Source organism: Somniosus microcephalus, chromosome 4 (assembly GCF_052327205.1).
Source record: "Somniosus microcephalus isolate GS21.2 chromosome 4, FLI_Smic_1.0, whole genome shotgun sequence".
In the NCBI taxonomy this organism is placed as follows: domain Eukaryota; kingdom Metazoa; phylum Chordata; class Chondrichthyes; order Squaliformes; family Somniosidae; genus Somniosus; species Somniosus microcephalus.
In genome coordinates this window covers 142,560,831-142,632,063 of record NC_140990.1, presented here as the reverse complement: position 1 = coordinate 142,632,063, position 71,233 = coordinate 142,560,831, and the positions used below count along the sequence as shown (strand labels likewise).

At 47.2% G+C, this 71,233-nt stretch overlaps 1 protein-coding gene across 1 annotated transcript; it reads right to left on the bottom strand.

The window, feature by feature from the left end:
- Nucleotides 1-43,405: 43,405 nt before the first annotated feature.
- On the bottom strand, nucleotides 43,406-58,441 carry LOC147119868 (targeting protein for Xklp2-like). The gene is made up of 5 exons (XM_085984171.1): nucleotides 58,307-58,441; nucleotides 53,958-54,081; nucleotides 51,355-51,453; nucleotides 48,337-48,476; nucleotides 43,406-43,587 (listed from the first exon to the last, which is right to left on the bottom strand). The coding sequence occupies exons 1-5, from the start codon at nucleotides 58,335-58,337 to the stop codon at nucleotides 43,406-43,408; spliced, it is 576 nt and encodes a 191-aa protein (XP_085840297.1). The 5' UTR covers nucleotides 58,338-58,441.
- Between the last annotated feature and the right edge of the window lie 12,792 nt (nucleotides 58,442-71,233).

Below are 71,233 nucleotides of genomic sequence, written 5' to 3'. Positions count from 1 at the left end.
TGTTTCCGATCCCCTGTCCTAATTCCCCTGTTTCTGGTGCACTCTCCTAATTCCCCTGTTTCTGGTTCTCTCTTAATTCCCCTGTTTCTTGTGCCCTCTCCTAATTCCCCTGTTTCTGGTGCCCTCTCCTAATTCCCCTGTTTCTGTTTCTCTCCTAATTCCCCTGTTTCTGGTGCTCTCTCTTAATTCCCCTGATTCTGGTTCTCTCCTAATTCCCCTGTTTCTGATGCCCTCTCCTAATTCCCCTGTTTCTGGTGCCCTCTCCTAATTCCCGTGTTTCTGGTGCCCTCTCATAATTGCCCTGTTTCTGGTGCCCTCTCCTAATTCCTCTGTTTCTGGAGCTCTGTCCTAATTCCCCTGTTTCCGGTGCTCCCAATTTCTCTGCTTCTGGTGTTCCTAATTCCCCTCTTAATTTTCCCCTCTCCAAATTCCCCTGTTTCTGGAGCTCGCTCCTAATTCCCCTGTTTCTGGTGCTCTCTGCTATTTTCCTCGTTTCTGCTGCCCTCTCTTAATTCCGTCCTTTCTGGAGCTCTCTCATAATTCCCCTGTTTCTGGAGCTTGCTCCTAATTCCACTCTTCCTGCTGCTCTCTCCTACTCCCCCTGATTCTGGTGCCCTCTCCTAATTCCCCTGTTTCTAGAGCTCTGTCCTAATTCCCTCGTTTCTGGTTCCCTCTCCTAATTCCTCTGTTTCTGGTGCGCTCCCTTAATTCCTTTGTTTCTGGTGCCCTCTCCTAATTCTACCATTTCTTGTGCCCTTTCCTAATTCCCCTCTTTCTGGTGCCCTCTCCTAATTCCCCTGTTTCCGGTGCTCTCTCCTAATTCCCTTGTTTCTGGTGCTCTCTGTTAATTCCCGTTTCTGGTGCCCTCTCCTAATTCCTCTGCTTCTGGTGCCCTCTCCTAATTCGCCTGTTTCTGGTGCCCTCTCCTAATTTCATCGTTTCTGGTGTCCTCTCTGAATTACCCTGTTTCTGGTGCTCTCTCCTAATTCTCCTGTTTGTGGTGCTCTCTCTTAAATCCCCACTTTCTGGTCCCCTCTCCTAATACGCGCTATTCTGCTGCTCCTAATTCCCCTGTTTCTGGTGCTCCCAATCCTTCTGTTTCTGGTGCTCTCTCCTAATTCCCCTGTTTCTGGTGCCCTCTCCTAATTCCCCTGTTTCTGGTGCCCTCTCCTAATTCCCCTGTTTCTGGTGCTCTCTCCTAATTCCCGTGTTTCTGGTGCCCTCTCCTAATTCCCCTATTTCTGGAGCTCATTCCTAATTCCTCTGTTTCAGATCCACTTTCCTAATTCCCCTGTTTCTGGTGCTCTCTCCTAATTCCCCTGTTTCTGTTTCTTTCCTAATTCCCCTGTTTCTGGTGCTCTCTCCTAATTCCCCTGATTCTGGTTCTCTCCTAATTCCCCTGTTTCTGGTGTCCTCTCCTAATTCCCCAGTTTCTGGTGCACGCTCCTTATTCCCCTGTTTCTGGTGCTGCTCCCAATTCTGCTGTTTCTGGTGCCCACTCCTACTTCCTCAGTTCCTGGTGCTCTCTCCTAATTCCCCTGTTTCTGGTGCCCTCTCCTTATTCCCCTGTTTCTGGTGCTCTCTCCCAATTCTGCTGTTTCTGGTGCCCTCTCCTACTTCCTCAGTTCCTGGTGCTCTCTCCTAATTCCCCTGTTTCTGGTGCCCGCTCCTAATCCCCTGTTTCTGGTTCTCTCCTAATTCCCCTGTTTCTGTTGCCCTCTCCTAATTCCGCTGTTTCTGGTGCCCTCTCCTAATTCCCCTGTTTCTTGTTCTCTCCTAATTCCCCTGTTTCTGGGGCCCTCTCCTAATTCCCTCATTTCTGCTGCCCTCTCCTAATTCCCCTGTTTCTGGGTCTCTCCTAATTCCCCTGTTTCTGGTGCCCTCTCCTAATTCCCCTGTTTCTGGTGCCCTCTGCTAATTCCTCTGTTTCTGGTGCCCTCTCCTAATTCCCCTGTTTCTGGTGCTCTGTCATAATTCCTCTGTTTCTGGTGCCCTCTCCTAATTCCCCTGTTTCTGGTGCCCTCTCCTAATTCCCCTGTTTCTGGTGCCCTCTCCTAATTCCCCTGATTCTGGTGCTCTCTCCTAATTCCTCTGTTTCTGGTGCTCTCTCCTACTTCCCATGTATCTGGTGCCCTCTCCTAATTGCCCTGTTTCTGGTGCCCTTTCCTACTTCCCGTGTTTCTGGTTCACTCCTAAGTTCCCTGCTTCTGGTGCTCTCTACTAATTCCCCTGTTTCTGGAGCCCTCTCCTAATTCCCCTGTTTCTGGAGCTCTCTGCTAATTCCCCTGTTTCAGATCCCCTGTCCTAATTCCCCTGTTTCTGGTGCTCTCTCCTAATTCCCCTGTTTCTGGTGCACTCTCCTAATTTCCCTGTTTCTGATTCTCTCTTAATTCCCCTGTTTCTTGTGCCCTCTCCTAATTCCCCTGTTTCTGGTGCCCTCTCCTAATTCCCCTGTTTCTGTTTCTCTCCTAATTCCCCTGTTTCTGGTGCTCTCTCTTAATTCCCCTGATTCTGGTTCTCTCCTAATTCCCCTGTTTCTGATGCCCTCTCCTAATTCCCCTGTTTCTGGTGCCCTCTCCTAATTCCCCTGTTTCTGGTCCTCTCTCCTAATTCCCCTATTTCTGGTCCTCTCTCATAATTCCCCTGTTTCTGATACCCTCGCCTAATTCCATCGTTTCTGTTGCTCTCTCCTAATTCCCCACTTTCTGGTGCCCTTTCCTAATTCCCTTCTTTCTGATGCTCTCTCCTAATTCCCCTGTTTCTGGAGCTCTGTCCTAATTCCCCTGTTTCCGGTGCTCCGAATTTCACTGCTTCTGGTGTTCCTAATTCCCCTCTTAATGGTCCCCTCTCCAAATTCCCCTGTTTCTGGAGCTCGCTCCTTATTCCCCTGTTTCTGGTGCTCTCTGCTATTTTCCTCGTTTCTGCTGCCCTCTCTTAATTCCGTCCTTTCTGGAGCTCTCTCATAATTCCCCTGTTTCTGGAGCTTGCTCCTAATTCCACTCTTCCTGCTGCTCTCTCCTAATCCCCCTGATCCTGGTGCCCTCTCCTAATTCCCCTGTTTCTAGAGCTCTGTCCTAATTCCCTCGTTTCTGGTTCCCTCTCCTAATTCCTCTGTTTCTGGAGCTCTCCCTTAATTCCTCTGTTTCTGGTGCCCCCTCCTAATTCTGCCATTTCTTGAGCCCTTTCCTAATTCCCCTCTTTCTGGTGCCCTCTCCTAATTCCCCTGTTTCCGGTGCTCTCTCCCAATTCCCCTGTTTCCCGTGCTCTCTCCTAATTCCCTTGTTTCTGGTGCTCTCTGTTAATTCCCGTTTCTGGTGCCCTCTCCTAATTCCTCTGCTTCTGGTGCCCTCTCCTAATTCGCCTGTTTCTGGTGCCCTCTCCTAATTTCGTCGTTTCTGGTGTCCTCTCTGAATTACCCTGTTTCTGGTGCTCTCTCCTAATTCTCCTGTTTGTAGTGCTCTCTCTTAAATCCCCTCTTTCTGGTCCACTCTCCTAATTCGCGCTATTCTGCTGCTCCTAATTCCCCTGTTTCTGGTGCTCCCAATCCTTCTGTTTCTGGTGCTCTCTCCTAATTCCCCTGTTTCTGGTGTTCTCTCCTAATTCCCCTGTTTCTGGTGCCCTCTCCTAATTCCCCTGTTTCTGGTGCCCTCTCCTAATTCCCCTGTTTCTGGTGCTCTCTCCTAATTCCCCTGTTTCTGGTGCTCTCTCCTAATTCCCCTGTTTCTTGTGCCCTCTCCTAATTCCCCTGTTTCTGGTGCTCTCTCCTAATTCCCCTGTTTCTGGTGCCCTCTCCTAATTCCCCTATTTCTGGAGCTCATTGCAAATTCCTCTGTTTCAGATCCACTCTCCTAATTCCCCTGTTTCTGGTGCTCTCTCCTAATTCCCCTGTTTCTGGTGCCCTCTCCTAATTCCCCTGTTTCTGGTTCTCTCCTAATTCCCCTGTTTCTTGTGCACTCTCCTAATTCCCCTGTTTCTGGTGCCCTCTCCTAATTCCCCTGTTTCTGTTTCTTTCCTAATTCCCCTGTTTCTGGTGCTCCCTCCTAATTCCCCTGATTCTGGTTCTCTCCTAATTCCCCTGTTTTTGGTGCCCTCTCCTAATTCCCCTGTTTCTGGTGCCCTCTCCTTATTCCCCTGTTTCTGTTGTTCTCTCCCAATTCTGCTGTTTCTGGTGCACTCTCCTACTTCCTCTGTTCCTGGTGCTCTCTCCTAATTCCCCTGTTTCTGGTGCCCTCTGCTAATTCTTCTGTTTCTGGTGCCCTCTCCTAATTCCCCTGATTTTGGTGCCCTCTCCTAATTCCCCTGTTTCTGGGTCTCTCCTAATTCCCCTGTTTCTGGTGCCCTCTCCTAATTCCCCTGTTTCTGGTGCCCTCTGCTAATTCCTCTGTTTCTGGTGCTCTCTCCCAATTCCACTTTTTCTGGGGCTCTCCTAATTCCCCTGATTTTGGTGCCCTCTCCTAATTCCCCTGGTTCTGGTGCCCTCTCCTAATACCCTCGTTTCTGGTGCCCTCTCCTAATTCCCCTGTTTCTGGTTCTCCCCTAATTCCCCTGTTTCTGGTTCTCTCCTAATTCCCCTGTATCTGGGTCTCTCCTAATTCCCCTGTTTCTGGTTCTCTCCTAATTTCCCTGTTTCATGTGGCCTCTCCTAATTCCCCTGATTCTGGTGCTCTCTCCTAATTCCCCTGTTTCTGGTGACCTCTCCTACTTCCTGTGTTTCTGGTGCCCTCTCCTAATTCCCCTGTTTCTGGTGCCCTTTCCTACTTCCGTTGTTTCTGGTTCTCTCCTAAGTCCCCGGCTTCTGGTGCTCTCTACTAATTCCCCTGTTTCTGGTGCCCTCTCCTAATTCCCCTGTTTCTGGAGCTATCTTCTAATTCCCTTGTTCCAGATCCATTGTCCTAATTCCCCTGTTTCTGGTGCTCTATCCTAATTCCCCTGTTTCTGGTGCACTCTCCTAATTCCCCTGTTTCAGGTTCTCTCCTAATTCCCCTGTTTCTTGTGCCCTCTCCTAATTCTGCTGTTTCTGGTTCTCTGCTAATTCCCCTGTTTCTGTTGCCCTCTCGTAATTCCCCTGTTTTTGGTGCCCTCTCGTAATTCCACTGTTTCTGGTGCCCTCTCCTAATTCCCCTGTTTCTGGTGCCCTCTCCTAATTCCCCTGTTTCTGGTGCCCTCTCCTAATTCCCCTGATTCTGGTGCTCTCTCCTAATTCCTCTGTTTCTGGTGCCCTCTCCTACTTCCCGTGTTTCTGGTGCCCTCTCCTAATTGCCCTGTTTCTGGTGCCCTTTCCTACTTCCCTTGTTTCTGGTTCACTCCTAGGTTCCCTGCTTCTGGTGCTCTCTACTAATTCCCCTGTTTCTGGTGCCCTCTCCTAATTCCCCTGTTTCTGGAGCTCTCTGCTAATTCCCCTGTTTCAGATCCCCTGTCCAAATTCCCCTGTTTCTGGTGCTCTCTCCGAATTCCCCTGTTTCTGGTGCACTCTCCGAATTCCCCTGTTTCTGGTTCTCTCTTAATTCCCCTGTTTCTTGTGCCCTCTCCTAATTCCCCTGTTTCTGGTGCCCTCTCCTAATTCCCCTGTTTCTGGTCCTCTCTCATAATTCCCCTGTTTCTGATCCTCTCTCATAATTCCCCTGTTTCTGATACCCTCGCCAAATTCCATCATTTCTGGTGCTCTCTCCTAATTCCCCTCTTTCTGGTGCCCTCTCCTAATTCCCTTCTTTCTGATGCTCTCTCCTAATTCCCCTGTTTCTGGAGCTCTGTCCTAATTCCCCTGTTTCCGGTGCTCCCAATTTCTCTGCTTCTGGTGTTCCTAATTCCACTCTTAATAGTCCCCTCTCCAAATTCCCCTGTTTCTGGAGCTCGCTCCTATTTCCCCTGTTTCTGGTGCTCTCTGCTATTTTCCTCGTTTCTGCTGCCCTCTCTTAATTCCGTCCTTTCTGGAGCTCTCTCATAATTCCCCTGTTTCTGGAGCTTGCTCCTAATTCCACTCTTCCTGCTGCTCTCTCCTACTCCCCCTGATTCTGGTGCCCCCTCCTAATTCCCCTGTTTCTAGCGCTCTGTCCTAATTCCCTCGTTTCTGGTTCCCTCCCCTAATTCCACTGTTTCTGGTGCCCTCTCCTAATTCTGCCATTTCTTGTGCCCTTTCCTAATTCCCCTCTTTCTGGTGCCCTCTCCTAATTCCCCTGTTTCCGCTGCTCTCTCCTAATTCCCCTGTTTCTGGTGCCCTCTCCTAATTCCCCTGTTTCTGTTTCTTTCCTAATTCCCCTGTTTCTGGTGCTCTCTCCTAATTCCCCTGATTCTGGTTCTCTCCTAATTCCCCTGTTTTTGGTGCCCTCTCCTAATTCCCCTGTTTCTGGTGCCCTCTCCTTATTCCCCTGTTTCTGGTGTTCTCTCCCAATTCTGCTGTTTCTGGTGCACTCTCCTACTTCCTCTGTTCCTGGTGCTCTCTCCTAATTCCCCTGTTTCTGGTGCCCTCTGCTAATTCTTCTGTTTCTGGTGCCCTCTCCTAATTCCCCTGATTTTGGTGCCCTCTCCTAATTCCCCTGTTTCTTGTTCTCTCCTAATTCCCCTGTTTCTGGGGCCCTCTCCTAATTCCCTCATTTCTGCTGCCCTCTCCTAATTCCCCTGTTTCTGGGTCTCTCCTAATTCCCCTGTTTCTGGTGCCCTCTCCTAATTCCCCTGTTTCTGGTGCCCTCTGCTAATTCCTCTGTTTCTGGTGCTCTCTCCCAATTCCACTTTTTCTGGGGCTCTCCTAATTCCCCTGATTTTGGTGCCCTCTCCTAATTCCCCTGTTTCTGGTGCCCTCTCCTAATACCCTCGTTTCTGGTGCCCTCTCCTAATTCCCCTGTTTCTGGTTCTCCCCTAATTCCCCTGTTTCTGGTTCTCTCCTAATTCCGCTGTATCTGGGTCCCTCCTAATTCCCCTGTTTCTGCTTCTCTCCTAATTTCCCTGTTTCTGGTGGCCTCTCCTAATTCCCCTGATTCTGGTGCTCTCTCCTAATTCCCCTGTTTCTGGTGACCTCTCCTACTTCCCGTGTTTCTGGTGCCCTCTCCTAATTCCCCTGTTTCTGGTGCCCTTTCCTACTTCCGTTGTTTCTGGTTCTCTCCTAAGTCCCCGGCTTCTGGTGCCCTCTCCTAATTCCCCTGTTTCTGGTGCCCTCTCCTAATTCCCCTGATTCTGGTGCTCTCTCCTAATTCCTCTGTTCCTGGTGCCCTCTCCTACTTCCCGTGTTTCTGGTGCCCTCTCCTAATTGCCCTGTTTCTGGTGCCCTTTCCTACTTCCCTTGTTTCTGGTTCACTCCTAGGTTCCCTGCTTCTGGTGCTCTCTACTAATTCCCCTGTTTCTGGTGCCCTCTCCTAATTCCCCTGTTTCTGGAGCTCTCTGCTAATTCCCCTGTTTCAGATCCCCTGTCCTAATTCCCCTGTTTCTGGTGCTCTCTCCGAATTCCCCTTTTTCTGGTGCACTCTCCGAATTCCCCTGTTTCTGGTTCTCTCTTAATTCCCCTGTTTCTTGTGCCCTCTCCTAATTCCCCTGTTTCTGGTGCCCTCTCCTAATTCCCCTGTTTCTGGTCCTCTCTCATAATTCCCCTGTTTCTGATCCTCTCTCATAATTCCCCTGTTTCTGATACCCTCGCCTAATTCCATCATTTCTGGTGCTCTCTCCTAATTCCCCTCTTTCTGGTGCCCTCTCCTAATTCCCTTCTTTCTGATGCTCTCTCCTAATTCCCCTGTTTCTGGAGCTCTGTCCTAATTCCCCTGTTTCCGGTGCTCCCAATTTCTCTGCTTCTGGTGTTCCTAATTCCACTCTTAATAGTCCCCTCTCCAAATTCCCCTGTTTCTGGAGCTCGCTCCTATTTCCCCTGTTTCTGGTGCTCTCTGCTATTTTCCTCGTTTCTGCTGCCCTCTCTTAATTCCGTCCTTTCTGGAGCTCTCTCATAATTCCCCTGTTTCTGGAGCTTGCTCCTAATTCCACTCTTCCTGCTGCTCTCTCCTACTCCCCCTGATTCTGGTGCCCCCTCCTAATTCCCCTGTTTCTAGCGCTCTGTCCTAATTCCCTCGTTTCTGGTTCCCTCCCCTAATTCCACTGTTTCTGGTGCCCTCTCCTAATTCTGCCATTTCTTGTGCCCTTTCCTAATTCCCCTCTTTCTGGTGCCCTCTCCTAATTCCCCTGTTTCCGCTGCTCTCTCCTAATTCCCCTGTTTCTGGTGCCCTCTCCTAATTCCCCTGTTTCTGTTTCTTTCCTAATTCCCCTGTTTCTGGTGCTCTCTCCTAATTCCCCTGATTCTGGTTCTCTCCTAATTCCCCTGTTTTTGGTGCCCTCTCCTAATTCCCCTGTTTCTGGTGCCCTCTCCTTATTCCCCTGTTTCTGGTGTTCTCTCCCAATTCTGCTGTTTCTGGTGCACTCTCCTACTTCCTCTGTTCCTGGTGCTCTCTCCTAATTCCCCTGTTTCTGGTGCCCTCTGCTAATTCTTCTGTTTCTGGTGCCCTCTCCTAATTCCCCTGATTTTGGTGCCCTCTCCTAATTCCCCTGTTTCTGGGTCTCTCCTAATTCCCCTGTTTCTGGTGCCCTCTCCTAATTCCCCTGTTTCTGGTGCCCTCTGCTAATTCCTCTGTTTCTGGTGCTCTCTCCCAATTCCACTTTTTCTGGGGCTCTCCTAATTCCCCTGATTTTGGTGCCCTCTCCTAATTCCCCTGTTTCTGGTGCCCTCTCCTAATACCCTCGTTTCTGGTGCCCTCTCCTAATTCCCCTGTTTCTGGTTCTCCCCTAATTCCCCTGTTTCTGGTTCTCTCCTAATTCCGCTGTATCTGGGTCCCTCCTAATTCCCCTGTTTCTGCTTCTCTCCTAATTTCCCTGTTTCTGGTGGCCTCTCCTAATTCCCCTGATTCTGGTGCTCTCTCCTAATTCCCCTGTTTCTGGTGACCTCTCCTACTTCCCGTGTTTCTGGTGCCCTCTCCTAATTCCCCTGTTTCTGGTGCCCTTTCCTACTTCCGTTGTTTCTGGTTCTCTCCTAAGTCCCCGGCTTCTGGTGCTCTCTACTAATTCCCCTGTTTCTGGTGCCCTCTCCTAATTCACCTGTTTCTGGAGCTATCTTCTAATTCCCCTGTTTCAGATCCATTGTCCTAATTCCCCTGTTTCTGGTGCTCTATCCTAATTCCCCTGTTTCTGGTGCACTCTCCTAATTCCCCTGTTTCAGGTTCTCTCCTAATTCCCCTGTTTCTTGTGCCCTCTCCTAATTCTGCTGTTTCTGGTTCTCTGCTAATTCCCCTGTTTCTGTTGCCCTCTCGTAATTCCCCTGTTTCTGGTGCCCTCTCGTAATTCCACTGTTTCTGGTGCCCTCTCCTAATTCCCCTGTTTCTGGTGCCCTCTCCTAATTCCCCTTTTCTGGTGCCCTCTCCTAATTCCCCTGATTCTGGTGCTCTCTCCTAATTCCTCTGTTTCTGGTGCCCTCTCCTACTTCCCGTGTTTCTGGTGCCCTCTCCTAATTGCCCTGTTTCTGGTGCCCTTTCCTACTTCCCTTGTTTCTGGTTCACTCCTAGGTTCCCTGCTTCTGTTGCTCTCTACTAATTCCCCTGTTTCTGGTGCCCTCTCCTAATTCCCCTGTTTCTGGAGCTCTCTGCTAATTCCCCTGTTTCAGATCCCCTGTCCTAATTCCCCTGTTTCTGGTGCTCTCTCCGAATTCCCCTGTTTCTGGTGCACTCTCCGAATTCCCCTGTTTCTGGTTCTCTCTTAATTCCCCTGTTTCTTGTGCCCTCTCCTAATTCCCCTGTTTCTGGTGCCCTCTCCTAATTCCCCTGTTTCTGGTCCTCTCTCATAATTCCCCTGTTTCTGATCCTCTCTCATAATTCCCCTGTTTCTGATACCCTCGCCTAATTCCATCATTTCTGGTGCTCTCTCCTAATTCCCCTCTTTCTGGTGCCCTCTCCTAATTCCCTTCTTTCTGATGCTCTCTCCTAATTCCCCTGTTTCTGGAGCTCTGTCCTAATTCCCCTGTTTCCGGTGCTCCCAATTTCTCTGCTTCTGGTGTTCCTAATTCCCCTCTTAATAGTCCCCTCTCCAAATTCCCCTGTTTCTGGAGCTCGCTCCTAATTCCCCTGTTTCTGGTGCTCTCTGCTATTTTCCTCGTTTCTGCTGCCCTCTCTTAATTCCGTCCTTTCTGGAGCTCTCTCATAATTCCCCTGTTTCTGGAGCTTGCTCCTAATTCCACTCTTCCTGCTGCTCTCTCCTACTCCCCCTGATTCTGGTGCCCTCTCCTAATTCCCCTGTTTCTAGCGCTCTGTCCTAATTCCCTCGTTTCTTGTTCCCTCCCCTAATTCCTCTGTTTCTGGTGCTCTCCCTTAATTCCACTGTTTCTGGTGCCCTCTCCTAATTCTGCCATTTCTTGTGCCCTTTCCTAATTCCCCTCTTTCTGGTGCCCTCTCCTAATTCCCCTGTTTCCGCTGCTCTCTCCTAATTCCCTTGTTTCTGGTGCTCTCTGTTAATTCCCGTTTCTGGTGCCCTCTCCTAATTCCTCTGCTTCTGGTGCCCTCTCCTAATTCGCCTGTTTCTGGTGCCCACTCCTAATTTCGTCGTTTCTGGTGTCCTCTCTGAATTACCCTGTTTCTGGTGCTCTCTCCTAATTCTCCTGTTTGTGGTGCTCTCTCTTAAATCCCCACTTTCTGGTCCCCTCTCCTAATTCGCGCTATTCTGCTGCTCCTAATTCCCCTGTTTCTGGTGCTCCCAATCCTTCTGTTTCTGGTGCTCTCTCCTAATTCCACCGTTTCTGATGCTCTCTCCTAAATCCTTCGTTTCTGCTGCCCTCTCTTAATTTCGTCCTTTCTGGAGCTCTCTCCTAATTCCCCTGTTTCTGGAGCTTGCTCCTAATTCCCCTGTTTCTGCTGCTCTCTCCTACTCTCCCTGATTCTGGTGCCCTCTCCTAATTTTGCCATTTCTGGTGCCCTCTCCTTATTCCCCTCTTTCTGGTGCTCTCTCCTAATTCCCTTGTTTCTGGTGGTCTCTCCTAATTCCCGTTTCTGGTGCACTCTCCTAATTCCTCTGATTCTGGAGCCCTCTCCCAATTCGCCTCTTTCTGGTGCCCTCTCCTAATTTCGTCGTTTCTGGAGTCCTCTCTGAGTTCCCCTGTTTCTGGTGCTCTCTCCTAATTTTCCTGTTTGTGGTGCTCTCTCTTAAATCCCCTCTTTCTGGTCCCCTCTCCTAATTCCCTCGATTCTGCTGCTCCTAATTCCCCTGTTTCTGGTGCTCCCAATCCCTCTGTTTCTGGTGCTCTCCCCTTATTCCACTGTTTCTTGTGCTCTCTCCTAATTCCCCTGTTTCTGGTGCCCTCTCCTAATTCTCCTGCTTCTTGAGCTCTCTTTTAATTGCTCTGTCTCTGGTACTCTCTCCTAATTCCCGTGTTTCTGGTGCACTCTCCTAATTTCCCCGTTTCTGGTGCCCTCTCCAAATTCCCCTGTATCTGGTGCTCTTTCCTAATTCCCCTGCTTTTGGAGCCCTCTCGTAATTCCATTGCTCTGGTGCCCTCTCCTAATTCCCCTTTTTCGGGAGCCCTCTCCTAATTCCCCTGTTTCTGATGCTTTCACCTAATTCCTCTGTTTCTGGTGCCCTCCCCTAATTCCCCTGCTTCTTGAGCTCTCTTGTATTTGCTCTGTTTCTGGTGCTCTCTCCTAATTCCCCTGTTTGTGGTGCACTTTCCTAATTCCCCCGTTTCTGCTGCACTCTCCTAATTCCCCTGTTGCTGGTGCTCTCTCCTAATTCCTCTGCTTCTGGTGCCATCTCCTAATTCCTCTGTTTTTCGTGCCCTCTCCTAATTTCCCTGTTTCTGGTGCTCTCTCCTAATTCCCTTGTTTCTGGTGCTCTCTCCTAATTCCCCTATTGCTGGTGCTCTCTCCTAATTCCCTTGTTTCTGGTGCTCTCTTCTAATTCCCTCGTTTCTCGTGCCCTCCCCTAATCCCCTCTTTTCTGCTGCCCTCTCCTAATTCCGTCGTTTCTGGTGCTCTCTCCTAATTCCGTCGTTTCTGGAGCTCTCTCCTGATTCCCCTGTTTCTGGTGCCCTCTCCTAATTCCCTCTTTTCTGGAGCTCTCTCCTGATTCCCCTGTTTCTGGTGCCCTCTCCCAATTCCTTCGTTTCTGGTGCTCTCTCCTAAATCCCCTCTTTCTGGTGCCCTCTCCTAATTCACCCTGTTTCTGGTGCTTTATCCTAATTCACCCTGTTTCTGGTGCTTTATCCTAATTCCCCTGTTTCTGGAGCTTCCACTTCCTCTGCTTCTGGTGCTATCCCCGAATTACCATCTTTCTGGCGTTCCTAATTCCTCTGTTTCTGGTACTCTCTCTCATAATTCCGCTCTTTCTGGCGCTCCCAATTCCCCTGTTTCTGGTGCTCGCAATTCCCCACTTTCTGCTGCTCTCTCTCATAATTCCCCTGTTTCTGGTGCTCTCTCCTAATTCCACTGTTTCTGGTGTTCCCTCCTAATTCCTCTGTTTCTGGTGCTCTCTCCTACTTCCTCTGTTTCTGGTGTTCCTGTTTCCTCTGTTTCTGATGGTCCTAATTCCTCTGTTTCTGCTACTGCTTATTCTTCTGTTTCTGGTGCTCCTAATTCCTCTGTTTCTGATGTCCTCAGTCCACTATTTCTGGGGCACTCTCCTAATTCCCCTGTTTCTGGAGCTCTACTATTTCCTGTGTTTCTGGAGATCTCCTAATTTACTGCTTCCAGTGCCCTCTCCTAATTGCATTGTTTCTGGCACTCTCTCCCAATTCCCCTGTTTAGGGACACTCTCCTAATGCCCCTGATTCTGGTCCTCTCCTAATTCATCTGTTTCTTGTGCCCTCTCCAAATTCTATCGATTCGGGTGCACTCTCCTAATTCCCCTGTTTCTGGTAGTCCCAATTCATCTGTTTCTGGTGCTCCTAATTCCCCTGGTTCTGGTGCTCCTAATTCCCCCCTTACTGGTCCCCTCTCCTCATTCCGCTGTTTCTGGTGCTCTCACCTATTTCCATCGATTCTGGTGCTCTCCTAATTCCACTTTTTATGGTGCTCCTAATTCCTCTGTTTCTGGTGCTGCCAATTCATCTGTTTCTGGTGCTCCTAATTCCCCTCTTACTGATCCCCTCTCCTAATTCCCCTGTTTCTGGAGCTCTCTCCTAATTCCCCTGTTTCTGGTGCCCTCTCCAATTTCCCTGTTTCTGTTGCTCTGTCCTAATTCCCTCGTTTCTGGTTCCCTCTCCTAATTCCTCTGTTTCTGGTTCTCTCCCTTAGTTCCTCTGTTTCCAGAGCCCGCTCCTAATTCTGCCGTTTCTGGTGCCCTCTCCTAATTCCCCTCCTTCTGGTGCCCTCTCCATAATTCCCCTGTTTCTGGTGCTCTCTCCTAATTCCCTTGTTTCTGGTGCTCTCTCCTAATACCCGTTTCTGGTGCCTTCTCCTAATCCCTCTGCTTCTGGTGCCCTCTCCTAATTCGCCTGTTTCTGGTGCTCTCTCCTAATTCCCGTTTCTGGTGCCTTCTCCTAATTCCCCTGTTTCTGGTGCTCTCTCCTAATTCTCCTGTTTGTGGTGCTCCCTCTTAAATCCCCTCTTTCTGGTCCCCTCTCCTAATTCTCTCGATTCTGCTGCTCCTAATTCCCCTGTTTCTGCTGCTCTCCCCTTATTCCACTGTTTCTTGTGCTCTCTCCTAATTCCCCTGTTTCCGGTGTTCTCTCCTAATTCCCCTGTTTCTGGTGCCCTCTCCTAATTCTCCTGCTTCTTGAGCTCTCTTGTAATTGCTCTGTTTCTGGTGCCCTCTCCTAATTCCCCTGTTTCTGGTGCCCTCTCCTAATTCCCGTTTCTGGTGCCCTCTCCTAATTCCCCCGTTTCTGGTGCCCTCTCCTAATTCCCCTGTTTCTGGTGCCCTCTCCTAATTCCCCTGTTTCTGGTGCCCTCTCCTAATTCCTCTGCTTCTGGTGCTAATTCCTAATTCCTCTGCTTCTGGTGCACTCTCCTAATTCCCCCGTTTCTGGTGCCCTCTCCTAATTCCCCTGTTTCTGGTGCCCTCTCCTAATTCCCCTGTTTCTGGTGCCCTCTCCTAATTCCCGTTTCTGGTGCCCTCTCCTAATTCCTCTGCTTCTGGTGCTCTTTCCTAATTCCTCTGCTTCTGGTGCACTCTCCTAATTCCACCGTTTCTGGTGCCCTCTCCTAATTCCCCTGTTTCTGGCACCCTCTCCTAATTGCCCTGTTTCTGGTGCCCTCTCCTAATTCCTCTGCTTCTGGTGCTCTTTCCTAATTCCTCTGCTTCTGGTGCACTCTCCTAATTCCCCCGTTTCTGGTGCCCTCTCCTAATTCCCCTGTTTCTGGTGCTCTTTCCTAATTCCTCTGCTTCTGGTGCACTCTCCTAATTCCCCCGTTTCTGGTGCCCTCTCCTAATTCCCCTGTTTCTGGTGCCCTCTCCTAATTGCCCTGTTTCTGGTGCCCTCTCCTAATTCCTCTGCTTCTGGTGCTCTTTCCTAATTCCTCTGCTTCTGGTGCACTCTCCTAATTCCCCCGTTTCTGGTGCCCTCTCCTAATTCCCCTGTTTCTGGTGCTCTTTCCTAATTCCTCTGCTTCTGGTGCCCTCTCCTAATTCCCTCGTTTCTGGTGCTCTCTCATAATTCCTCTGTTTCTGATGCTTTCTCCTAATTCCTCTGTTTCTGGTGCCCTCTCCTAATTCCCTCGTTTCTGGTGCCCTCTCCTAATCCCCTCTTTACTGGTGCCCTCTCCTAATTACGTCATTTCTGGTGCCCTCTCCTAATTCACTCGTATCAGGAGCCCTCTCCTAATTCCCTCTTTTCTGGTGCCCTCTACTAATTCCCCTATTTCTGGTCCTCTCTCATAATTCCCCTGTTTCTGGTATCCTCTCCTAATTTTATCATTTCTGGTGCTCTCTCCTAACTCCCCTCTTTCTTGTGCCCTCTCCTAATTCCCCCTGTTTCTGGTGCTTTCTACTAATTCCCCTGTTTCTGGTGCTTCCAATTCCTCTGCTTCTGGTGCTATCCCCGAATTCCCCTCTTTCTGGAGTTCCTAATTCCTCTGTTTCTGGTGCTCTCATAATTCTGCTGTTTCTGGTGCTCCTAATTCCCCTGTTTCTGGTGCTCTCTCTGATAATTCCGCTGTTTCTGGTGCTCCTAATTCCTGTTTCTGATGCTGCTGATTCCTCTGTTTCTGGTGGTCCTGATTCCTCTGTTTCTGCTACTCCTTATTCTTCCGTTTCTGGTGCTCCTAATTCCTCTGTTTCTGATGTCCTCAGTCCACTATTTCTGGGGCACTCTCCTAATTGCCCTGCTTCTGGAGCTCTACTATTTCCTGTGTTTCTGGAGATCTCCTAATTGACTGCTTCCAGTGCCGTCTCCTAACTGCATTGTTTCTGGCGCTCTCTCCCAATTCCCCTGTTTAGGGACACTCTCCTAATTCCCCTGATTCTGGTCCTCTCCTAATTTCTCTGTTTCTTGTGCCCTCTCCTAATTCCATCGATCCGGGGGCTCTCTCCTAATTCCCCTGTTTCTGCTGCTCGCAATTCATCTGTTTCTGGTGCTCCCAATTCCTCTGTTTCTGCTGCTCCAAATTCCCTCCTTGCTGGTCCCCGCTCCTAATTCCGCTGTTTCTGGTGCTCTCTCCTAATTCCCTTGTTTCTGGAGCTCCCTCCTAATTCCCCTGTTTCTGGTGCTCTCTCCTAATTCCATCAATTCTGGTGCTCTCCTAATTCCCCTTTTTCTGGTGCTCCTAATTCCTCTGTTTCCGGTGCTCCCAATTCATCTGTTTCCGGTGCTTCTAATTCCCCTCTTACTGGTCTCCTCTCCTAATTCCCCTGTTTCTGGAGCTCTCTCCTAATTCCCCTGTTTCTGGAGCTCCCTCGTAATTCCCCTGTTTCTGGTGCCCTCTCCAATTTACCTGTTTCTGTTGCTCTCACCTAATTCCCTCGTTTCTGGTGCCCTCTCCTAATTCCGTCATTTCTGATGCTCTCTCCTAATTCCTCAGTTTCGGGTGCCCTCTCTTAATTCCCCTCGTTTCTGGTGACCTCTCCTATTTCCTGTATTTCTGGTGACCTCTCCTATTTGCCCAGTTTCACAGAACCACAAAATCCCCACAGTGCAGATAGAGCCCATGTCGGCCCATCGAGCCTGCACCAACACATATCCCACTCTATCCCCATAACCCCACGTATTTAATCCCCTAACACTAAGGGTCAATTTATCATAGCCAAATCAACCTAACCTGCACATCTTTTGGACTGTGGGAGGAAACCGGAGCACCCGGAGGAAACCCACGCAGACACAGGGAGAATGTGCAAACTCCACACAGACAGTCGCCCGAGGCCAGATTTGAACCCGGGTCCCTGGCGCTGTGAGGCAACAGTGCTAACCACTATGCCACCGTGCCCCCCTTCTGGTGCTTTCCCCTAATTCCACTGTTTCCGTAGCTCTCTCTTAAATCCCTTGTTTCTTGGGCCCTGTCCCAATTCCCCCTGTTTCTGGTGCTCTCTCTTGAATCCACTGTTTCTGGTCCCAGCTCCTAATTCCCCTGTTTCTGGTCCTCCTATTTCCCCTGTTTCTGGTGCTCCTAATTCCACTCTTCTGGTGCTCTCTCATAATTCCTCTGTTTCTTGTGCTCCTAATGATCCTCTTTCTGGTGCTCCTAATTCCCCTCTTTCTGGTGCTCTCTCATAATTCCTCTGTTTCTGGTGCTCCTAATGATCCTCTTTCTGGTGCTGTGCTCTTAATTCCTCAGTTTCTGGTGCTCCTAATTTCTCTGTTCCTGGTCTCTCTCTTCAATACCTGTTTCTAATGGTCTTAATTCCGTTTCTGAGGCTCCTTAGTCCCCTGTTTCTGGTGCTCCTAATTGCACTGTTTCTCGTCTCTCTCCTAAATCCCTGTTTGTTGTATGTTCTCCTAACTCACCCTGTCTGTAGTATCAAAATACTTAATTTGAGGGTGGCAAATTTCAGTCGTTGAGAAAGAAACTGGCCCGGGTAAATTAGAATCAAAGATTTGTAGGCAAAACTGTAATCGAACAATGGGCTGCCTTCAAAGAGGAGATGTTTCGGGTACAATCGAGGAACATTCCCACAAGGGAGAATGTAGTGCAACTAAAGCTTAGTTACCTGATGATAAAAGAGATAGAGAGAAAAAGCAGAAAATGTGCACATATGACAGATGTCAGGATGAGAATACAAGTGAGCATCAGGCTGAATATAGAAAGTTCAGAGGGGAAGTGAAAAAGAAAATAAGAGGGGCAAAGAAAGAGTATGAGAACAGATTGGCAGCTAACATTAAATGGAATTCAAAAGTCATCTACAGGTATATAAATAATAAACGTGTAGTAAGAGGAAGGGCAGGCCGATTAGGGACTAAAAAAGAGACAAACGCATGGAGGCAGGGGGCATGACTGAGCTACTAAATGAGTACTTTGCAACTGTATTCACCAAGGAAGAAGATGCTGCCAAAGTCATGGTGAAAGAGGAGTTATTGGAGATACTGGGTGAGATAAAAATTGATAAAGAGGAGTTACTAGAAAGACTGGCTCTATTTAACGTAGATAAATCACTAGGACCGGCTGGGATGCATCCTGGGATACAAAGGGAGGTTAAGGAAGAAATAGCCATAATCTTCCAGTCCTCCTTAAGAAAGGGGGCGGTGCCAGAGAACAGGAGAATTGGAAATGTTACACCCTTTTTCAAGAAAGAGTGTAAGGATAAGCCCAGCAGTTACAGGCCCTTCAGTTTAACCTCAGTGGTGGTGAAGGCTTTAGAAACGACAATCAGGGACAAAGTTAACAGTCACTTGGACAAGTGTGGATTAAGTAAGGAAAGCCAGCACGGATTTGTTAAAGGTGAGTTGTTTGATGAGGTTTACAGAGAGTGGAAGAGGGCAATGTGGTTGACGTGGTGTATATGGACTTCCAAAAGGCATTTGACAATGTGCCACATAAAAGACAGTGGCAGCATGAATGCGAAATTGGCTAAGTGACAGGAAACAGAGAGTGGTGGTGAACGGTTGTTTATTGGACTGGAGAAAGGTAGGCAGTGGTGTTCCCCAGGGGTCGGTTCTAGGACCACTGCTTTTCTTGACATATATATTAGTGACTTAGGCTTGGGAGTGCAGGTCACAATTTCAAAATCTGCAGATGACTCAAAACTTGGAAGTATAGTGAACAGTGAGGAGGATAGTGACAGACTTCAGGAAGACAGAGGCAGGCTGGTGAAATGGGTGGACACGTGATAGATGAAATTTAATGCTGAATAGTGCAAAGTGATACATTTTGGTAGGAAGAACGAGAAGAGGCAATATAAACTAAAGGGTAGAATCCGAAAGGGGGTGCATGAACAGATAGACCTGGGGGTTTATGTGCACAGGTGAAGGTGGTTGAGAAAGTGGTTAAAAAGCACACAGGATCCTTGGCTACATAAATAGAGGCATAGAGAACAAAAGCAAGGACATTAGGATGAACCTGTATAAAACAAGGATCTTCAAATCAAATCACTGGCGCTCTGGGAACCAGGAGATCTTGGCAAGAAGGCAGAGAACATGTGTTTGGGACTTTATCCAGGTCACGACTTCGCAATGTGGCAGTCGGGAACCTTGTCGTTTGTGGGGTAGGGAGAGCATTGGGGAGAATGAGCTTCGAGGTGATAAAGGCTGGATTCGGGTTCAGGCAGCAGAGCAGCTGATCAGGCAATGTTTTGCTGGTGAGAGACAGTTGGGTAGTAATGGATTTGGTGTAGGGGGAGGAAGCTGAACTCACGGTCAAAATGGATACCACTGGGCTTATCCTGAGGTGACGGTTGGCAGACTGGTAGAGTAAAGACTGGCATTGCTATGGTGTTTGTGGAAGTCAAAGAGGACGGCTTCAATTTGGCCAACATTTCTCTCGAGTAAGTGTTGTCACATCCAGATCTCAAAATTGGCCAGACAGTAGGAGAGTGGGCAATAGATGATGTGGAGAGTGTCGTAGGCCTGCATGGGGATGCAGGTAACACGTATCCTGTTGGTCTTGCAGGGATTAGTGTCTGGAGACCAAGGAAAATTTCCAGGGATAAATCATAGGTGGACAGTAGACAAACTGTTGGACATGATATAGGCCCCTATATTCCTCTCCTAAGCGTCTGGGGGATGCTTAGTTCACCGATAGCAAGGAGAAGAAACGGCGGTGGAGACCCCTGATTCTGGGTCCCAGCTCTGCGGTTCCCAAGGCTGTCCCTGGGGAAGTGGGTGGAGTATTTTTGCCTACAACATGCATAGATATTGTAAAGTTAGGGAAATGAGGGGTCAGGGCCTAACGGTGCCTCCCAGATAATGTCTCTCTCGGTGGAAACCATTTCGAAGGGTGCATGAGGAATCTGTCAGTGGCCCTTATGGCTGCTCCCCTCTTTCTGAGAGGAACCGGAAACAGCGTGAAGTAGGGGTAAAGAGTTAGTTAGGGATTTTTTCCCTTCAGGAACTCATTCGAGCTTGGGGCTGTCCGAACGGCACCCAGAAGCCGTCTAGAGGATGGTGTCAGGGGGCTGGAAAGGAAAAATACTCAGTCTTTTTTCACTCCACGGCAACAGAAACCAGGCTCTCAAACTCTAGCGTGGTGCACATACCATTCCTTTTTGAAGTACACACATCTTATTTTCCCCATTATTCCACCTTCATCCCTGGGGAAACTGTCATCTTCCCCATAAATTCTAGTTGTAAATTTTTCCTCAAAGAGCTTTGGGTTTTATGTTGGGTGCTGTACAAAATCAGGATGGCTCATTATTCCACCCCTTTCTGTTCTACAAATACTGAAAAGACATTAGAACAAACATTCAATGGAAAAACTATGCGAGGCAATCATTTCAGCAAAATGTATTAAACTCCTGCCACCTCTCACAAAGCTGTGATGCAGATTGTTCTCTGGGGTAACTAGTTTCCTGCTTGGTTTAATTGCCCTATTCGACTGACGAGTGCTTTTTTGACCATTTATTACACAAACCCAGCACTGGCCTGTAATCAGGAAGACTCCGCACACTCACAGAGATCACCACAAGAGCCCGGAACTTCACAAGCACAGGATCTAACCCTGAAAAGGTGCTGCACTAACTCTGTGGGTCCATTAACAACCTCTGGAGATCAGCACCCATTCGCTCCCATTCTACATTATCATTTCCTGATGGTAGCTGTTGGACTATTGCGAATATTCCACTTTTTTCTCTTCATTATTTCTTTTCAGCTCTTCTTTGAAGACCAAGGCTGGCTTTGAGATGCCATGCGTTTGCTGACAGCACATTTGCAGGACTATACAAGAGACAAGACAGTGATGCCAAAGAGGTAGGACATGTTCATTCACAATCCTCAATGTCCATCTTGCTCATCTATCTAAAGGCACCAACACTGCCTTTGGGATATTTTCTCCATCAGCAGCAGAACGTCTCTTTACCACATCCTGCTTCAAAAACCCACTTGCCAGATCTTCGGTTCGATGAAGCAAGGGGTGGACGAGTAGTGGGACGAGCATTGAATAGTAAGATTTCACATTTCAAGGTCGGAAGACAGGATTCATGAAGGTTAATTCTGGGAGGCAGTTTTCCCTGCATGGGGCGGCGTTAGTTGGGGCAGGTGACATGGCCATCACACTATTGGGCAGATCCTGCGGCCTGTGCTCCAGTCCAGTGAGACTGCACCAGGAGCAGAGCCTTGCCATGTGACCCTGTGGTACCGCGTGTGGGCGGGGCTTCATCCTGCTGCCGTGTGATTGGCTCCTAGCTCCCTTTGTGATGTCACCTGGAGCCAGACTTTAGCCCCTGGTTAAAATTCTTCAGTTGTAGTTACCGTGGCAGGAGCCGGAGTGGGCAGCTGACACTCTGGGTGAGATTAGTCCATATAAATAGGAGAAAGGACGGTTAAGGATAATTTAATATTAAAGTAATGAACCAAATGTTATTGATTACAAATATAGTGAAAGCAAATATAACCAGAGTCACAAAGATAGTGCTATTGTATTCCAGGAACATATTCTCGACTCTTCCCAGCCGCTCGGAGTTGCCGGATAGCTGCCCAGTATCTCGGCTTGTGATGGTTCATCCCCTCGTCTGGGCAAGCACCTTGCCATTATGGCTTCCACTATGATTAGGAGGGTAGGGGCATAAGACCAGGACCAGCCACAGCCCGGTGTGGACCATGAAGGCACTATCGTCCTGCACCAAACTGGACTCCCACTTCTACGATGACAACTGGTGCCTCAGGACACTCTACAGGGCTGGGAGCACAGACTGGGCACCAAAGAGGATCGAATTGTGAGAACCCAGTGAGAGAGAAGGGTAGTGAGGAAAGGTTTCAAGGCAGGGAACAGCAACAACAACAACCTGTATTCATATAGCGCCTTTAATGAGGGAAAACGTCCCAAGGCGCTTCAGAGGAGTGAAATAAAACAAACACATTGACACCAAGCCACGTAAGAAATTTGGGCAGATGACCAAAAGCTTGGTCAAAGAGGTAGGTTTTAAGGAGCGCCTTAAAGGAGGAAAGCGAGGTAGTGAGGCGGAGGGGTTTAGCGAGGGAATTCCAGAGCTTAGGGCCAAGGCAGCTGAAGGCAGGCCACCAATGGTTGAGCCGCGATAATCAGCGATGCTGAAGAGGGTAGAATTAGAGGAGCGCAGATATCTCGGGGGGTTTGTGAGGCTGAAGGAGATTACAGAGATAGGGAGGAGCGAGGCCATGGAGGGATTTGAAAACAAGGATGAGAATTCTGAAATCAAGCTGCTGCTTAATTGGGAGCCAATGTTGGTCAGAGAGCACAGGGGTGATGGGCGAACAGAACTTGGTGCGAGTTAGGACACGGGCAGCCGAGTTTTGGATTACCTCAAGTTTACGTAGGGTGGAACGTGGGAGGCCAGACAGGAGTGGGCTGGAATAGTCAAGTCTAGAGGTAACAATGGCATTGATAAGGGTTTCAGCAGCAGATGAGCTGAGGCAAGGGCAGAGATGGGCAAAGTTACGGAGGTGGAAGTAGGCTGTCTTTGTCATGCTGCGGATATATGTTTGGAAGCTCATTTAAGGGTCAAATATGAAACCAAAGTTGCGAACAGTATGGTTCAGCCTCATACAGATGCTAGGGAGAGGGATGGAGTTGGTGGCTAGGGAACAGAGTTTCTGATGGGGCCCGAAGACAGTGGCTTCGGTCTTCCTAATAGTTAATTCGGGACAATTTCTGCTCATCCAAAACTGGATGTTGGACAAGCATTGTGTCAATTTAGAGACCGTGGAGGGAAAGGCGATGGGCCCTCGTGATGCTGTTCCTCCACCTGTGGGATTCCCAAAGCTTTCCCTGGGGAAGTGGAGTGGAATATCTGTGCCTACGGCATGCACAGGCATTGTAATAGCAAGAAAATGAGGTGTAGGGGCCTAATGGTGCCTCCCAGTTACTGTTCCCCTCGGTGGAGACCATTTCAATGTGTGCATAACAAGCTATCAGTAGCTCTTGTGGCTGCTCCCCTCTGATTAGTCTATCTGAGAGGGACTGGAAACAAAGAGAAGGAGGGCTGAAAAGCTAATTAGAGATTTCACCCACAGGAACTCGTTACTTGGAACTCATGAGACAAAACTTGGAAGTATAGTGAACAGTGAGGAGGATAGTGATAGACTTCAAGTGGACAGAGACAGGCTGGTGGAATGGGCCATCACGTGACAGATGAAATTTAAAATGGAAAATTGCGAAGTGATATATTTTGGTAGATAGAATGAGGAGAGGCAAGAGAGAATAAAGGGTAGAATCCTAAAGGTGGTGCTTGAACAGAGAGACCTGGGGGTATATGTGCACAAATCGTTGAAGGTGGCAGGGTAGGTTGAGAATGCAGTTAAAAGAGCATACGGGATACTGGGCTTCATAAATAGAGACATCGAGAACAAAAGCAAGGAAGTTATGATGAAACTTTATAAAACACTGGTTCGACCTCAACTGGAGTACTGTGTCCAATTCTGGGCACCACAGAAGGCTTTAGAAACATAGGAAAATAGGAGCAGGAGTAGGCCATTCGGCCCTTCGAGCCTGCTCCACCATTCAATGCCATCCCAGGATTCAGTCTGGTGAACCTTCGCTGCACTCCCTCTATGTTGCCTCCCTGGTGCAAGGGTCAAGGATGTCTCGGCGCGGGTGCAGAACATTCTGGAGGGGGAGGGGGAACAGCCAGTTGTCGTGATACATGTTGGTACCAACGACGTAGCTAAAAAAAGGGAAGAGGTCCTACAAGTAGAATTTAGGGAGTTAGGAGCCAAGCTAAAAAGTAGGACCTCGAAGGTAGTAATCTCTGGATTACTACCAGTGCCACGTGCTAGTAAGAGTACAGAGAACAGGATAGTTAGGCTAAATACGTGGCTTGAGCAGTGGTGTAAGAGGGAGGGTTTTAAATTTTTGAGGCATTGGAACCAGTTTTGTGGTAGGTGTGACCTATACAAAAGGGACGGTCTACACCTGTGCAGAGATGGAACTGATGTTCTCGGGGTAATTTTTGATAAAGCAGTTCGGGAGCATTTAAACTAGTATGGCAGGGGGCTAGAAACCTATGTAGTGAAATAGAGGAAAGTGAAAGGCAGACAGAAATAAATGGTAAAAGGGTGAGGAACAAAAAACAAAGGGCCAAACTAATTCATAAAAAATGTGAGCATAAAAAAAGCCTGAGGGTTTTATACCTTAATGCGAGAAGCATCAGGAACAAGGTAGATGAATTAGCTGTGGAAATAGAGGTTAATAATTATGATCTAATTGGGATTACGGAAACATGGTTGCAGGGTGAGCAGGGCTGGGAGCTTAACATACAGGGGTATTCAGTATTTAGGAAGGATCGACAAAAAAGAAAGGGAGGAGGGGTAGCATTGCTAGTAAAAGAGGGGATAAATGCAATTGAAAAGAAGGATATTAACTCAGTTAATACAGAATCTATATGGGTGGAGCTAAGAAATAGCGAGGGGCGAAAAACATTAATAGGAGTGGTATATAGGCCTCCAAATAGTAAAATAGAGGTTAGGGAGGGCATCACGAGGGAAATTAGAGAAGCGTGCAATAAGAGCACAGCTGTCATCATAGGTGACTTTAACTTACATATAGATTGGACTAGCCTAATCAGTAAAAATAATGAGGAGGAGGAATTCCTTGAGTGTTTAAGGGATGGTTATCTGGATCAATATGTCGAGGAACCAACTCGGGAACAGGCTATATTGGACTGGGTACTGTGCAATGAGAAGGGACTAATCAGTAATCTTGTTGTACGGGGACCCTTGGGTCAGAGCGATCATAACATGATCGATTTCTCACTCGAAATGGAGAGCGAAGAAATTGACTCAGAGACTAAGGTCCTGAATTTAAACAAGGGGAATTATGATGCCATGAGACGGGAACTGAGTAGGTCTGATTGGACAACGTTCCTGGGAGGACTGGAGGTAGATAAACAATGGCAAACATTTAAAGATAGAATGACAAAATTGCAAAAATTGTTTATACCAATCTGGCATAAAAGGAAATCTAAAAAGGTGACTCAACCGTGGATAACAGGGGAAATTAGAGACAGCATAAAATCCAAAGATAGGGCGTATAAAATAGCCAAAAAAAGCGCCAGAGCGGAAGATTGGGAACAGTTTAAGATAGAGCAAAGGAGGGCAAAGGGCATGATCAAGAGGGGCAAAATAGCTTACGAAAACAAGCTGGCGGAAAATATAAAAACTAACTCCAAAAGCTTTTATAAATATATCAAAAGGAAAAGACTGGTGAAAACCAAAGTTGGTCCATTGCAGTCAGATACGGGGGAATATATAATGGGAAATAAGGAAATGGCAGATCAACTAAATGCATACTTTGGGTCAGTCTTTACGAAGGAAGACACAAAAAACCTCCCTGGTATATCGGGAAAAATAGGGACATTGGCAAAGGAGGAACTGACGCAAATCAATATCTCTAAGGATATGGTGTTAAGGAAGCTAAAGGGATTGAAGGTGGACAAATCCCCAGGGCCTGATAACATGCATCCTAGGGTACTGAAGGAGGTGGCCCTAGAGATAGCGGATGCACTAAGGATGATTTTTCAGAATTCATTAGACTCGGGAACAGTGCCGATGGATTGGAGGGTAGCTAACGTTACCCCACTATTCAAAAAGGGGGGTAGGGAAAAAGCAGGTAATTACAGACCTGTAAGCCTTAAATCAGTTGTGGGCAAAATGCTGGAGTCCATCATTAAGGATGAAATAGCGGAGCACTTAGCAAATGGGGACAGGATAGGACAGAGTCAACATGGATTTACAAAGGGTAAATCGTGCTTGACTAATCTATTGGAATTTTTTGAGGGAGTAACTGGTAGAATAGATGGGGGAGAGCCAGTAGATGTGGTGTACCTGGACTTCCAAAAGGCCTTCGATAAGGTCCCACATAAAAGATTAGCATGGAAAATTGAGGCTCATGGGATAAAGGGGAAAGTTTTGGCGTGGATAGGGAACTGGCTGTCAGATAGAAAACAGAGAGTTGGAATAAACGGCTCATTTTCTGAATGGCAGGCAGTAACAAGTGGGGTACCACAGGGATCTGTCCTGGGCCCCCAGCTGTTCACAATTTACATTAATGACCTGGATCAGGGAGTCGGATGCAGCATTTCCAAATTTGCAGACGACACTAAACTAGGAGGGGGGGTGGGCTCAGAGGAAGAGACCAGGAAGCTCCAGAGCGATTTGGACAGACTGGGCGATTGGGCGGATAAATGGCAGATGCACTATAATGTGGACAAGTGCGAAGTTATCCACCTTGGGTGCAGGAACGGGAGGGCAAATTATTATTTAAATGGCAATAGATTGGGAGAGGGGGAAGTACAGAGAGACCTGGGTGTTCTTGTACACCAGTCACTGAAGGCGAGCATGCAGGTGCAACAGGCGGTCAAGAAGGCAAACGGTATGCTGGCCTTCATAGCAAAAGGGTTAGAATACAGGAACAGGGATACCTTGCTGCAGCTGTACAGGGCACTGGTGAGACCACACCTCGAGTACTGTGTACAGTTTTGGTCGCCTCATCTGAGGAAGGATGTTCTTGCCATGGAGGGGGTGCAGCGGCGATTCACCAGGCTGATACCAGGAATGGCGGGAATGACCTATGAGGAGAGACTATGTAGTTTAGGGATGTACACACTGGAGTTTAGAAGATTGAGAGGGGACCTCATAGAAGTGTATAAAATTCTGACAGGTCTAGACAGACTGGATGCAGAAGGAATGTTTCCCTTGGCGGGTGAGAACAGAACTAGAGGACATAATTTAAGGATAAGGGCTAAACCATTTAGGACAGAGATGAGGGGGAATTTCTTCACTCAGAGAGTGGTGAACCTGTGGAACTCATTGCCACAGAGGGCAGTGTACGCCAGCTCATTAAATATATTTAAGAGGGAATTAGATATATTTCTACGGGCAAAAGGGGTTAAGGGTTACGGAGAGAAGGCGGGGACGGGATACTGAATTAAAGGATCAGCCATGATCTCATCGAATGGCGGAGCAGGCACGAAGGGCCGAATGGCCTACTCCTGCTCCTATCTTCTATGTATCTATGTATCTATGTATGACAAGGAGAGCAAAACTGCACACAGTACTCCGGGTGTCGCCTCACCAAGGCCCTGTATAACTGTAGTAAGTCATTCTTGCTCCTTTACTCAAATCCTCTTGCAATGAAGGCCAACATACCATTTGCTTTCCTAACTGCTTGCTGCACCTGCATGTTTGCTTTCAGTGACTGGTGTACAAGGACACCCAGGTCGCTCTGTACATCAACGTTTCCCAATCCATCACCATTTAAATAATATTCTGCCTTTCTGTTTTTCCTACCGAAGTAGATAATTTCACATTTATCCATGTTATACAGCATCTGCCATGTATTTGCCCACTTACTCAACTTGTCTAAATCGCCTTGAAGCCTCTTTGCATTCTCTTCACAACTCACAATCCCACCTAGTTTCATGTCTTCAGCAAACTTGGAAATATTACATTTCGCTCCCTCATCCCAATCATTGATATATATTGTGAATAGCTGTGGCCCAAGCACTGATCCCTAGCAAGTTTACTCCCTTAATCTATTTTCCCTCTCTTAATCAATCTCTTGGTCCTTTTTTTGCTGAAATCCTCAGGCTTGCTACTTTTCCTGGCAACCTTATATGACTCCTCTTTGTATATGGTTAATTAGGTGCTGGGTTAATGCTAGTATGTCAACGTGTAATCTCCCTTCAACAGGCCTAAATAAGACTTGCACTTAAATCGCGCCTTTCACGGCCGCGGGGCGTCCCAAAGAATTTCTCAGCCAATGAAGCACTTTTTGAAGTCGAGTCACTGTTGTAATGTAGGAAAAGTAATGTAGCCTGCACAATAACCTCTGCTTAATCTCTAACGAGAAACAGTGGATCAGTTATCCCCTTCTTATCTCTTCCCAGTAAATTCATAACACAAGCCTATTCACCCCACATCACCTCCCGACAGTCACTTGACTGATTTGCTATATTTTCTCATGGATGGCTAATGAGATCATGTTTCCACCTGTTCCAGGCCTGACCTTCTATAGCCGGTAGCCGATTAATGTTTAATATGTGGAGATATTTTCAAAGCTTACCGTGGATTTTTCACTTGCTACACCCATACTTGCATTTCCCATCTCGAGGCTCCGAAATAACCTGGTTGCGGTCTCGAAGCCTACTTTCTATCCGAGCTAACATTCCCGTTGCTTACAACAGCATGAAGGCTTCTGTCGGGGGCAATGTTTACTTGAATGTCTGTGACATTGTGGGCCCTTATAGGCAGCAATATCTAATTCCCAATTTTAGTCATTCTGGTCGGTGTAATCGAGAATGTTGACCACCAAATTGGGCATGAAGTGCCCGTGCGTGTAGTGCTTCTCATTAGCTGTAATCACAGAGGTGATCTCATTGATTTCTGACAGGGCTTGACAGGGTAGATGCAGGGAGGATCTTTCCCCTGGCTGGAGAGTCTAGAACCAGTGGTCACAGTCTCAGAATAAGGGGTCGGCCACTTAGAACTGAGATGAGAAGAAATGTCTTCACTGAGAGGGTGGTGAATCTTGGAATTCTCTACCCCAGAGGGCTGTGAAGGCTCGGTCATTGAGTATATTCAAGACAGAGATCGATAGATTTTTAAATATTAAGGGAATCAAGGGATATGGGGAAATGATGCAGAAGATCAGCCATAATCTCATTGAATGGCGGAGCAGGCTCGAGTGGCAAGTGGCCGACTCCTGCTCCTAATTCTTAAGGTCCTCGCTTCAGGAAGTACCAAAAGGCCAGGAAAACCGATCCTTTTTAAATGATCTAAACGATATTTAAATGTTGCCTTCCCCAAGTTTAATATTAATAATTGACTAATGGTTTCTGCTTGTTTTAACAGATTCGCACAAAGCTTTAATAAACAAGTAAAAGAGATTTTTTGAAGATTACAAGGGCACAGTTGCATGATGATGTCAGCTTTCGGCGAGATTGAAACTGCTGTTACAGTGGATGAGTCCTCCCTCAACGACTTGCAAAGTTTGAAAAGTCAACAAGTATTTAAACCGTTACTGCTATTTGGCACGTTGCGTTGCTCCCGGTGAAATCATCAATGCTGTTTTAGATTGTTTTACCTGTCAAGCTTTAATTTGAGGGGCTATTTAGCAACTGATGACAGAAGGCGAATAGAAAATTGACAAATACGTTTCTTACACCCATTCCAGGACTCCCAAGCTGAGCCCCGGGTATTTCCAGCTCTTTATTACGGGGATCACTGGTCACGGGTGACGGGTGGTGGCCGCCGGTGAAAAAAGACGAGGTCAAGGCGCACTTTGATATTCGGCTCCCCTGTGAAAAATGACAATCCTCCCTCTCGAAAGAAGCGAGACTCCCACCTTAGCCAACCCCCCGAAGGGATATTGCAAACGATTGAAAATTGACTACACAGGCGAGCTTCCTCAGACGGCACGGGCAAATATATATCTTTCAGTTACTGTTGATTATTTCACAACGTGGGTCGAAGTTATTCCTTTTCGTCGCTGTACTGCTTTAGCGACTGCGAAAGCACTTCTTGAACAAGCTCTTCCGCGGTGATGTATAACACACGCAGCAGACAGCGATAAAATAAAACTGCGAGCTGGGAGACTCGAGAGCAAAGTTCAATGTTCCCATCTTCTGGAAGGACCTGTAAATGACTTGTAGGGACGCGTGCACATGAAGATTTATACTGTGGATTGTAACTCCAGATTATTCCTCCGGTAAACATATCCTTCTGTATCTTTGCCTTCCTATTTATGTACTCGAATATGTGTAGAATTTGTAGCCTGCGGTGATAATAGAAATGAGACATCATTTTACTAATCGCTAGTCAGGTTAGAGATTTAGATGAATTAACGGAGAGACAGTGCGGGAAGATGATGAGACAATCCTCTAACAATTACGGGGTTGGCTTAAAAGAATTAAATAGGCAGACGGTGGTGTATCAGAACAAGCAGGGTCCGTGGGTTCAGTAACTGAACTGGCAGAAGGGTTAGGACAGGTTAACAATAAAGTTAATACAGAACAACAAATATTATTGGGAGCAACTGCTCTCCCAGGCAATCACTTGCCGTATGTATGGAGGATTTGTGCTGACTTAGGTTCAAAAAGAGCTGGATGTTGCAGAACACAGTAGGATCCAAAATGTTATATTTGCCAAAGAAATGAACATCTGGAAATCCGATGGGGATATGGATCGGGGCAATGTGCGAAGATTCGGATCGCTGTATGATACCATGGAGCCTTGCAATAGGAATTACATTATTTTGGGACTGAACCCTGGGACAATGGCAATACATAGAATTGGATAGAACAGAAACAAACCATTCTGCCCAACTAGTCTGTGCTGCTGTTTATGCTTCACACGAGTCTCCTCCCATTGCATCAACCTCATCTCACCCTTTCAGCATATCTTCCTATTCCCTTTTCGTTCATGTACTCGTCCAGTTTCCCTTTGAAAGTATCTGAGCTATTTGTCTCAACCTCTTCCTGTGGTGGCGATTCCACTTTCTAATCACTCAGTAAATGTATTTCTCCTTATTTTCCTATTTGATTCATTAGTAACTATCTTTTATTTATGGCCCCTTGTTTTGGATTCTCCCACAAGTCAAAACGTTCCCTCCACATCTGACCTAGCCATTCATAATTTAAAGACCTCGATCAGGTCTCCTCTTTTCTGAAGAGTAAACCACAACCTGTTAATGCTTTACGATAGCTGTAATCTCTCAGTTCTGGTGCCATTCTTGTAAATCTTTCTGGCACTCCCTCCACTGCTTCTAGGTCTTTTTTATAGTATGGAGGCCAGAACGGTGCAACCAGAACTGAAACAGATTACCTGCTCCTGATCACATTGCTGGTGGTGGGAGCTTGCTGTGCGCAATCGGCTGCCGCGTTTCCTAGAGTACAAAAGTGACTGCGCTTCAAAAAAAAAGTGTTTCGTTGTCTGTAAAGCGCTTGGGACGCCCCGTGGTCGTGAAAGGCCCTATATAAATGCAAATCTCTTTCAGTGCTCCAAGTACAGGGCTTTTTACAAGTTTAACATAGCTTCAGTAAATTGAATTCTCTATCCCTAAACCTCAATCCCAGTGCTTTGGTAGAATTTATTTACTAATGATTTTTCACCAGTATCCCTACATTCCTCGGCTCTTCTACCCCAATCAGTTTTATGATCCAAGGTGTCGGAGATGTTTCTATTCAAGTGCATCACCTCACAATTATCTACGTTAAAGTTACTTCGCCACTTAATACCATTGTTATCTATTCATGCAAGATCGAATCGATAGAGTTGGCAGAGGATTCTATACGAAACGAATGTGAAGTGTGAACGGTCCTTTGCACGATGAGAGGAAGGGAGCCGGAGCACACCAGACACTTCACCTTTCCGGAGATGTTGGGCCTGGTTATGCGGATGTGACGTTTTACAAAATTCCTTTTTTATATATTTACGGGCTAAGGGTGCCGCTGGCAAGGCTAGCCGTTATTGCTCTTCCCCAATGGCCCTTGAGAAGGTGGTGGTGAGCCCACTTCTTGAACCGCAGCATGAATTGTAGCAGTTCGGTACAACTGAGTGGTTTGACAGGCTATTCCACAGTAAACCACATTGCTGTGGCTCTGGTGTCACATATAGGATATTAGTTAAATAGATGGGGTTTTATGACAGCTATGTGGTTGACTGTGGAATAGCCTGTGGTTCTAGAGTCACATCGGATATTAGTTAAATAGATGGGGTTTTATGACAATCCGACAGTTTCATGGTCACCGTTACTTATTATTCCCGATGTATTTAATTAATTGATTTTAAAGGAAGTTAGGCTAAACTTGTATCGAACCTTGGTTAGGCTACACTTGGAGCACTGCCTACAATTCTGGTCACCATATTATAAAAAGGATAGAGGCACTGGAGAGAGTGCAGAGAAGATTTAGAAGGATGCTACCAGAAATGAGAGGGTATACCTATCAGGAAAGGGTGGACAGGCTGGGTTTCTTTTCTCTTGGGGGGAAAAAAAAAGGCGGAGTTGTGACCCAATAGAGGCCTTGAAAATGATGAAAGGTTTGGGTAGATACAGAGAGATTGTTTCCAGTTGTGGGGAAGAGCATAACTAGGGGCCATCAATATAAGATAGTCACCCAGAAATCCAATAGAGAATTCAGGGGAAACTTTTTTTACCCAGAGAGTGGTGAGAATGTGGAACTCGCTACCACAGGGAGTGGTTGAAGCGAATAGTATAGATGCATTAAAGGGGAGGCCAGACAAGCATGAGGGAGAAAGGAATATATGGTTAAAGCTAGCGTTACATAAGGAAAGACGGGAGGAAGCTCGTCTGGAGCATAAACGCCGGCATGGACTGGTTCGGCCTAATGGTGTTTGTGCCGTATACCCTATGTAATTTGAACACAGGGCGCCGGATCATTAAGTAGAGGCCTCGGGATTACTAGTCCAGTAACTACTGAGCTACGTTCCCTTCTATTATGTAGAGCCAGCCTGTGGTTTCATCTTGGAAGAGGATTCCCATAATGGTACTATTCAAATGGCTCGATGCAATTCAAAAAAGGACAAATGTCATCGACACGGAGAAGAACAAAAGAAATAAGAGCAGGTGTAGGACATTTGGCCCTTTGAGCATGCTCCGCCATTCTATAAGATCATGGTTGATCTGCTACATCAACACTTTCCTGCACTATGCCCATATCCCTTTTTCCCCCCTTAATATTCAAAAATCTATCGATCTCCGTCTTGAATATACTCAACGACTGAGCCTTCACAGCCCTCTGGCTTGAGAATTCCAAAGATTCACCACAATCAGTGAATACATTTCTCATCAGTCCTAAATGACCGACCCCTTATTCCGAGACGGTGACCCCTGGTTCAAGACTCTCCAGCCAGGGGAAACATCCTCCCCGCATCTACCCCATCAAACTGCAATGAGATCACCTGTGATTACAGCTAATAAGATGCTCTACACGCATGGGGCACTTCATGTCAGATTTGGTGGTCAACATTCTCACTTACACCAACCAGAATGACTAAAATTGGGGATTAGGTATTGCTGCCCATACATACACATACTAGACGAGGGAACTAGATGTAATATCTCCAGGTTTGCAGACGACACAAAGCTGGGTGGGCGTGTGTGCTGTGAAGACGATGCAGAGAAACTCCAGTACGATTTGGACAGGTTGGGTGATGGGACAGATGCATGGCAAATGCATTATAATGTGGATAAATGGGAGGTTATCCACTTCGGTGGCAAAAACCAGATGACAGGTTATCTGAACGACAATAGATTGGGAAAATGGGAAGTGCAACGAGATCTGGGTGCCCTTGTGCACCAGTCGCTGAAGTATGCAGGTGCAGCAGGCGGTTAAGAAGGCATATGGAATGTTGGCCTTCATAGCGAGAGGATTCGAATACAGGAGCAGGGATATCTTGTAGTTTTATAGGCCCTTGGTGAGACCACACCTTGAGTATTGTGTGCAGATTTTGTCGCCTTCTGAGGAAGGATGTTCTTGCCATGGAGAGAGTGCAACAAAGTTTCAGCAGACTGATACCTGGGATGGCAGGAATGACATGAGAGATTGGGTCGATTAGGCTTATAATCGCTAGAGTTTAGATGAATGAGAGGGGATCTTATTGAAACTTATAATTTTATAACAGGACTAGATGCAGGAAGGATGTGCCCAATGTCAGGGGAGTCCAGAACCAGAGGTCAGTCTAAGGATAAGGGGCAAGCCATTTAGGACTGAGACGAGGAATTTCTTCAGCCGGAGAATGGTGAACCAGTGGAATTCTCTGCCACACAGGGCAGTTAAAGTCAATTCATTAAATATATTCAACAGTTGGATATATTTCTTGAGGCTGAAGGGATCAAGGGATATGGGGAGAAAGCAGGGACAGGGTACTAAGTTTGGATGATCAGCCATGTTAATTAAAATGGCACAGCGGGCTCGAGGGGCCGAATGGCCGACTCCTGCTCCTATCTATGTTTCTCGGTCAAGAAATTCAATAAACATTGCCCCCGACAGAAGCTTTGCAGGCTGTTGTAAGCAACAGGAATATTAGCTCGGATAGAAAGTAGGCTTCGAGGCCGCAACCAGGTTATTGCAGAGCCTCGAGTTGGGAAATGCAAGTATGGGTGTAGCAAGTGGAAAGCCCATGGTGAGCTTTGAAAATATGTCCACATATTAAACACTAATCGGTTACCAGCAAAAGAGGGGTCAGGCCTGCTACAGGTGGAAACATTCGCTCATTAGCCATCCATGAGAAAATATAGCAAATCAGTCAAGTGACTGTCGGGAAGGTGTTGTGGGATTAATAGGCTTGTTTTATGAATTTACTGGGAAGAGATAAGGGGATAACTGATCCACGGTTTCTCGTTAGTGATTAAACAGAGGTTATTGTGCAGGCTACATTACATTTCCTACATTACAACAGTGACTCGACTTCAAAAAGTGCTTCAGTGGTCGTGAAAGGCGCGACTTAAGTCTTTAGGCCTGTTGAAGGGAGATTACACATTGACATAATAGCATTAACCGAAGGCCTAATTGACCATATAAAAAAGGTAGAGCACCTGGAGGTTGGGAGGGGGGGTGGAGATTGTTCTATTGTAAGCAGTTAATGACGACACACTGTCGATCTACTGAAGGGAGCTGCTGGAATGCGATTTATTGTGCTAGAATTGGTATTTACCTCAAATACACGGCGTACAAGGGGGTAGGTTATTATCTCAGTGACGGTTTATTATACGGTGCTCACTGGAGTTTCAATGCTTCCTATTAGAGGTAAAGTATGTATAGCAATATCCCCCATAGTGACAACTTATCTGGATGAAGTAAGTGGGAAGGAGGCTGGCTGGGCCGCTGATCAACCTGGTGAGAGATGGAAGTGTAGAGGGACTGACTACCGTGGTGAGGGATTGAAGTGTAGAGGGACTGAATACCGTGGTGAGGGTTTGAAGTGTAGAGGGACTGAATACCGTGGTGAGGGATTGAAGTGTAGAGGGACTGAATACCGTGGTGAGGGATTGAAGTGTAGAGGGACTGAATACCGTGGTGAGGGATTGAAGTGGAGAGGAACTGAACGTTCGGGCATGGCTCTCATTTACAGACGCTCCCTGAACCATCATTTCCGCTTTCCAAGTATTTATTTTAAAAAAACTGCATTTAAAGCCAGTGTGGAGAACGGCAGTGTCGTGGTCATGTCACAAATAATCCAGACTGGCCTAGAAATTCTGGTCGGGGGCTTCCCGCAGGTGCAAGCCCCCGACCTGCACTTACCTAGCGCGCCGGCCGTTGAGGCCTGGGCCTGCGTGCATTTCCGGTCTGTGGCCCGTTACAGCTCCCGGCGCGCTTACGTGAACCAGCGGCGTTGTTAATGCAATGCGTAGGCTGGGATCACGTGTGCACTGGGCAATCAATCGGAGGAGGGAAAAGTCCATTCATGAGTTTGACAGAAAGAACGGTCAAACTGAATCTCCGGGCGCCCAAAACAGTACTTAACCTGAAAATAAATTTGAAAAAAAACCATTTAAATCAACTATAAATAACATTAAATAACTAATTTAAACAATTTAAATTTTTGAAAAAAAAGAGAAATCGGGGCTAAATATACTTACCTTACTGTAAAACTTGTGGAAAAAATGTAATAATTTAATTTAATTAACCACTTACCTTTTAAAATGAAGTCCTTACGTCTGGTTTTTAAATGTGCAAAAAGTACAGGCCTTCACGCACGGGCAAACCTGTAAAAAAAGCGGAAGTTCAACGCGCACGCGCAGACCCCTTGGTTCAGAAATGCCGGTTTCCCGCGCATGCGCTGTGCATGCAAGAAACCGGCACTTCCATCGGGTCCACGCGTGGGTACTCCGTCCGTACTCACGCGTTGGGACCGAATTTCTGGGCTTAAAATCGCACTATGCTGGAGTTTGAGTCCAGTTTATAATAAAAGCTGATCTGAAAAAACGACCACGAAGCTGTCGGATTGTCGCAACTACCCGTTCGCTAATGTCCTTTAGGGAAAGAAAGCTGCCGTCCTTACCTGGTCTGGTCTATGAGACTCCAATCTCTCACCAACACGGCTGCTCTCTGAAGTGACCCAGCAAGCCAGTCAGTTGTATCACATCGCGGTAAAGAATATCATCGTCACTGGGTGAAACGGCTCTGTGGGAGCACCTTCACCACAGGGACTGCAGCGGTTCAAGGCGGCCCATCACCTGCTCAAGGGCAACTAGGGATGGGCAATTACCAGTCTCGCTTGTGACACCCTTATCCCGAGAATGACACAAGAAATAGCAGGAATATGCCATTAGGCCCCTCGAGCCTGCTCCACCGTTCAGTAAGATCATGGCTGATCTGATCTTGGCCTCAACTCCACTTCCCAGCCCACTCCCATAACCTTCGCCTCGCTTACCATTCAAAAAATCTGTCTATCTCCACCTTGAATATATCCACTGATTCTACCTCCACAGCTCTGGGGTAGAGAATGCCAAAGATTCACGACCCTCAGAAGAAATTCCTCCTCATTTGTTTTAAATGGGCGACCCCTTATTCTGAAACGATGCCCCCTAGTTCTAGATTCCCCACGAGGGAACATCCTTTCTGCATCTACCTTGTCGAGCACCCTCAGAATCTTATGTTTCAATAAGATCTCACCTCATTCTTCTAAACTCCAATGAGTCTAGGCCCAACCTGCTTAACTTTCTCATAAGACAACCCCTTCAACTCAGGAAATCAGTGAACCTTCTCTGAACTGCCTCCAATGCAAGTATATCCTTCCTTAAATAAGGAGACCCAAATGCCATTAAAGTCAAAACAATTTGCATTTATATAGCGCCCATAACAGTAAAACATCCAAGGTGCTTCACAGGAGTGGTACCAAACAATTTAACTTCGAGCCACAGAAATATTAGGACACCTGACAAAAGCTTGGTCAAAGGTAAGTTTTACAGAGCCGTTTCAACTGAGAAATAACCAGAAAGGTGGAGGGGTTTAGGGAGGGTGTTCCAGAGCTTCCGCAATTGGCGGCCCTGCCTTCAGTTATGAAAATTGGGTGCACAATAGACCAGTAGGGGGGGGGGGAATTTTTTTTTTAATTTTTTTTTTTATATAAACAAGGGTGAAAATTTAAAATCAAGGCGTTGCCAGACCGGGACCCAATGTAGGTCAGAGATCACAGGAGTTATGAATGAAAAGGATTTGCTGCGAGTTAGGATAGTCAAAACGTTGTGGGTTCAAATCTAGGCCGACAATCCAGTGCAGGACTGAGGCATTGCTGCACTGTCGGAGGTGCCGTTAAACTGAGGCGACGTCCGCTCTCAGGTGTATGTAACTGCTCCCATGGCACTATTTTGAAGAACGAGGGAGTTATCCCCGGTGTCCTGGCCAATATTTATCGGTCAAGATCACTTACGGATTATTTTGCAATTATCACATTGCTGAGCGAAAATTGGCTACAGCATTTTCTACAATAAAACAGTTCAAAAGCGCTTTTAGAATGTCTCGAGGTAGCGGAAGGCGCTATATAAATGGAAGTCAAATAAAGAGTCGAGATTGCGAACGGTCTGCTTCCGCCTCATTCCGACCGCCCTCAGAGGGAGTGATGGTGGGTTGGTAACCGCAGATTGGGGCGTCAATCTGGCCAGTAATTCAAGAATAATGTTTAAGCATATGCTTGATGTCAGACAAGCAGCGCGACAGCTCAGTCAGGAGGGTTCGAGGAATACCGCTGTGTACTGTCAGGGTCAATGCGAGACTGGCACATTTAACGAAATTGAATCTGGCGGTCATGCGCCGGCAGGGATCCGCCTGCATAAAGGCCCACGGAGCCCAGGCGGGTCGCAAGCGTCCCTGGGATCACCTGGGCCAGGCCAACCAATGACAAAGGGGGATTCCCGTTGGGCTCATGGAGATTCCATTCGCGTAGGGATTCCTCACCTACAGAATAGAAAATCACCAAAAATACAATTACACACTAAAATAAAGTAAATCAGATTCAAAATTAATTACCATTTAAACATTAAAGAATTAAACATTTTTAACCAGGAACTTTCAATGTAAGTGAATGGTTAACCAGTTATAAAATTTGTATTTAACATTTATTTATGCCTTATGCGGTTGAAAGGAGGCGTTAGGGTTTCGTGTTTTTGCTGGGCAAATGTCCAACCCAGCGCCAGCGCAAGTGAATTTCTAGCGGATGGGCACCATAGCATGTGGAAAGCTGGAACTCGTGGGGCGGTATGACGCCATACGCACGCTGTCATAGCTCTGTGAAATCAGGCCCATTGTCTTTTGGATGATGTTGCCAAGGCAACATGTAGGAGAACAAAGAGCGGGTGTGGCAGGGCGAGGTCAAACACTCGGTTATAATGCTTTTGGTTATTAAGGGTTAAAGGCAGGTGGTAGCAGCGGTTCAGACTGATTCAATATTGAACACTGACGGTGCTGGGACTGGGGACCCGAGTCCGGAGTCAGCCCACTAAACTGGGTGAATCTGCTGGGCCTCCATTGCCAGTAGTGCGTGTCCGTGAACAGGAGGAGCGGCCTGATGAGGCCAGGTCAGCAGGAAAGGAAGAGAGGCAGAAAAAAAAAAATCAATCACATTATACCAGAACTGGACATTTCCCGAAATCTGTTGATGCACCACCGCATATCCGCAATACAACACGATCTAACCGAGTTTACCCGGCTCCGGCCTAGTCTTATTTGCTATTCCTGTGGCAGCGAATTTCCCACTTCACCCTGAATAAGCTCGGCTGTTTAAGATCCAAACACAAGGACCGCAGACCAGAACCTTATGTCGAAGATCTTTATTAAGTACAAACAAGTAGCAAGTTAAACATTAAAATCACATCCATACAATTACCAAGTTTGACAATCCCTGGCCACTTGCTGCCCGGCTCCCCTGGGACCGCAATAACGGTCATCAGCATCTTCGAAACCAGATACAGGGAAAGGAGAAGGAGGTTTGGGGATGGGAAAGATTTCCCCTCTGGGGATCAGGAAGAGCAAATCATAAAGATTAGAGACTCGTGCATCACTAATCAAACAAAGTTAGACATTCCTTATCCAATAAAGTCAGCGACTGATCAAATCGGCCGGGTGAGCGCCAGCGGATCGGTCTGAAGAATGAGTAAAATTTCACACTGATCCGCTGAGATCCCACGTGGAACGGAGAATTAAGCATCGGGCACAATGTTAGCTCTCGGGCGCTGGCCCGTTTTCAAAATTCCAGCTTAGAAAACAGTTCCGCTGCCCGGTTGGGTTTTGACGAGACACTAAACCGGACCGGAATCATTCAGTGATCGCAAGTTGGGGATTATACCGGCGGCAGTAGTAAAACTAAAACATGGAAGAGGTTTCAGAGGCCCTTGGATAAGACCGGACTGAGCAACGACAAACGTACACACTGATCAGGACATTCCGGCTCTCCACTGCTCACTGACTCCGGTTTCCAGTCTCCCTTTAGCCTCAACCCGCCTTGTTCATCTGTAAAGTTCAGAGGGAGAGAGAAACGCGGATTTCAGTCTCAAGACAGTTACTTCTGGCCAGCTGGACTCACCCCGGCCCCCCTTGAATAGTTTGTGTCCCGGACACCTCGCCTGGTCCCCTTGCGATAGACCGAGTCAGTCACCAAGACCTGGGATCTTCCCGTTCATGTGTCCCAACGCCCGCTGGGAGAAGGGATACAAATCCAGCGTTTGATGGTTACTCGCGCCCTCCCGTTATTTCAGTCCAGTTTGAACAAGCTGCCCTTTACCCGTCCACTATGAGGCTACAAACTGCAAGTTGTACATTAATTGGTGGGTGCGGCACAATTAGAGCAGATTGACAATGAGGAAGAGTGCGGGCCATCCATCTCCCCGACGCCCCTTTAATAACCCGTCAGGGAACGAGACTCCAATCCCCAGGGTTCTGTTGTGAAACAAACGAAAGATTCTTGGCTCTCAATGTCCAGAGCCGACAGCCATTAGTTTGCAGAGTGTCTCAGCTCAGACGCTGGCCGTTTACCTCTGGGGTTAGATTCAAATCCAGCCCGGAGTTGCCGAGGCCTCTCCCAAAAATACCTGAAGAAATGTGGGCCTCAAGCCATTTTTCAATAGGCACAGTCCCGCCGTGGGCCCTGGTCCTAGAGTGCCAGCCTTATTCTGGTTGGCCTGAGAGTTGGGCGTGTCCAGAGATGCTCGAACAGGCCAGTGTTTGGGGGGGGGAAATCAATGTTTAAATCGGTTCTCATTTCAATGTTTACGAATTGAAGATTATGGGCAGAGAGCGCGGAGAAGGTGAAGATACAGGGCCTCCGAGAATGGCCGGGAGAAGAGCCGACTCTAGTACCTGGTGTCTCTTGGTGCCTGGCCCGCTTGCGGCCTCTCGCTTGTGTTCGATGTTCAAGCGCGTCAATGTACTCGGCCATCGAGATATACTGCCCGACAGATGCATTGTCGCACTCCCTTTTCCTGGGGCAAGACATGTTGAACGGTCTCGACACCGTGCATCCTCTGGGTGAGAGTGCCTGGAATGACAGTATCGTTAGTGCAGAATCTCAATATCTATCCTACGCCAGTGCAGAATCTCAATCTCTTGATCCTACTCCATTCTCAATCCCAAGATTGACAAGTGCATACAATGTCTTGCACCTCCAAGGCCAATGCATCCTTCCCGAGGCGCGTTGCCTAGAACTGAACCAAGTACTCCAGAGGTGGTCCAAACAGAGCTCTGTACAACCAAGTACTTCCACTGCCGGCCTTCACGCGAATAAGCCCAACATCTCACTAGCCTTGTAAAGTTATTTTGTAGTTGTCCACTAGTTTAATGATCTGCTCATGTGCCTCTCAATCACTACTCCTTCAGTTCCTAGCTGACCATTTATAAAAATACTCGGATCCAAGTTCCTCAGGGTCTAAAGTGGGTCACCTCACTTCCCTACATTAAACTCCATCTGGCCACAGTTTTGCTCGATCACTTATCAGTGGCTTTTTGAAAATTGCTGCTCCCACCTACACTACTAACTGCGCCATCCAACTCGCTCTCAGACTTGGATATATGGAAATCTATTCCTTCATTCAACTCATTGAAAGTGAAAAGCCGAGGCCCTAGTACGGATTCCCTAGGGGAACCACCAGTCACAACCTGCCAATTGGAGTAAATGTCCAGTAGCCCTACTGCCTGCTAACCAATTGCTTACCAATGTCGAATGGTTGCCTCCTTTTCCATGTGCTTTTATTTATGCCAATAGTCTATTTCATGAAACCGTAAACTAATGCCTTCTGAAGTCCATATAAATAACATCCGTAGAATTACATAGAATCCCCAGCACAGTAACAGCCGCTCTGTCCAACTGCTGTAAGCTACACAAGAGCGTCCTTCCACCCTAGTTAATCAACTCCATGGGTAGAACCTTGTATTCATTTTACTTTGTGTTAATGTAGCTGCTCCTTAAATGCATCTATGCTATTTGCCTCAACTACCCCCGTGGTATCCAGTTCCACTTTCTATCCACCAAGTAGCTCCTCTTGAATTGTTATTCGGTTTAATTCTGGACCATTTTATGACCTAGTTTTGGATTCCCCACAAGCAGACACAATCGGTCTAGTTTTTCCCCTAAAGCCCGGCATTACTAGAGACTTCCATCAGGTCACCTCAGAGCCCCAGCCCGTTAGCCTTTCCCGATGGTGCAAAACATTACATGGATGGTCCTTCCCCCGTGTCTCTTCAAAATAGATAGATAGAGAGAGATCACGTTTACAGTTCAGGAAGTCCCATACAAATTAACTACAACTTCTGCTTTTCAATTACTGTCTTCTAGTAAACCCCAGGGTTTGGTTTGTAGGGGTTCTTAACCCGGCCTTGCTGTCGCTACTTTGGATTTGTGAATCTGTTCCTAGAGACATTTCCTCCTCTACTTCATTTCAATTCTTGTTTACCAATATTGTGGCCTCATCATTTCCTTACCAAGATGCACCAACTCCTTTAAATTAATTTGCCATTTAAATAAGCGATTTACCACGTGACCAAGAAAAATAGGCAAATCAATTACCCTTTACAATGCCATGCTGCCTCCGTTGTCCTAATGCTCAGTCACTACCACTAATATGTCGTGGAAGATCGTGAATCTTCAGCTTTGATGCCCGTTACCATTTTCTCACGGATTTAAAAATTCAATTAATTCTACACTGTTTCCTCTTACTCATTATTTCGCATGTCTGCCATTTCCTTGTACTCAATTACAGCATGGACTTTATCTGTGGATGCTCAGCATGGCACGAAACTTGCAATTGTTTATGTTTATATTAGGAAAAAGGTGGTCGTGAGCAATGTGCACCCCCTTGAAAATCAGTAACTGATACTGTAAGAGAGGAAATGTGGCCATGTTTCATAATGACTATTTATAATGGAAGACGACAACATGCCAGACATTAAGGAAATGTGGACTCAATGAAAGCAAACACTAACAGTAATGAAGCAATGAATGGCACTAAGTGACACATCCCCGGACCATATGGCTCCCATCCCAGGGATTTGAAGGAGTGAGAACATGCCAGATGCCGCAACTATCATGTTCCACATTTTTCTCGATTCAACAACCATTCCTTTCGTGGGAAAACTACATGTCACTTGCTATTCAAGGAGTGTGAAACCAGGAATGAGAGCGCAGTTAGCCTAACACCTGTTGTGAAAATACTAGAGTCTAAGGATAGAGACCAAACATTTGAAAACTTGCAGCCGATCATACAGCCAACATGGATTTGTGAAAGGCAGATCATGCCTGACGGAGGTGTAGTCGGAGGAGGGTCTATGGAATTCCATAAGGCTCGCGATAAGTTCCTAAGACTGTTAGCTAAAGGTTCAAGCTCATGGAATTAAAGGCAAATCATTGACCTGGTTAGGAAATTGGCTGAGCGGCAGGAGACAGTAGAGATAATTGGCAGGATGTAACTAGCGGTGTCCCACATGAATATTTTGTCCGCAAACTTGCACAGTATTTGTTAACTAACTGATGGGATAGAAAGGCGCATATCCAAGCTTGACGATGAAGATAGGTAGCACTGTGAGCAGTGCAGATGGAAGCATAAAATTACAAAAGAGAGATTAAACGAATGGGCAAAACTGTGGCAAATGGATTTCAAAGCAAGTGTGAGGTCATCCACCTTTGGACAGAAGGATAGATCAGACTACTTGCCAAATGGTGAAAAGCTAGTAATAGTCGAGGCATAAAAAGCACCCGCCCCCCCACCATGTACATAGATCGTTAAAAAAATAGCTAAGGGAATGCTGGTCTTATATCGAGGATTGAACAAGGGGGAAAAGAGGTAGAAGTTATGCTACTCTTAGACAAAGCCCTGGTTAGTCTCCACCTGGAGAACTGAGCGCAGTTCTGGGCACCGCACCTTAGGAAGGATATATTGGCCTGGCCTTGGGAGGGAGTGCAGCGTAGATTTACCAGAACGATACCTGATCGCCAAGACTTAAATTACGAGGAGATATTATATTAGCTGGAACTTAGGTGAAGAGGATTTGGTCGAAGTTAGAGATATTAAATTGAACTGAGGGCAGATAGAGAAACTATTTCCGCTGGTTGGAAAGTCTAGGACTAGGGGACATAGCCTGTTAGCACCAGACCTTTCAGGGGTGAAGTTAGTAAACGCTTCGACATAAAATAGTGTTAGAAGTTTGGAACTTTTGTAAACGGCAATTGATGCTGGGATCAATTGTTCATTTTAAATCCAAGATTGATAGATTGTTAGCCAAAGGTATTAAGGGATATGGGGCAAAAGCATGTATATGCAGTTAGGTCACAGATCAGCCATGATCTCACTTGGCAGATCAGGTGCGAGGGGCTAAATAGCCTGCTCCTGTTTATGTAGCCATCAAGGCTTTTAATGAGAAACGGTTCAAGGTATCTTCGTATTCCTCTCAGCGTTAAATGTTACCGTGGTTCTCGGTGTTCATCACTCATCGAGGGCGGGTACTTGCGGAGATCCTTGATGAAGTGCGACAGTTTGTACTCTGGGTCTGATCCGGACTCCCGGTGACCTTCGGCTGGCCTGTTTGTGTAGAACTGGACATTGATCGGCCTGGTGAGCGGGACGGAAATCCTTATGTTCTGACCTGAGAGGAGAGCACGAAGATTGAGAAAGGCATCGGATCGCTCAGTAGGCTCAAAGACCCAATAGTCATTCGCCATTTCCACACTACTGATAGTTAATTAACAGACACCGCTCCATCCAAACTCCCTTCGGTTTTTCATACAAGCACCTCTTTACTCGGTCCCAGGTTTAGCTATAACTATCATTTTTACATTGACTTGATGAATCCAATTTCTTCCTGTAGATCAACTCAAGATGGGAAAGGCATCAGGCGTTCCCCAGTCTGCCCACAAGACCCGATGCTTATCTTTGACCCTCTCCCTGACTAGCAAGTGCCGACTGTATCCTTAACCCAAGCTTGCATTCTCTAGATTTTGCTAAAAACAAACTAAATACGAATGAGACACCATGGAGGAATAACGCCACAAGAGAAATGAGTGTAAAGAGGCATACATTAAGTACATGGACAGCAAGGGGAGAGCACAAGGGAGAATACGAAGAGATTAGGAGAGAAGTCAAGCCTCAATTAGGAATGCAGAGGAACTATGAAATTAAATTAAGGAACTTAAAACAATAGTAATACAAAAAGCAAAATACTGCAGGTGCTGAAAATTTGAAATACAGAAAATGGTGGAAATATGCAGGCCAGGCAGCATTTGTGGAGAGAGAAACAGTTATCGTTTCAGGTCGATGACCCTTCGTCAGAACTGGAAAAAGCCAGAGATGGAACAGGTTTTTAAGCAATTGTAGGGGCAAGGAAGGGAGGGAGGGGGGGGTGGGGGGAAGGAAAGAACAAAAGGAAGAGCTTGTGTTAGGATGGAAGGCAGGAGAGATTAATAGATGGTGCAAGGCAAAAGGAGGAGATGGTAATGGGACAAGAAATAAAAGATGGCTGTAGATGAAGTGTAAATGGCACTGGCAGAATGAAAGACACTTGCCATGTGAGGAAAAAATAAATGGAAAAAAGATAGGGGCAGAGGTTATGGTCTGAAATTGTTGAACTCGATGTGGAGTCCAGAAGGCTGTAAAGTGCCTAATCGAAAGAGGTGGTGCTGTTCCAGGAGCTTACGCTGAGCTTCATTGGAACAGTGCAAGAGGCCAAGGACAGTGAGGCCCGAGTGGGAGCGGAGGAGAAATTAAAGTGACAAGCGACCAGATGCTCGGGATCACGTTTACGTGCTGAATGGAGGTGTTCTGCAAAGCATTCACCCAATCTGCATTTGGTCTCCTGAATGTAGAGGAGACTGCATCACAAGCAGCGAATTCAGTTTACTGAATTACAAGTTATTCACTTTCACCTGGAAGGAGTGTTTGGGGCCCTGGACAGTGAGCGGTATAAGTGCATGTACTGCATCTGCTCCACTTGCATGGGAAGCTGCTGGGCAAAGGGGAAGGGGTGATAGAGGAGTGGACCAGGGTGTTGCAGAGGGATGGTCCCTTCAGAATGCCATCTTCTTTTGCTATGCACCATCTCTTAATCTCTCCTGCCTTCCATCCCAACAGACCTTCCCTTTGTTCGATCCTCCCCCTCCACTTGCTTAAAAACCTCTCCATCTCCAGCTTTTTTCAGTTCTGCCGAAGGGTCATCGACCTGAAACCATTAACTGTTTCTCTCTCCACAGATGCTGCCTGAAACAATAGTAAAATGTTAGACAAGTTAGAAAAGGAAGGTTGGCATTGTAATATGGCCACTAAGGGATGGACAGGATAATACCACAGGCAGCAATAGAGATGGCAGAAATAAATAATTACTTTGCTTCCGTCTTTACCAGGGAGATGGAACAAGTGGACATGACGCTGGAAGGAGATTAGAAATGAAATAAATGCATTGACATATTAAATAAACTAAAAACTCAAAACCCTGGTCCGAATGGATTACATCACATTTTAAGATAACCTAGGGACGATAGCAGAGGCATTACTACATATTTAGTAATTTGTTAAAGTGGTGGTGCCAGATGACTGGCGGTTAGCTAAAATATCTATATTTAAGAAGGCAGAAGAACATGTCTAGGGAACTATAGACTAGTCAGCTTTACATCGGTGGTAGGAAAAATAATGGAATCCCTACTAAAGGAGAAAACAGAACAGAAGCCAAAATAAATGGTCAATATCGATTTCGAAAGGGAAAGTCTGCTTGATCAACCTCAGCTGCATTTTTGGAAGTAGTAACAGGGAAAGTAGACGATGTAATTTATCTAGATTTGCAAAAGGCCTTCGATAAGGTACTACATAACAGACTGATGAACAAGGTCAGAGAATGCAGAGTCAGGGGACAAGTAGCAGGTTGATAGCTAGCTGGCTTCATAACAGAAAGTGGGGGGTAAAGGGTAGTTATTCACAGTGGCAGAAGGTGGGTAGTGGTGTTCCACAAGGACCAGTGCTTGAACCACTGCTGTTCACAATGTAGACTTTGGAATCAAAAACAATTCCGAAATCTGCAGCTAACCACCAAATTGGGTGGGTAGGGGGTGGATAGTGAATACTGAGGACTGCAACAAATTACAAGAGGACATGAATAAACCTGCAGAATGGGCATATAATTGGCAAATGAATTTAACAGATAGAGGCATTAGGTTTTGGTAGCAAGAACAGAAATGTCACTTAGTTTTCAGGTTGAGCGTCTGGGCAGAGGTACAAAGGGATCTCCGTACAAATATACAAATTGCTAAAAGTAGGGACACAGGCTAATGAGGCCAGAAAAATGCAAACTAGGCTTTATTTCTAGAGGGAAAGTATTGAAAACTGGTGATGTTATGCCAAATTTGTATCGAACCTTGGTTAGACCACACTTGAGCACTGCGTACAATTCGTCACCATATTATAAAAATGATATGAGGCACTGGAAAGGGTGCAGAGAAGATTTACAAGGATGATGCCAGAAATGCGAGGGTATACCTGTCAGGAAAGGACGAACAGGCTGAAGAGAAGGCCGAGTGGCAATCTAATAGGAAGTCTTTAAAATATTGAAAGGTTAGTGGATACAGAGTGAATGAATCCACTTGCGGGGAAGAGGCCATCAATGAAAGATAGTCACCAAGACATCAAATGGGGGAATTAAGGAGAAACGTCTTTACCCAGAGAGTGGTGAGAATGTGGAACTCGCTACCATGGAGTGGTTGAAGCGAACAGTATGGATGCATTTCAGGGGAGGCTAGACAAACATGAGGGAAAAGGGAATAGAGGGTTACGCTGATAGAGTTAATGGAGAAAAGCAGGAGTAGGCTCGAGTGGAACATACATTCGGTTGGGCCGAATGGCCTTTGCGCCACAACCTAATATAACCCCTGAATCGCTTAAGTCAACCAATAGTCTGTCAGGTGTAATCTTCCATGCAGATTGGAAATTTGGGCGCATCCCATCATAGGTCTCCCTACTGCCCACTTGAGCTATCACTTCAGTCACCTCAAAAAAATCTAAAAGTTACAGGATTGTCACTGAATCCCTATTAACTGAAAGTCCACAGCAGGAGCTGAAGGGGTTTCTGCAGTGCAAGTGGAGGCAAGCAGCAAGAAACATCGTGTAAAACTAGATACATCAGCAGAGCAAGGGGAATCATTTCAAAATTAAAAGGGCGTTTGAAGTGACGCAGCTCAGAAGGGCACAAGGACAATATTCAAGTTCTCCTGGAACGTGAATGGGCCATCTATTGCGGTGCTGAGTAAGGCCCAGGACAGTCTCAGGCCTTGGGGCAGAGTTGCTGGACTCTGGCAGAACATCAACGACAACAATTCACTCGCCATCATCGAGAGAACCACCACTTGAAATGTCAGCAGCACCACACTGGAATATGGCAATGATGAGACTCCATGATGGGCCCGCTCCTGCATAGAGCCGTCTCACAAACAACCACTTGGGCAAGATCCTGGAGGCCATTGATGCAGTGGGAGCCCCCACCCCATGTTTTCTCGTGGAAGATCATTTCTCCAAATAGAAATTGGGTTGATCATGATCCAATGGCCCCAATTTACTGCATGCCACTAGCCAGAAAAGATGGACCTGGATTGGTCATATTCTGAAGTCCTCACCAGGATCCCTAAGCAAATGTGGAGCTGGACACAACCCAACACGGATGCAGCTGAAGTGAACTGGAGTTAAAAGTCCAAGGCAGAATGGAGCTGTGTCGTTTGGCTACTGCCTTATGTATCGGCACAGGAAGAATGATCCGGGACCCGAGAAGGAATAAATGCCACTCTGACACATTCAGCGCTATCCATCCCTGGGATGCTCAGTAGGGATGTGGTGCCAGACCATCCTGCTGGAAAGTCTTCCCTCAAGTGGAAGAGACAATACAGATGCAGACTACTGGTGGCTCCAATATCAGCAGATCAAAGAAGGCCACCTCCAAACGGACCCAATTATTAGCCTCAGCTGCTGTGTTAAATATTGATCGTCAGCCTCGGATCAACTAACTGATGGAATTGTTCTTTCCCTTGTAGAACAGCCTCTCAGTTGAAACTGCCGACAGGGGCAATCATGAAAGATGAGTTTTAGAAATGGACAATGTTGGGAATCAAATTGAACTCGACTCTAGAGAAACAGAATCTGAATTACTTTAGAAGGCAGTACAACCTACGCACCCCATACAAACTACCCTTCTCCCCATAGTTCAGGTGATTACAAAGAGCCTGTGGACTAGCTAAAGCCATCCTCACGAAATAGCATTAATGAATCTTGATGTCCATCGCTCCAACATTGGATATAGACACCTCCCTACAAAAAGGTACGTGGAATCTCTTCCAGATCAGCCATGTGTAGTCAGCCAGTTTACCTGTGCCAGCAATCGCGAGAGGCATCATTGCTTCGTTGAGCAGCCTGTGCTCTGCCGTCTCCTTTTGTAATCGAGAGATTGTCGACATTTCCCGCTCCTCCGAGCTTATTGGCCTCCAGTATACATGGCTCCTGGACCGCCTAGTGGGTAAAGGGAAGCACAGATGTGGTTAGTTCACCCAGAAAAGCGGAGTTGGCGGTTAGCTCAGTCTGGCCAACACTACGAACTAGACAGTATTCCATGAACCTGATTCACACCAACACAATTCAAGCGCTCCCAAAGAGAAAGCAAGCATAAAGCATCTTTTAAGATTTGCTTTTATATATCTCATCACGACCACAATTCCAAAAACGCTTTAGAAATTTGAAGTGTAGCCACTTTTGTAATGTAGGAAAGGTGCCAGCCAATTTGCACACAGGAAGCTCCCAAAAACAGACCAGATATTCTGTTTTACTGACGTTGATTGAATATTGGCCAGCACACCGCGGATAACTTGCTGCGGCTCCTCGAATTAGTGCCATGGGGGATTTTACGTTCACCCGAGAACAGACGTGGCCTCGGTTTAATGGCTCATCCGAAAGGCGAGCACCACCAACAGTGCAGCACTCTCAGTACTGCACTGGTGTGTCAGCCTAAATTATTGTTCTGGTTTCTGTAGTCAGACTTGAAACCACAACCTGCTGACTCAGGCGAGGGTGCTCCCAACTGAGCTGCAGCCGACTCCTCCCTGCGTCCCCCCACAAAATTGGCGAATTCCTAAGAAAAGCCAGGTTCAATTTGCACCCCAACCCCAGTAAATTTACAAGGAGGCAGCACGGTGGCATAGTGGTTAGCACCGTTGCCTCAGTGCCAGGGACCCGGGTTTGAATCTGGACTCGGGTGATTGTGTGTGGAGTTTGCACATTCTCCGTGTTTGCATGGGTTTCCTCCGGGTGCTCTGGTTTCCTCCCACAGTCCAAAGATGTGCAGGTTAGGTTGATTGGCTATGATAAAAAAAAAAATTGGCCCTTAGTGTTAGGGGGGATTAAATACGTGTGGTTACGGGGAATAGGGCTTGTGTGGGATGGCTGTCGGTGTAGGGACCGGGTGCTAGGGTTTGGATGATCAGCCATGATCTCGTTGAATGGCGGAACAGGCTCGAAGGGCCGAATGGCCTACTCCTGCTCCTATCTTCTATGTTTCTATGAATTGGGACAGGTGCCAGGACCTGAACGAGAGGGCTTCACTTCGTCATGAGTCAGCTGGTGATCATCCTCTAGCTGGGTCTCGGGCTGTTTACGTTCAGGTTATTCGGAGGGAAAATATCCTCCAGGAACGAGTGAAGGCTCAAACCTTCGGGGTGAGCGAGACCAGCTCGGAGTCTTGTAGACTTCCTTAGCAGAGGTCACGCATTAGCGGGGCTGCGATAGTTAATCTGGATCCGAATTTCAAAAATCACCAGGTCTGCAATGGTCACTTCTAGTCCTACTTCCCCTCGGCCCCAGAGTCACTGGAGGGTCGCGAGTTCCTGGTTAGATAATTGAACTGCAGGCGTTTGAGCCTCACGCACGGACAACAGACACGGAGCCAACGCCTCAGAATCCGATTTACAAGACCATTCAGAGGTGACACTACACTAGAGCCATTCCCCATCCCCACCTCTTACTCTAAATGGATAGCGGGGACACCGGATGGTCCAACACTCCGCTGAAATGGTAGAAATCAGGTCCAGACTAAGGCATTAAGCTGCGATCGGTTTCAATCATCAAGTGGTGCGTTTAACCCAGGGAATCACTGCAAGAAGCGGCGTGAATTTAGAATTTACACAGGTCTCAAAATGCAATATCCGGACACCGACTTTTGGGCGGCATGAATTTAACTAACTAGTCCGGATGTAGCCGAGGCAAATCCGAAACTCGAGGTTTGATTTGACAGGGGAGCAGTTAGCACGGGTGACAACAGCAGATAGAGGCTCAATGTGGTGAATCGGGATTGGTGGAAATCACAATTGGAAGTTTACGTACAGAAGGATGCCATTCGTCCCATCATGTAATGTGCCGGTCGAAATAGACAGCTAGTCTGATCCCACTTTCCATCTTTCGATCCCTATCCTTACAGGTTACTACACTGCATATCCAAGTACCTATGAAATGAGGGTCTCTGGCCGCACCACCCTCGGTGAAAATTTCTAAACTCTAATCCTTCTCTAAAGACTTTCAATCTGTTCCCACTGGTTATTGACCTCCAACTGAAATAGGTCCGTCCTATCCATTATCTAGACCCCTCAGTTTATACACCACAATTAAATCTTTTCCAGAGAAAACAACGCCAGCCCATCCAATTATTCCTCATTGCTAAAGTGCTCCAGCCCCGTCAACATCCTCGTAAATCTCCCTTGGACCTTCTCTAGCGCAATCACATTTCCTTTAACGGTGACCCCCAAAACTATACCGTGATCTAGCTGTAGCCCAACTATTGGCAAAGGAAACAAGACAAGCCCTGTTCCTGGGACTAGGGACAGGGTCACTGGTCAAGGCTTGGAAGCTAAGCAAAGCCAGGCCTGGTTAGTACCTGGAGGAGTGACCATCAGGGAAGACCAGGTGCAGAAGGTCACGGAAGGAGCCCCGAGGGGCGGTTGGTGAGAAGGTCACGGAAGGAGCCCCGGGAGGGGCGGCTGGTGAGCAGGCCCGGGCGTTGGGCTGAAGATTGTCGGACAGGAGGAATGGTGGAAATGGAATGGCGGCACGCACAGACGCAGCGGCTTTGCTTCTCCCAGGACGGTGCTATTTACGTTTAATGTTAATGTTATTTGTACTGGACTCATGGGAGCTTGCAAGATCACATTTCGTTGTGCATTGTACAATGACAATAAAGTTGAATTATTATTATCAGAACCGCGACCGTGAGAAAGAACAGTTGCAACAGGAGCCACGCATTTATCCCACTGATTCTCTTGGTTAAAATGCACGGCCCTAAGTCATGGGGAAGCTGGACACTGAAGGAACAAGCCCAGTTCGGACCGACGTGTTTGCAACTTACTTGAGAACTGTGGGAGTTAGAGGCTGAGTCAGCTTGGGGCGCCAGGGGACCACCACCACGTGACCGCGATCACCTCCCGATTGTTGGACTGCAGCAATCCTGCCGGAAGAGAGCGATTCATTTAACATCCAATCATCTATCAGAGGGAGACCAGCTGCAATAAGGAAGCATTATATGGAACCAAGTGAAACCTGTTGGTTATGAATACCATATTCAGTTAGTCCTGACTGTGGGCGTTAACTACCTGGTGAATCGGCCACTATTCTGGAAAGGAACTGTAGCTTTATTTACCGAACAAATTACTGGTGAAGTCTAGATATGAGCAACTGGCGGTGGGAGAAATTACGACCAAGACCAGCCAGTTCTCAAAGGAGACCAAATTGGGCAGTTGCGGGAAGCTAGCCGATTTCTGGCCATATTTAAAAGCGGCTCAATGAACCGCAGCCCCCGGGATGTAACCCGGCTGAATTAACAAGGCGAATCTTCAAACAGCATCGAGCTGACCGTTCCACTTGCAGCCAGTGAACTGTAAAGTGAGGAGCCGCCAGAGCAAGGCCGAGTCACGATATCCAAAGAGTTAAAGAGTCTGCGCCTGTTCTTTCGTCGTGCAGTCCAGTTAGTCCCACTCCTCCATATCCATGCAATATTATCCCTACAAGTATTTATCCAATTCTATTTAAGGCTACTGTTCAATCGGCATCCACCATCCTAGCAGGCAGTGCATTCCAAATACTAACCACTCGTAAGAGTTTCTCATGTCGCCTCTGGTTCTTTTGCCAATCACCTTAAATCTGTGCCCTCGTGAGCTACCCTTCAGCCATTGGAAGATGATTCTTTTTCTAAGCCCTTTATTGTTAAACACTATCAAACAGCCTATTAGCCTCCTCTGCTCCAAGAAGAACCACCTCAGCTTCACTATCCAGTTAACTGCAATTACTCCTCCCTGGAACCAATGTTAAATCTCGTCTGTACCCTTAAGGACTTTCACATCCTTCCTAAAGTGTGGTGACCAGAACTGGACGCAATAGTTCCATTGTGGCTTAACCAGCGCTTTATAAATGTTCAGCATAACTTCTTTACTTTTATACTCAATACGTCTATGAAGCCCAAGATCCCATATGCTTTGCTAACCACTCAATGTCCTGCCACTTTCAGGGGCCTAAGCACACTAACTCTGTCCCTCCACACTTTGTGTCATCAAGTGTATATTGCATCTGCGTTCCTTCTGCCAAAATGCATCACCTTACACTTCACTATTAAATTCCATCTGCCACTTGTCTGCTAGCCTTGCTATGTCATGTTGCAGTCGACTGGTTTTACCTTCACCGTTTGCCATGTCTGACTTCAAGTCTTGCAACTCCAATTTACCTTGTCCAGATCCTGCTAAATTCATTGAAAATAGCCCTCCATAACTAGGCTAAATCTTACCATACGATGATAAATCTTCGAGATGCTCTCCAAATGTTACATTCACCAAGTGATCGAGTTCGTTCCCCAGGACTAGATCCAGCAATGCCTCCTTTCCTCTTTGGCTAATAAACTTCTCCTGAACACACCCGAATTACCTCCTTGAAAAATCACTGCCCCATTCCATAGAGGGAGTTAAAGTCTCCCATTATCACTACTATCGTTCATGCATCTCTAGTTTTTGAAAACTCTGCCCATGTATCTCACCAATTAATGGCCTATAAAATACACCAAGTAGCCCAATATCTCCACGTTGATTGTAGTTGAGAAACCAAGACTCTGCCGTTGATCCCTCAAGGACATTTAGAATATTTTCCTCAATCAAAACTTCTACCACTCGTGTTTGTTCCCCTCCCCATCTCGCCTGAAGACTTTGGAACCAGGATATGAAGCATCCAATCTTCACATTTGAGCCAGTTTCCGTTAACGCCACATATTCGTGTTTTTTTGCGCCTGCAGCTCGCCAACCTTAAGCAAACCGTGCATTCACATGGGCACTCCAAACCTAGCTTGGACTTAATGGTCCCACCCAATTCTGTATTTCTAACTAGAACTCAGTTGTGTACATTTCTACTTTATAAATACAATATTGGTGCCCAACCATACTGCCGAATTAGTTGAAACCCTCCAAACATTGACTAACTTGTCCACAAGTATTGGTGCCAGCCGGCCTTCTTGAACAGGTCCCTTCTGCCGCAGAACTGGTCCCAATGTTCCAGGGATCGGTAGACCTCCCTCCTGCACCATGTCTCTAGCCATTCATTCACCTCCCATTTCTGCTCAATAGCTCGTGGCACTGGGGATAATCCAGATATTACTACCCTGGACAGTCTGCTTTTTAAAATTGCTGTTAGGTTACATTCCTGGTGGCAACAATCCCCCCTAAAATCCACGTTGAAACCAGTTCGAACACCAACTCAACGAAGCTAATGACCAATCCTTCGGTAGTCACCGGTCGGCGGAGAGGGAGCACAGACAAGCCGGATAGTATCAGGCAGGGTCTAGAGATCCTGGAAACCCAAACTCATTCCTCACGTTCAGCCTGGTCTTTGCGGCCAACGGCGAGGCTGAATGGTGACACGGCAAATCTACAGGACTCCGCCACTGGAGGTTGAGGGAGACTCGGCGTTACTTACCCCCGAGGCTGGGCCGGACCCTCAGCAGCGGACAGTTGGCCATCGGTGGACCGTCTCCTGGCCGCCAGCGAATTTACCGTGTTCGGGGGAGTGGTGGGGATTCCAGCGCTCGACGCTCCGCCTTCTGCAGAGACAGGATGAGAGGCAGGAGTTTAGGTGGTGGGGGCGGTCAGAGCTCCTAAAATGAGGCCAAACCGGGATACTGAGGCAGTCTAGAGCCACATTTACACAAACTCCAGGATCCGAGTCCAGGGCCTGTTCAGAGTCCGGATTTAGCCCCCGACCCCACAAGAAACACTCCCCGGAGGAGGAATCCACACCCCTTCCCTGTACAGAGGGCGAGCGGTTAATCTAGGAACGGGGTAAATCCTCAGCCCCCAAACCTTGGAAATCAGTCGCTCGGGTTCGCTTGATTTTAGGAGCCGGTATACAAGCACCAAACAGACCCATTCCTAACTCGATATTAGATTTAAACGGCGGGTGCTCCCGGGGCATCGCAGGTTGTCGGTCACGAAAGCAGAAGCTGCGCTTTAACAGGATTCTAGGAGAGACACATCTTGCGTCATATGTTTTAAAGGGATCCCAGCCCAGCGTTAGAGACAATAACCCGAGTCAGAATAGTTCTTCATCCCCTCCCAAGCCCCTCGAGCAAAGGGTGACATTTCATTCTAACCCAGCCGGTTATAATCCTCCGGGAACTTCTAGCCTAGAGTGCGCGGCGGGCACTGTGATCGGTCCCCGTGACAAGTTGACCACACTCCGGGACTCGGTCTGTTCACAGCAGAACGTTGAACTCAGTCTGGTCTGGGCTAGTGAACCCAGACCCCCGAGCTCCTGGTTTGGAAAGATCACTCGAGTGGCCCACGTGGATGGCCAATGGGCAAGTCGCCGACAGAGGCGGGGCAAAGTTTGAAAAGCAAACTTGACATCGAAAGCGTGTCTACTCTTGATTGCGTGCTTAAACAAATTGTCTAAAATAAATAAAACTTCACAAATTAAATTAGAATTTGGTTGTACAGGTTGATAATGCACTCCAGCCCCCCCCCCCCGGGTCGCAGAAGTACTCAAGCTTGCTGGTGACACCTCGTGCTCCATCTCGGCCACCCGGGCGCAAACATGGCCACAGAAGAGGCAGGCAATTGGGCTGAACGACCCCCTCGACCGCCCGCTGCCTGGACCAATTAATGGCTCTCGGACAGGCCCAGGAGCAGTCCTACAAAAAGGAGGTTCTCCAACCTGCCCGCTCCCCTCCGCACTGGGTGACCCTAGATCAAGAGCGTGGGACTGAAGTGCAGCCCAAAAATCGAGGAGCAGCCCCTTCAAATAGTGAAAGAGGGGCTGGAACCTCACTCAGTGTAGATGTGAAACATTGAATCCTCCAGGCCGCAGAAAATGCAGGCGGCCTGGGAGTCCGTGAACCTATTTAAAACCATATTGCACGGGACTCCTCCGTGCAACACGCTCCAGGCCAAGTCCCCAATAGAACAAGGGAGGACTCCGGCATAGAGAGCCCTCCATTGGGGACCTCCGGTGGATGGCAAGACGGCACGCCAAGGCGTGTCCGGACGGCAGGCAAAGAGGAGAGTGTGCAGGAGCAGCCCATACAGGGAACAACTCCACGCTGAATGAAAAGACACGGAGGGTATTTCCTGGAGACGGCTCAAGTTGTGTGGTGCCGGGCGCTGATGAGGAAGTCCGTCCAAACGGGGGAAAGCTCGAACGGGATCGCCCCATGTGCTTGAGCCACCACGATACACCTAGTGGAGTAGGGGCCCAGTGCCACTTTCACCGACTCGATGGCTTTGACCGCAAGCCGGACATTAGCCAAAGACGGGCTCCACACCAGCTCCTCCGGCGCCATCCAGCCGGCGCCATCCAGCCCGCTCCTCCGCCATCGAGCAGGTCCCCGACTCTACTCCCCTTGCCAGGCACAGCCCTGTGCTCCGCTAGCCACCAAACCTGCGGTCGTGGAGGTGCGGATTCCTGAGCAGCAGCTCCCAAAGGGCAGCCGCCATTCCTGATTTTGGGGGGGGGGCTGCTCCACCTGGAACCGATGTAGTTCCAAACACATAGCAGTTCCTGGTAGAAAACAGGCAGCTCCCGAAGGCATGCACGTGTACCGCCCACTTTCACAAACAAGCTGCATGTTGTAATTGAGGCCGTGCAGCTGGTGGAAGGAATAAGTCACCAGCACACACCATCTCGGAGGATTCTCGACGTATAGGTATCTCTGCAGCATTTGAAGACGGAAAGCAGCAGCCTGGGTGAGAATACTAGCACCTGGCCGCCCTCCCTAAGCGGAAGACTCAGATCTGCAGCAGAGTCCCAGTGCTTCCTTTGTCCCAGAAGACGTCGAGGAGCTTCTTCAGCATCTTGGCAACAAACGAAGGGGGAGGGATCAAAGTGACCAACCCGCACCACAACATGGCGGCCACCAGCTGGTTTATGACCAGCACTCGACCCCTGTAGGACAACACTCGGAGCAGTCCTGTCCAGCATCCTAGGCGAGCAGTGACTTTGGCCTCCAGCTCTTGCCAGTTCACTGGCCAGGCGTCCTCGACAGGGCTAAGGTAGACTCCCAAAGAGAGGAGGTGCGTTGTGCTCCAGGCGAAGGACCTGAACTCTTCTGGCAGGGAGTCCACCTGCCACTGATCCACCAGGAGTCCAGAACATTTCTCCCAGTTGATCTTGGTGGAGGATACGTCCTAGTAAATCTGCTGGCATTCCCGCATCCTCCGCAAGTCAGCGGGATCTGTGACCGTAACACAATAGGCAAGGGCCTCCACGCTGATTCCCTCCGCATCCGATACCAGAGATCGGTCATCGGCCAGCAGCCCCAAGAGCTGCTTACAGACCCCGTCTTTCTTCCAGCTAGTAGAAGGGGGAGCCACGGTCCAGGTCCCGCAGGAACTGGATGCGAAAAAAAAAAAGTGTCTAACCCAGCAGTACCAGGTTCGGTGTAAAAAGTGAAACATTACTCAGATGACAGTAGAGTGCGGTAGAAGTTGGGAACTCTCGTCCACAAGTAACAATTGATACTAGCTCAAATGTTAAATTTAACTCAGTCTAAGATTTGTTAACCAAATGTATTAGGGGATAAGGGGCAAAGGCAGGCATGAGTTAGGTCACAGATCAGCCACGATCTCAATGAACACTTTACAGCCAAAGTAGTACTTCTGAAGGAGTCACTGTTGTAGTGTGGGAAACAGCAGCCAATTTGCACACGGCAAACTCCCACAAACAGCAATTTGGAGCAGGACTTGAACCCACAAACTGACTCAGGCGTGTGTGCTATCAACTGAGCCACAGCTGATGTTAAATTCCCCTTGCTACATTTAGTATTAGCTCCAGTCTTGTTGTACTGTTAGAAACAGCAGCTAATTTGTGCACAGCAAGCTCCCACAATGAGGTAGTGTCCAAATAATCTGCTTTAGTGATGCTGATTGAGGGGTAAATATTGCCCAAGACACCAGGGAGAACTCCTGCTCTTTGAATTAGTGTCAGAATCTTTTACATCTCCGAGAGCAGACAGGGCTTGGTTGAACATCTGACCCTCCAGCCAATGCAGCACTCCCTCAGTCCTGCACTGGTGTGTCAGCCTAGAGAGTTTTCTCTGCTCAAGTGTCTGTCGTGGGAATTAACCTATAACCTTCAGGTGTGGGTGCAACCAGTTGAACCACAGCTCGACACAAGTTGATCAGTAAAGTGGGCCTTAAACTCTGCCCATTTCATGACCAAGTGTTGTGGATTGACCAGGTTTAATTTGTTTTAATTCGTCTTTGAACCAGTTTGATTAAAAATTAAGTACTACAATACCTTAAGATATCCGCAAACAGTAGTTTGTTAAGTATTTTCCAAATTTAAAAAACCGTTAAGGTCCAGCAAGTGAACTGGAGCCTGAAACTACCCCAGGCCTGCAGCCCAGTGTCACCATCACAGCTCCCGAGAGCAAGGGCCCCTCCAACACTTAACTGGCATGGTAAAAATTCTACTTACATCTAGCTCATCTCTAGAAACCCAGATTAAGATTACAGACAGTGGAAAGATGTGGGGCAATCCATTAGATCTGGACTGAGATTAATTTCCATGCTCACATCAGAACTTAAGCAACTTCTTAATGTCTTCATTGGGTGCAAGGCGCTTTGGGACGTCCCGAGGTCATGAAAGGTGCTACATGAAAGTTTCTCAAGATTCTTAACACCATTAGAAAAGAGATCGTTCTAATAGTCAGGAGACATTAAACATCCAGGTCACCGAGTGAACCTTCTCCAGACTCAGCCGCTAAATCACGGATCTCCCAAACATCTGGATTTCAGAGACCGAGTGAGTAGAAAGAAAAAGCAACTTACCGGAATCGCAGAGTTCTTCCCGTTCAATCATAGGGCTCACCACAGCCTTTGGAACTCCACATCGCCAACGTTTACAAGGTAAATTGATTTTGGCACCACTCCATATCTGCTAGTATTACACCGAATGACAGATTTAATCTGCGTCCGAAGGAGACAAGGAATGACCATTAACATATCTTGAGGACACGGTAATGTGTCAGTAAATAGGAGGACAGTGTGAAGGAAGCTCAGTGAAGCAAGCTCAGAAATGATGGCGGAGCAAGCTCGAGGGGCCAAGTGACCTATTTCTGGTCCTATTTATGCTCTTATGATTGCGGCGCTGCATTCCCGGCCAAGCAGCTTACAAAAAAGCCTTAGCCTAAATCAGAAAGAAACAAGCAGCCGAGACCAGGAGTCCACCCCAAGACCTGGAAAACCAAACGCCGGTTAACCTGCGGCCTATAAATAATTAATACAAAATTACAGCAACTATCTCAAACAGCATCAGCACAGAAACCACTCCAGATTCAACCCAAAACTTTTGGGTTCCCAACTAAAAACAGAAGGACAACAAACTGAGGTCAGAGAGAATGAAACAATCTCCCGCTCACTAAAAGTGCCTTTTCTGTAACCCCAGAAACTACTTCCAAAAAGCATCAGGTGGACCGCAAATACCAACATGTCAAACCTCACCGAACGCCGTTCACTTCTGTGTTTCTAGCTCTGCAGCTCTGCTTTATACGGGACTCGAATCGTGCGTTGACCAATCAAATCTCAGTTTTAATTAAATCCCTGTGACCAGTGCCGTCCCAGGTCGGAGGACCTCCTCGTGGGCCTGCTCCTGGGCCTGGCCAAGAAAGCCATCAATTGGTCCAGGCAGCGGGCGGCCGAGGGGGTCGTCCGGCCGGATTGCCTCCCTCTCTTCCGCGGCCATGTTCGCGGCCGGGTGGCCCTGGAGATGGAGCACGCGGTGTCCACCGGCGAGCTCGAGCTCTTTCGTGACCAGTGGGCGCCGCGGGGACTGGAGTGCGTAATCGATTTAAGAGGCCAAATTTTAATTTGATTAATCGGGTTATTTAAAGGGTTTATTTGTTTAAGGGTTTATTTTTTTGGGTTATATAAAAAAAAAGAGGTGACCAGTGCCGTCAGCAATGTTCTCGCCCGATGGGTGTCCGTGCTGATTGAGAGGCAGCATCTTGTCCAGTCGGATGGGATTGAGTGGAAAATACGCTGCGAATCGAAACCGATCCTCAGTCATTGGGTCTTTTTGATGGACCAATAAGGGTGAGACTGGGTTGCCCCACAGTTAACAAACAACAATCTAAAGCTGATTTTTGTTAAGGTTAGCCTTATTGTGGTTAATGAATGTAATGGATTTATTATGAAGTTGATGTATTGTAATAAGTATTACCAGATTTAATAAAAGATTTGAAATGCAAAAAAAACCAAACAACAATCATCGCAACAAGTGCCCGTTTTAGGGCAACACTTACATTTTGTTTAATTTGTTTATGGGATGTGGGCGTCGTTGACAAGGCCAGCATTTATTGCCCATCCCTAATTGCCCTTGAGAAGGTGGTGGTGAGCCGCCTGCTTGAACCGCTGCAGTCTGTGTGGTGAAGGTACTTCCACAGTGCTGTTAGGGAGCGAGTTCTAGGATTTTAACCCATCGACGATGAAGGATCGGCGATATATTTCTCTGCCTGTTTAAAGGGGCAGTGTCTCTGTGTCTGTTTAAAGGGGCAGTGTCTCTGTGTCTGTGTAAAGGGACATTGTCTCTGTTTAAAGGGACAGTGTCTGTTTAAAGTGGCAGCGTCCCTGTGTCTGTTTAAAGGGAGAGAGTCTTTGTGTCTGTTTAAAGGGACAATTTCATCGAGCCATAGAGACATAATGGCAAAGAAAGAGGCCGTTCTGCCCATCGAGTCCGTGCCGGCTCTCTGTAGTGCAATCCAGTCAGTCCCATTCCCCCACTCTATCCCCGTAGCCCTGCAAGTTTGTTTCGCTCAAGTGCCTATCCAGTCCCCCCTTGAAAACATTGAGGCCTAGAAATGCAGTCGTGTTTGCGCCCACTTATTGGCTATAGAGTGGTTTGCGCCCGAAGTTTTTTAGCGCCCGAAATTCAGTCGGTCCCTAACATCAGCGTTAGCCGGTAGCGCTGCGCCGGCACCGATGACGTCATCGGTGTGCGCAGCGCCCCGGTTCCAATGCGATTCCGTGCCGACCGCCAAATTCAGTTGCGGCCGCCTCGCCCGTGGCGGCCGCAAACAGCGTTTGTAAAACGGTGCCTTGCAGCTCCGAGAGGCCGGCGCATAAAGGTGGAGGCGCGGCGAGCCGCTTTCCCGGCGGCCGCCTGGCCGCACCTCCCTCCCCGGACTCCTGCACCACCCCCCCGCGGCATTGATGTCTGACTCCCGCGAGCCCGGCACTTCTCCGTGGTGCCGGGCTCATTTGCCGGGGGAATCCAGCGGCGATCTCACGGCTGCAGGCAGCTCCTCCTTAAGAGAAGGAGGAGGCCTGCAGTACCCCAGCCTGCCGCACCGCATCGGGTGCCGCAGCGGCAGCTGGACGCCTGAAACTGACTTTCATCGCCCCAAACGAGGTGGCCAAACCCTGCAATAGCGCCCGCCTCCGTCTTGGGCCGCCGCTACTGAATTTCAGGCGGGCGCTACGGGAATCCGGGCGAGTGCTAAATTTCGGCCGCTAAAGACCTGGCGCGGCGATACCGAATCTTTAGCCCTGAGTGTCTCCGCTTGCACCACTTCCGTTGGCAGTGAGTTCCAGGATCTCACCACTCGCTGCTTTAAAAAGTTTTTCCTCACATCCCAACTGTATCTCTTGCCCAAAACCTTATATCTGTGTCCCCTAGTCCTTGTACCATCAACTAGTGGGAACAGCCTATCCTCGTCTAGCCTATCCAAACCCATCATCATTTTGTACACCTCTATCAAATCAACCCTCAACCTCCTTTGCTCTAATGAAAACAAATCCCGCTTTTCCAACCTGTCCTTGTAGCTAACACCCCCCATCCCTGGAACCATTCTGGTAAATCTCCTCTGCACCCTCTCAAGGGCATTCATATCCTTCCGAAAGTGTGGTGACCAGAACTGGACACAATACTCCAGTTGTGGCCTAAACACTTATAAACTTATAACATTCTAACAGGACTAGACAGACTACATGCAGGAAGGATCTTCCCGATGGCCGGGGAGTCCAGAACCAGGGGCCACAGTCTAAGGATAAGGGGTAAGCCATTTAGGACAGAGATGAGGAGGAATTTCTTCACCCAGAGAGTGGTGAATCTGTGGAATTCTCTACCACAGGAGGCAGTAGAGGCCAATTCATTAAATATATTCAAGAATGAGTTAGATATATTTCTTAAGGCGAAAGGGATCAAGGGATATGGAGAGAAGGCAGGGATAGGGTAGTGAATTTGGATGAGCAGCCATGATCTCATTGCATGGCGGAGCAGGCTGGAGGGGCCGATTGGCCTACTCCTGCTCCTATCTTCTATGTAACCAGTGCTTTATAAAGATTCAGCATATCTTCTCTACTTTTGTACTCAATACCTTTATTTATGAAACCCAAGATCCAAGACGCTTTGCTAACCAGTCCCTCAATATGCCCTGCCACCTGCAGGGACCTATGCATATTAACTCACAGGTCCCTCTGTCCCTGCACACTCTTTAAAACTGTGCCATTAATTATATATTGCCTCTCCTTGTTCCATCTGACAAAATGCATCACCTGACACTTCTCTGTATCAAATTCCATCTGCCACTTGTCTGTCCATTCTGCTAGCCTTTCTATGTCCTGATGCAATCGATTGCTATCATCCTCACTGTTTGCCACACCTCCAAGTTTGGTGTCATCGGCAAATTTAGAAATTCTACTCTGTATTCCAGTATCCAGATCATTTATATATATCAAAAAGCAGTGGTCCCAGTTCTGAACCTTGGGGAACACCACTGTCTACCATCCTCCAGTCTGAAAGACAGCCATTTACAACAACTCGCTGTTTTCTGTCCTTAAACCAATTCCTTATGCAAGCTGCCATTGACCTACCTATTCCATGAGCCTCAATTTTGTTAACCAGCCTTCTATTTGGTACTTTGTCAAACGCCTTCTGAAAATCCATGTAGACAACATCCACTGCATTCCCTTCAATGATCCTTCCTGTTACTTCATCAAAACATTCAATTAGAGTAGTCAAACACGATCTTCCTTTTTCAAACCCATGTTGGCTCTCCTTAAATAGCTTCAACCTCTCCAAATACCCATTAATTTTTTCCTTGAAAATTGTTTCTAAAAATTTTCCCACTACTGATGTTAAACTGACTGGCCTGCAGTTACTAGGATTGTCCTTACACCCTTTATTGAACAATGGTGTCACATTTGCTATTTTACAGTCCTCAGGCATCTCCCCCGCATCCAGGGAATAGTGTAAAATTAACGCAAGCACTTCTTTTATCTCCTCCCCCAATTCGCTTAGTATTCTGAGATGCAAGCCATCTGGACCAGGCGCCTTATCCACTCTAAGCATACCCAGCCTTTCTAGTACATCCTGTCTGTCAATTTTCACAATTATAAGGCACAGAAACAGGCCATTCGACCCAACCAGTCCATTTCATTGTTTGTGCTCCACTACAGCCTCCTCCCGCCTTTCCTCATCTAAATCTATCTGCATAACCCTCTGTTCCCCTCTCACTCATATGTTTCTCTGCTTCACTCTCTGAGGAGTTGTGAATGGAGCTGAGTACTGCAACTATTAGCGAACAGGCCCATTCCTGACATTTTGATAGAGGGAATATAGGAGCCGGAGTAGTCTGTTTAGCCCCACGAGCCTGTTCCTCCATTCAATGAGATTATGGCTGAGCTGTGACCTCACACTATAGACCTCCTTTTACCCCATATCCCTTAATAGCTTTGGTTAACAAAAAAAATCAGTCTCAGTTTAAAATTAACAAATAACCTAGTAACAACTGCCGTTTGTGGAAGGGAGTTCCTAATTCCTACAACCTTTGCGTGTAGAAATGTTTACTAACTTCCCTCTTGAAATGCTTTAATTTTTTAGGTTATAACCTTTTTCTATAACCGAGAACCATAACAAATTAATTTAAAATTTCATTGGCCGGGGTGATAATGCACTCAAGTGGTCCAGGCAGCGGGCGGTCGAGGGGGCCCGACTGCCTGCCTCCCTCTTCCATGGCCATGTTCACACCCCGGTGGCCCTGGAGATGGAGGACGCGTTGTCCGCCGGCACGCTTGAGGCCTTCCGCGACAGGTGGGCGCCGCGTGGACTGCAGTGCATCATCACCCTGGCCAATGACATTTTAATTTAATTTGTTTACGTTCTTTTAAAGTTTTATTAGTTACAGTCTATTTGTTTTAGTGTACCCATCAGAAGAGTGCACGCACCTCAGACACATCTCACAGCTCCTCAACCATGTGAGGCATCTCACCCACACACACAAACACGCCTGCCAATACACTCCTTCACAATAGCCCCTCTTTTTCTGTTCCAGGAAAAATAAGCAAATGGCTATCAGCAGCAGGAGCCGACCGGGAGCGGGGAAACACGACTCCATGAGATCACTCCCCTTGAGGAAGCAATGCTGGCCGTGATCGGGAGACGTGTGGCAGGCAGTGGGGCCTGAGGTAGAGCAGAGGGCATCTCGCAGAGAGGTATGTGGCCACTGTGGCTTCCTTGCAGATGCTGGCCTATTCCTTGTCTCTAATCGCCCAAAAGATATACTTGCTATCGCTGCACCCTAATCCTTTCCCGCTTTACATTGTAGATTCCCAGGAGCAAGACACACCTCGCCCGTGGAGCAGGTTCAGCAACAGCAACAGTCACCTCACTCCCTGGAGGAAGAGTAGAGCAAGAACGAATGCACTGTGTCACTGGCTAACACTGTAGCAGGCACCAGCTCAGAGGCCGCCACCACGAGCTGGCTTAGAAGAGGGGTACTCATCGAGCGATGCACCAGGCAATAGCGGGCAGCAGCCACGCTGGGTGGAAGGAACACAGATGCCACCTTTCCAGGGGGGGGCGAGATCTTGTGCTAGCTCTGCTGGAGAGGAGTCGGATGAGGACCTCACAGAGCCAAGCTTCAGAAGATGGCTGATGGATGCGACAAACCAAATGCTTGCTGTAATGGAGAGCCTGCCTGACAGCATACTGGTCGTGGCGAGAGGGATGGTGGTGTCCGCCTCCACCTTGGTCCGGGGCTGGACCCAGAGCCTGGAACCCATCCTCTCCAGCATGGAGCGGCTGGTGACTTCCAGCCAGTGACCTGCGGAGCCCAACATCATGCAGCGTCTGATGACAGAGGTTGCAGCTTCCACTGCAGTCATTGCAGCTCCCATGGAGCAGCAAACTGCTGCAATGGAAGCTCAGGCAGCTGCCCTGGTGGCTCTAGGCTCCTCGGTTGAAAGGGGTTTGCAGGTTGACTCCGATGCAGACCTGTCCTCTACCAGATCATTGGGTGGGCTGAACAGAGGCCCCCAGGTAGTGGCGTGGGAATCGTGGAGCAGGAATCTACAGGCCTCTATCTGGATACCAGCATTCCTACTCCCTCCCCCGCCACTCCACCATTGCTCTTGCCATTGCCTGTCAGCCAGGTGGCCCAGACTGCTGAAGCACATGCTGGGATGATGCAATCTAAGGCGGGGCCATCACGGCCTCCAGCCTCTCGAGGGCGTCCCAGGAGGACATCTGAACTTCCCTCTCCAGATTCTGAGCAGCCTCCACCTCGCCTGCTGCTGCCAATGGGGTTGTACTTCGTAGAAGTACCAGATTACCCAACAGCACTTATAGATAGCCACTGAGGGTAAACCCCAGGGTGAACAGTTTAATGTTTTTAAGTGATGTTGTTTCTGTCATATTTACATATTTTGTTTCTGATGTGTATATAACATTGATTATGGTAATTTGGTAGTCGTGGAATCGGTGGTCTCTTATTGTAACCTTCAGGGGGAAGGGGTGACCGGATTGAGTGCAGATGATGGACTCTCTGGTGGAAGGTACCTCGTGTGGCCACAGTGCTCTGGGGTCTGTGGAGCTCGTCCCTCTAAAGCTCTGTTCAATTAGATTGCGACGAGCAACCCTCCCAGGTGCGGCTCATCTAGCTGGAAGCCTCTGGTGCTCCCCCGTTCCTTCTCCACCTCCTGTGATTGACCCTCTAACACATATGCTGATGGTAACAGCTGGTCTCATGATCGACAGATTTTCAAACAGGCGCCCATTTAGTACAGCACCCATTTAGCGCCTGTTTTCACCCTTTGTCCAAAATAACCCAGGTGTGGTCTAACCATGGATTTGTACAGCTGTAGCACAACTTCTACCCCCTTGTAGTCTAGTCCTCTAGATGTAAAGTGCAGCATTCCATTTGCCTCGTTAATTATTTTCTGTTTCTCTCCATGACAGTTTAACGATCTATGTACATGGACCCCCTAAGTCTCTTTGGACCTCCACTGCTTCTAGCTTTTCACTATTTACAATGTATTCTGATCTATCCTTTTTAGGTCCTAGTGGATGACCTCACACATTTGAAATCCATTTGCCTCAGTTTTGCCATTCACTTAATCTATTAAGATCTCTTTGTAATTTTATGCTTCCATCTACACTGCTTCCATACCACCTATCTTTGTGTCATCGGAAAACTTGGATATGTAGCTCTCTATCCCATCATCTAAGTTATTAATAAATGTGGCAAATAGTTCAGGCCCCAACGCAGATCCCTGCGGGACACCACTGGTCATATCCTGCCAATTAGAGTACCTGCCCATTATCCCCACTCTGTCTCCTAGCGCTCAGCTAATATCCTAAGCAGGTCAATAATTTGCCTTCGAATCCATGAGCTCCACCTTTAGCTAACGGTTTCTTCGGAGGGGCTTTGTCAAAAGCCTTCTGGAAGTCCCTATAAATAACATCCATAGACATTCCCCTGGCCAGTACTTTAGTCACCTCTTCAAAAATTGAAAAAGATTCGTCAGGCTTGACCTATCCTTTTACAAATCCAGGCTGGCTCTCTCTGGTTAGCTGAGAATTTAAGAATTTCAGTCAATCTATCCTTAATGATAGACTCTAGTAGTTTCCCGACAACAGGTGTTAAGCTAACTGCTCTATCATTCCCTGGTTTCGCTCTCACCTTTCTTAACTAGCAGAGTGACATGTTCAATTTTCCAATCTAAAGGAACGTGCCCGAATCAAGAGAACTTTGTAAGATTATAGTTAGTGCATCTGCAATGTGCTCACCTACTTCCTTTAAAACACTGGGATGGAAACCATCTGGCCCTGGGGATTTGTTAATCTTTCATGCCTTTATTTTCTGCATTAATGTAATTTTGGTGAGTCCTTTCCCTGTTTCAATATTAGTTTCCTTGGGATCTCCGACATGCTATCCTCTTCCTCTACAGTAAATACTGACGTAAAATAATTATTCACTATATCCGCCATTTCCTTATTTTCATTTGCAATATCACGTTGTAGCCCACATTGCTCCTGACCACGCTTTTGTTCCTAACTTAATTGTAAAGAAACATTGTGCTGATTTTGATATTCCTTGCAAGTTTCTTTTCATATTCCCAAACTCTTACTATCTATTTCGTCACCTTTTGTTCTTACCTCTCCCAGTCGTCAGGATCCGTGCTACTTTTTTCATGCTTATTGCTCAGTTTTATGTAATCCCTTGCCTATTTTGTCGTCCATGGCGGTTTACTTTTTTTTGGCAAGCAGAGGTCTTGCCCTTTGGGGTATAAATTGGTTCTGCATCACGATGAATTATTTTTTGTACTCTCACAAACTATTGTCGTTTGACCCATGAAAAGATTTGCCCAGAACATTGGACAGTCTCTGTCTCATCCCTGTCTGATCTCAGTCTAGAATCTTAGAAATTCATTGTAGCTGGCTGGGACTAGGATACTGCCTGAGGAACACCTGCAGTAATGTTTTGGGGCTGAAATGACTGGCTTTCAGCAACCATCTTCCTTTCTGCGAGGTTTGACTTCAGCCACTGGTGACTTTACCCCTGATCTCCATTTATTTCAGTTATACTCGGGCGAAGTAAGTTGAAAAAGGATCTGGCATAGGTGGATTGGAAACAACCATTAGCAGGTGAACAGTAAATGCGCAATGGGAGGCCTTCAAAGAGGAGATGGTTTGGATACAGAATAGACACATTCCCATGAGGGGGAAAGGCAGGGCATCCCAAGCTAGAGCTCGCTGGCTGCCTGAAGAAATAGAGTAAAATGAAGCCGAAAAAGCAGACTAATGTCAGGTTCCTCATACAGTAAAGCATCGAGCTGAATACAGAGATGGCAGAGAATAAATGAACAAGGAAATATGACAGGCAAAGGGACTGTATGGGGAAAGCTTAGTGGGTAACAATGTATTTTATTAATATATAAAGAGGAAAAGGAAAGTCATGGCAAGTGTGGGGTCGATTAAGGGCCAGAAAGGAAACCATCTTGTGGAGGCAGAGGGTATGGCTGAGCTACTGAGTGAATGCTTTGTATCTGTCTTCACTAAAGTGGAGGATGCTGCCAATGTCACAATAATGGAGGAGGTAGTAGAGAAATTGGATGGGATAAAAATAGATGAAGAGGAGCTACTAAAACAGTTGGCTGTAAACAAAGTAGAAAAGTCAGATGGTCCGGGTGAGGACATAAGAGCAGGAGTAGACCATTTGGCCCCTCGAGCCTGCTCCACTATTTAATGAGATCATGGCTGATCTGATCTTGGGCTCAGCACCTTTTCCCTGCCTTCTCCCCATAAACCTTCACTCCCTTATTGTTAAAAAATCTGTCTATCTCCACCTTAAATATATTCAATGACCCAGCCTCCAGAGCTCTCTGGGGCAGAGAATAACACAGATTTACGACCCTCTGAGAAGAAATTCCTCCTCATCGCAGTTTTAAATGGGCGACCCCTTATTCTGAAACTATGCCCCCTTGTTCTAGATTCCGACATGAGGGGAAACATCTTGTCTGCATCTACCTTGTCGAACCCCCTCAGTACCTTATATGTTTAAGCTCTGTTCTAGGCTGCTGATGGGAGTAAGGGTGGGAATCGCAGAGGATCTGGCCATAATATTTCAATCCTCCTATGACACTGGAGTGGTGCCAGACTGGACTATTGCAATTGTTACTGCAACTACTGAGCGGAAGGTGAGGACAGCACTTGGTAGCTGAGAAGCGAATCCCGTGAATGTTGATATAAGGAGATTCTAGTTGTGTTTCTGTTGTGCTTCTGCTTGCCCATCCCTAGCTATCTTGAGAAGGTGATGGCAGGCCGTCTTCTTGACCCGCTGCTCTCTGTGTGATGATATCTCCTGCAGTGCTGTTCTTTGTAGCGTTTTGAGAGAACTGAGGCTCGTGCTGGGTCACTTCATACTTAAAAATCAGCCAGGTTGTTGTGGGGTTAGAATCACATTATAGGGCCAGACCGGGCAATCACAGCGGGTTTCCTTCCTAAAGGAATCAGTTGGGTTTTAACAACAATCCAAAAGATTCATGGTTAATTTTACTGGTGTTAGTGTAGGAAAGACTGATATTAAGAGGTCCCTCCCTAGTAGCTGAGAACCATATAAATATACATATACATTCAAGTGTAGCCATTGACCAACTAATCTTACCCAGAATTACTCCTGGGTATGAGCCATAATAACTTTCAACTAAAATGCTGAGGCTTGTTCAAAATGTAACCTCGAATACAGTCAGAAACAGTATTGACTAGTTCTGATAACAGACAGTTATGCAGCTTACACAGCTTACGAGGCCTTGTACTGCTCGTACCAGGGGAGCTAGAATGAGAGTGTTAAGGTAAATTCAATGGGGTGAAGAACTATAAACAAGATCAGGATGAACAGGGCAAAGTTGTCAGAATAATAATGGAAAGAAGTGCCAAGATGCTGAGTGACAATGGTATTTTTACCATTAGAACCAATTAAAAAAGGTGATTTGTTTAAAGACCATATATGAACACTGGCCAAATGAACTTTTGATAAGAAAAGGGTTAAAACCTCGATACTCAAAGAACAACTTTACACAGACGTGCTGCAAGAACAAAGGGACAGACTGAAGATGACGTCACCTGTGTCCGAGAGGTTCCAGAGACCAAGGGCAGCGAGCTACTCCTTAAACTATCGCCTGTTGTTGAGTATATTACACTGTAAGCTTAATAAATCTTGATCTATTGCCCAAACACTACTGTTTGCTACCTATGTTGTTGTCTCGTTCAAGAACTCTGCTAGGTCATTAAGATCTTTCACCAGCTTACTAAAAATAAACTGAATTGAAATACTCAAAGTGCCGCAGTGGGATTTAAACTCAACTTGTTAAACTGAAGCTATACTTGTCCAGTAACATATCCACTGCAATCCATTAACCCAGCAATATATTGTTGTTAAAGGTCAATTTATTTAACTGTTATACTTATTCTCTTGATGTCATTGACTGCATCATTGGAAGTATGGTTAAATGAAATGTTAAAGGAGAAAACAGAAGAACATCTAGAAACTAAAAATATAATAAAGAATTGTCAGCATGGATTTCAAAAAGGAAAGTCTTGCTTTTTTGAATACATAAGAGAGAGCGTAGAGATGGATAATGCAGCAGATGTAATTTATCTAGATTTTCAAAAGTCCTTCGATATGGTACCCCATAATAGACTTTTGAATAAGGTGAGGGAATGCAGAACCAGGGAATAAGTAGCAGAATGGATAACTAGGTGGCTTCAAGACAGAGAGTAGAGAGTAGTGGTAAAGGGTAGCTATTCAGAGTGGCAGAAGGTGGGATGTGAGGTCCCACAAGAATCAGTGCTGGGACCACTGCTGCTCACAATTCATTATTAATGATTTAGACTTTGGAATCAACAATACGGAGGTCACATATCACTTGGAAAATACGAATCAAAGTGGGGGAGAGGAACAAAGAGATCTAGGAATATAAATACACAAATCACTGAAAGTAGCAACACACGATAAAAGGGCCATAAAAAGCAAACCAAGTACTAGGGTTTATTTCTAGAGGGATAGAATGAAAAGTAGTGAAGTTATGCTAAACTTATATCGAAACTTGGTTAGACCACACTTGGAGTACTTCGTACAATTCTGGTCGGCATATTATAAAACGGATATCGAGGCACTGGAGAGGCGGCATAAAAGATTTACAAGGATGATACCAGAAATGCGAGGGGATACCTATCAGGAAAGGATGGACAGGCTGGATCTCTTTTCTCTTGAGAAGAGCAGGCTGAGGGCTGAGAGCTCTTTAAAATTATGAAAGGTTTTGATAGAATAGATACAGAGAGAGTGTTTCCACTTGTGGGAAGGAGCATAACTAGAGGCCATCAATAAAGGAAAGTCAGCAAGAAATCAGAAAAAAACTTATATTCCCAAAGAGTGGTGAGAATGTGGAACTCGCTACCACAGAGAGTGGTTGCAGCGAATAGTGTGGATGCATTTAAGGGGAGGCTAGACAAGCATATGAGGGAGAAGGGAATAGAGGAGTATACTGATAGAGTTACATGGGGAAAGACGGGAGGAGACTCGAGTGGAGCATAAGCAGCAGCATGGACTGGTTGGAGCGAATGACCTGTTTCTGTGCCGGATATCCTGTGTTATCCTATGTATGTAAGCTGGGTGCACACGGGAACCGGAGGCTGCATGTCCCTCCAGAGAGGCTGATTGACTAGCAGGGCGATGCCAGTTTGGCTTTTCCGTTTTTCAATGGACCTTATTTTCTGATCCCTACGGGTGCGTACGAGCTGTGTACACACCCACAGGGACTTCGCAATTTCCGGTTTTAGGCATGCGAAGCACATGCGCTGAAAACCAGCTGTTCCAATTCGTCAAGAATCCTCTTGACAGATCCGACGTCTGCCCTGGAGAAGGGCCTCTGCGATGGAGAATTCCGCTTTCTGCACAACCTCCGCCCACTGAAAACACT

Coding starts and splice junctions, on each gene's coding strand:
- LOC147119868 (XM_085984171.1), bottom strand. CDS start 58,337: ATGATTGAACGGGAAGAACTCTGCGATTCCG. Junction 54,082..58,306: donor GGAAGAACTCTGCGATTCCG/GTAAGTTGCTTT, acceptor CTGTCTCTGCAG/AAGGCGGAGCGTCGAGCGCT. Junction 51,454..53,957: donor GGTCCGGCCCAGCCTCGGGG/GTAAGTAACGCC, acceptor CTCTTCCGGCAG/GATTGCTGCAGTCCAACAAT.